Here is a 72,089-nt window from a genome sequence, read left to right as displayed (position 1 = left end):
AATAAATGCTGGCTGAGTCATTGATGCCCATATCCTGGAAATGGTTTCTACCTCTAGTTGCTGAAACCCAGTTGATGTTACTGCAGGATGAAGAGGGAGGTTGAGTGCATCCTCCAGGAAGAGCACCATCACATTACCCCCGCCTAAACCCACACAGTAACACAGCAACGCCACTGAAACAAAAGGTGGTGAAGCCAAAGGATGACTTAGATATAGTTCTTCGAGGTAAAGCCATGAAAGGGGATTGGAACACAGCAGGAACAGGAGACTGAGCTGGATGGTCAGCTGCTTCCCATTGAATGGTGGAGCAGGATCGAAAGGCCTCCTCCTGCTGCTATCTCCCAGGTATGTACATAACCATGGAGCCCGGGTAGGAAGGAGTGGGCAAGGCAGGGATTCTCCAGGCGATTGCACTTCCACATCAGTTTTCAGTGAGGGATGGTTTGATGGATTTTATTTAACATTTAAGTCTTTCACACAAGGTTTGTGACTTTGTTTTGCTTTAAATGTAAACGTTTATTCCACAATAAATAAATCTAAAAGAAAAGACACGGAATATCTAAATATAAAAGTTTTAAAATTTCAAATGCCCTTTAAAACAAAATTGTGTCTACTCCCGTACACCGTCACTACCCAGTTACTCTCACTCCAGAGAAACATTCCCTCCCTGTCTGAACCTTTGGTTTGCTTTAACCGCTTTTCAGTTCGCGTTCTCTGTGCTGTGAAGCGTTCTTTTTTCTCCTACACAGAAGTGTTATCACATACGGCGGAGCAACTTTCCCACCATCAACATCATCATTACACCGTTTTGGTTTTTGTTAATATATAATCACCGGCAGTAAACCATTTGTAAAGCAATTGAATATTTCCAAACAAAGCCCATTATGGGCCAAGCAAACCATTACAAGTGACAGAATGGGAAGGGACTGTATCAAAGTAAAGTTGTGGGGATGGGGCAGCGATGGAGATAAAGCACTATCTAAAGGCATCGAGATCATTGACACACACCACATGCTCCTTCTCCAAGGACACCCTGCCGTGTAGCCTTTATCCTCGATCATAGAATAGAATCCCGACAGTGTGGAAGGAGAGCATTGGTCCGTCAAACCCCACCGATCATCTGAAGAACATCACGCCCAGAGCACTCCATCCCTGTAACACTGAGGTTCCCATGGCTGATTCACCTTGTCTGCACATTCTTGGATCCTGTGGACAATTTAGCACAACCGATCCACCTGAACTTCACATCTTTGGACTGTGGGAGGAAACAAGAGCACCTGGAGGGGACCCACACTGTCATGGGGAGAATGTGGGAACTCCACACAGGCCGTTGGCCAAGTCTGGACTCCAAGCTTGTACCTGATTCTGTGAAGCAGCAGTGCTACAGTCACAATTTAAATCAAAACCGATGATACCTGCTCATTGTCACATTGCTGTTTGTGGAGACTTATGCCCAGAGATATACCCCGAGGTTCCGAAAGTGGCAATATGAATTCAGTCAACTCCAGCCCAGTTAATGTTATTAACAGCCACACATCAATACTCCAACAGTGTCATCATGTACAAGGTCCAGTCCTGACTCTGATGAACAGTAACTGCAGAATCAGAGTCCTGCAGTGATGTGTGAACTCTACCCCACATGGAGAAGGGGGATGACCACTTCCCTGTGTGCACTTACTGGTCTCTCAGTCCTGTTGAAGATGCAGCAAATCCCTTGTCACACAGAGAGGTAAACAGCTTCTACCTAGTGTGGTCTCAGCAGGCCGGATGAATCACTGAATCCCTTCTTGCACATTGAGCTTTTGAATGGCCTCTTCCCTGTGTGGCCTCGCTGGGGTCTCGGGGGGAAGGATAAATCACTGAATCCCTTCTCACACACTGAGCATCTGAATGGCCTCTCCTCTGTGTGGTCTTACTGAGGTCTCAGGAGGCAGGATGCATCACTGAATCCCTCTCACACACTGAGCATCTGAATGGCCTCTCCCCCTGTATGGGCTCACTGGGGTCTCAGCAGCTGCGGCATTTGAGTGTGTCTAATCACACACTGGGAGCAAGAGAATGACCTTTTCCCCAGAGTGAGTTCTCTGGTGTTTCAGCTGGTCAGAGGATTGAGTAAATCCTTTCACACACACTGAACAGGTGAATGGCCTATCCCCAGTGGGAATGCCCTGATGTCTTGGCAGATGAGAGATTTGAATGAATCCTTTATCATACATGGAGCAGGTGAAGGGTCTCAAGCCTCTGTGCCCTCTCTGGTGCCTCAGCAGATTGCAAGACAGAGTAAATTCTTTCCCATACATGAGGCCGGCGAGCGGCCTCTCCGCAGTGTGACTGTGTTGGTGAGTATCCTACTGGGAGGGGGAGGTGAATTCCTTCCCTCCTTCCCCACATTTACACAGCCTCACGCTGGTCCTGTAATCATGGTGTCTTCCCAACCTCAGTTAAATGCTCAACCATGCGCACAACATGGGAATGGTTTCTCTGGGCTGGGAATGCTGCTTTCCCTTCCATATTACCCAAAATGATGAGGACCTGTGGATTTGGGTGGCTCTCATATCGCTTTCAAGTGTGAATTTCCCATCCGTGAATCCTTTGGCTGTAAAACAAGTTTATCTCTGTCCTTATTGCAATAATATTGCAGGAGGAATTGAGAACAGTTCGTAATTTACTCTATTATTCGTTTCTGATCAGGATCTGATTTCTCTGCTCTCAAGGTTGACATCAGTCTGTCTCACACATTGTTTCTATCCCTTTAAATGAGAACAGCAGTGAAGGACAGTGTTCCTTTAAACAGCCAGTCTCTGCACTTGCTCCAATGGCTCAAATGAGCAACTTAAAGCTGTAGCTCTGCTTTCGTGTCTCCAAGGGAATGGGGAGAAGCTGGAAAAGAGGCTGGATAACTGAGAGAAAATGAATTTCCCAGGCTTTGAAGAAGCAAAGACAAAACTGCAGGACAGGGTCTGAGTGGGAGTAAGATTTTTTTTTATCAATCGCAACTTTTGTTTTTTTTTGTCCCTCTGAATTCTAGCTCGTCCCACAACGCCCAGCTCCAGCTTTCCCTTTAGTTACTTGAACGTGGAAAACTTGAACAATGCAATGATCTCAGTTATGTGTCCAACTGTCATCATGATGCTGAAAGTAAGTAAGCAACATTTTAAACAACTTTGTGCACTTAACCAGCAGAACTGACACCTCCTCCATTACAGACACTTCTTGACCCATGATACCAGCTTCTATGACAGTTATAATTCTTGACCACTTGGTTAAAGCCAGGTAAGTCAGTTCCAACAACTATTAATAGATCGTATCGAAAGAGGGTGCCCCTCAACTGACATCCATTTCGCAAATGTGTTTTTTTTTAAACACTTGACATGGCTGGCAACCTGGCAATACAGCATACAGTAAATTGACAGTCTCATTAGCCACTTCCAATCCATGAAGCAGCCAGTAATATACACCAGTGAATTGATTTCTAACAACAGCATTGCCCTCTCAGGAGAGATTGAGGAGAATGAAGCTTTCTTCTTGAGCGTATCGAAACATGAAACACTTGAAATCAATACAATTTTTAAAGAGCTCAATAGGATCAATACAGGAAGGATGTGCTCCCTGGCTGGTGTGTCTGGAATGAAATAAATTCTAACTGTTGCATCTTTAACCAGCGTCCCCTTCAGCTGCATCAGTGCTGTGTATTTCTGAGCTCATCCAGTTTCACTCTCTTGAGCATTCCCATTGTTAACTGCTGTAATGTTGGGGGCCATGCAAATTCATGAGATTTGGAATTCTATTCCCAAACCTCAACCATCTGTCATTCACTTTTACTCACTGAGACACTCCTTCAATTTGCACTCTTTACCAAACTTTCCTTCACCTGCTCTGATTTTCCCTTATTTGGCTCAGAATTAAGTGACCACAGAACTTTTATACTGTAAAAGGAGGCGATTTGGCTCATCAGCTCCCCAAAGAATCCTCTTCCCTCATGCTTTTCTTCTATCTTTTCTCCATTCTTCCTCTTCCGATGTTGAAGAGAGGCAAGGTGGCAGAGTGGTTAGCACTACTACCTCACAGCACCTGCCACCCGGGTTCAATTCCCACCTTGAGCAACTGTCTGTGTGGAGTTTGCACATTCTCCCCATGTCTGCGTAGGTTTCCTCCCACTGTCCAAAAATGTGCAGATTAGGTGAATTGGCCATGCTGAGTTGCCCGTAGTGTTAGGTGTAGGGGAATGGGTCTGGATAGGTTGCTCTTTGGAGGGTCGGTGTGGACTTGTTGGGCCGAAGGGCCTGTTTCCACTCTGTAGGGAATCTAATGTTCACTTCATTGTACCTGGCTCCATTAGCAGTGGATTCCTAATCTCAACCTTTTGCAGAATGAGAATGGTTTGTCTAAATGTCGCATGTGCATCGTTGCCAATTACCTTGCAGCGGTGCCTCACCATTCATGACTCTTTCACAAATGTGAACAGTTGGATTATGATTCCTTTTTAGCAGCTTCCCTTCCATCCGGGCTGCAGGTTATGTTTGCAGTCAGAAGGAGTCCATGGACAGTGTACATATTCACTGTGACAGGTTCTAGCCTCTGTGCAGTTCCCTGAATGGTCAGCTTCCCAACATTTAGTGACGTATCAGTTCCATGTTCTTGATCGTGAGCTGTGCACGGTGGAAGCCACAGGGATGTTGAAGGGTCTTCACTTGGTTCAAACTAAACTGTAGAACCAGAATGCACAGCGTGAGAGAGGCGGGTTACTGTCTGAACAATAGTTAGAGGAGAATATGAGATTCCACTTGGCCCATCAAGTCCACTCTGCCATTCATCAAAGTCATAGCTCACCCAATTGTGGCCTTCCCTTCATTTTCCTGGCAGGATTTGCTTCTTCTCTGTCCAATTGTCTGTGTCTGGTTATCCAGCGAGATGAAGTGTGTAGGGACAAGCAGTGCACTTGATAACTGGTTATCCAGCGAAATGAAGTGTGTGGGGGCAAGCAGTGGACTTGATACCTGGTTATCCAGCGAGATGAAGTGTGCGGGGACAAGCAGTGGACTTGATACCTTCCAGACCTATTGGACCCTTAGGACACAGGGTGTCTAACAGACACGAAGAAACACATTCTGATTAAATTAGACAGCTTCCCATGTCCCATTCCGTTGTTTTGGACGTTGTTGCTGATTTTGGTTTATTTAAAATTTTGGTTTATTTTAAATTGATTGGATTAAAAATTAAGTGTAGAAAACAGCGAAGAAGAAGCCCCTTCAGGTCGCTATACAGAGGCTGTAAGCTCTCCCACTGACTGTATAAAAAGCCAATGGACTGTTCTCAGCCTCTGCCCAGTGCTCTCTCCTTTCACATTGGTGAGGGTGCTGACTGGGTGACAGCTTCCCATCCCTGATGAACATGAGTGAATCCTTTGGTAATTAAACAACAATCTGATAGGTTTTCTGTTCACTATTCCTTACTGACAAACCCACCAATTGCTACATTAATTCCCCCTGATTTCACAAGCTGCCTTTCAGTTTATTCTTTATCTCAAACATTGAAAAAAATTGTCAATTCTAAAGTGTTTTATAAAATTGGGACATGCAGTTAAGAGACAGATCAAACATCACCCCAAGATCAAAGAAAGATACTTTAATTAATATAAAATGAATAGTGCTAGCTTTTAGAACATTTACAGTGAGGAGAAACTGGACTTATTCTGTGTGGTCTGGGCTTCACGTTAACATGTGCCTTCTTGAAACTAAACCAATATCACATGGACAAGAAACTGTGGATATGGCGGGGGGGGGGGGGGGGGGGGGGGGGGCGGGACTGTGGAAAGGCTTTCAATTACCCATCGAATCTGTAAACACGTTCGTACAGTCAGATCAGGGAGAAACGTTCACCTGGTCGAAGTGAGGGAAAGCATTCATAAAGTCCTCTCACCTCCTGGCTCAGCAGTGTCTTCACTCCGTTCTGCTGCTCTGTGTGTGACAAGAAATTCATTCAGACCTCCAACCTGCTGACACACCAGTGAGCCCACACTGGGGAGAGACTGTTCCCCTGCTCTGTGTGTGACAAGGAATTCATTCATACATCCCACCTGCTGACACACCAATGAGAGCACACTGAGGAGAGACTGTTCCCCTGCTCTGAAAGGGACGAGGATTTCATTCCGAAACCCCACCTACTGACACACCAGTGAGTCAACACTGGGGAGAGACTATTCCCTTGCTCTGTGTGTGACAAGGAATTCATTCAGACCTCCCACCTGCTGACACACTAGTAGGTCCACATTGGTGAGAGACTGTTCCCCTGCTCTGAATGTGGGAAGCAATGCACTGTCATTCAGGTGAATTAATTACCAGCGAGTTCCCACGGAATGATAATGATTGGATTTTTGATTTTGTTTCTTCACAGGATCATCGCATCCCTTTCTGGGGCAGCATTTATCAACCATTTAAACTATCCAGAGGATATTTAATAATCAACCACCTTGTCATGTCTCAGTATTCACATGTCGGTCCGACCAGATGAAGATGGCAGCTTCCCTTCATGAAAGGGTATGAATGAACCAAATGAGAATTCAAACCAATTGACAGGATACCATGAGGCGAACCTTTTTTAAACTCCAGAATTATATTACATGCGAATTTCACTATTTGCAAACTACTGCCAGTTAGAGTTCCTTAACCACGCAATTTTACCGGGACAGCAAAGTTTTATTTCAGGCAAAGTTGCATTATGGTTTAAGCAACTTATACTGTTAATAAGGTATAACAGTATACCTGCTTCATTATGTTTAAATATTGTGTGCGTGTTTTTACACTGATTATGGAGCACATGATTACCTGGAGCAGTTGATCAAATGGCACACTCCTGGTCTCGATAGGTGCATGTTAATAAAAGTTTTGTTGCTATGTATGGTGAGCATGCAGTTTTGTTGATCAGCTCTTACACCAGTAGTTAACTATCCAGATTCTATGTCACATAGCCATGAGACAAGAGGGTTCAAATATTTGATTGACAAAGTAACAAACCGGCCTGAGAAGCAGAGTATTTCAGGGTTCAGTCCTGGATATGGTATATATATTTGAATAGCATATAGAAATAGATTGGAGAGCAAGAGGCTGACCCACAACCATAACAAGACTGCCCCTTTATTCGCCAACAGCCAGTTTGTCTTCTGTATCAGTGAACCATTTCCAACTGTCACAATGGGATACTTTCTTCATATATCAATCATTTCTTAATTAGTTAAATGATTCATTCTTAAACTCGATAAATTCTTTGGAAATTGCGATAAATTGCCAACTGCATATCGTCAGTAATTTTAATCACGAACCACTTAAAATCAACAAACTCCATATCCCAAAAAATAGTCTGATGTTGTGGATCAACCACAATTTAGGAAGGATGGCAGGGTCCCTGAGAGGGGCAGATCACCCACACAATGGAAAGGATGGCAGGGTCCATGAGAAGTGGACAGATCACTCACACATTGGGAAGGATGGCAGGGTTGCTGAGAGGGGGCAGATCACCCATACATTGGAAAGGATCGCAGGTCCCTGAGAGGGACAGATCATCCACGCATTTGGAAGTATGCCGTATCCCTGAAGTGAGAACAGATCACCCACACATCGGGAAGGATGGCAGGGTCACTGAGAGGGGGAACAGATCACCCAAACATTGGGAAGGATAGCAGGGTCCCTGAGAGGGGGCAGATCACCCACACAACGGGAAGGATAGCAGGGCCCCTGAGAGGGGAGCAGATCACCCTGACATTGGGAAGGATAACAGGGTCACTGAGAGGGAGACAGATCACCCACACATTGGAAAGGATGGCAGTGCCCCTGAGAGGGGCTGATTACACACACATTGGGAAGGATGGCAGGTTCCCTGAGAGGGGACAGATCACCCATACATTTGGAAGGATGTAAGGGGGGGGCAGATTATCCAGCCATTGGAAAAAATGGCAGGATCCATGAGAGGGGGGCGGATCACCCAAACAATGTGACGGAAGGCAGTGTACCTGAGATGGGGGCCGATCATGCACACATTGGGAAGGATAGCAGTGTCCCTGAGAGGGACAGAACACTCACACATTGGGAAGGATGGCAGGGTGTCTGATAGGGGACAGTTCACCCAAAGATTGGGAAGGATGGCAGGGTCACTGAGAGGGGCAGATGATCCACATAATGGCAAGGATGGCAGTATCCCTGAGAGAGGGCAGATCACCCACACATTGGGAAGCTTGGCAGGTTCCCTGAGAGTATACAGATCACTTATGCATTATGAAGGATGGCAGGGTCACTGAGAGGGGGCAGATCACCCATACATTGGGAAGGATCGCAGTGTGCCTGAGAGGAGGCAGATCCCCCACACATTGGGAAGGATGGCAGAGTCCCTGACAGGGTGGAGATCACCAAACTTTGGGAAAAATGGAAGTGTACCTGAGAGGGGGCAGCTTACCCACATATTGGGAACGATGGCAGGGTCCGTGAGAGGGACAGATCACCCACACATTGGGAAGGCTGGCAGTAACTCTGAGAGGGGCAGATCAGCCACACATTGGGAAGGTTGGCAGGTTCCCTGAGAGTATACAGATCACTTATGCATTATGAAGGATGGCAGGGTCACTGAGAGTGGGCAGATCACCCATACATTGGGAAGGATGGCAGTGTCCCTGAGAGGAGGCAGATCACCCACACATTGGAAAGGATGGCAGAGTCCCTGAGAGAGGGCACAGCAACCACACTTTGGGAAAGATGGCAGTTTACCTGAGATATGGCAGCTTACCCACACATTGGGAACGATGGCAGGGTCCGTGAGAGGGACAGATCACCCACACATTGGGAAGGATGGCGGGTCCATGAAAAGGGGCCAATCACCCACACAATGTGAAGGATGGTAGAGTCACTGAGAGGGGCTGATTAACCCATACATTGCAGAGGATGGCAGGGTCCATGAGAGGGGGCATATCACCCACACATTGGGGAGAAGTGCAGTGTCCATGAGAGGGGGCAGATCACCCACATATTCGAAGCATGGCAGTGCCCCTGAGAGAGGGCAGATCACCCACACATTCGGAAGGTTGGCAGGTTCCCTGAGAGGGTACAGATCACCTATGCATTATGAAGGATGGCAGGGTCACTGAGAGGGGGCAAATCTCCAACACATTGTGAAGGATGGCGGTGAACCTGAGAGGAGAGAGATCACCCACATTGGGACGGATGGCAGGGTCCATGGAAGGGGTCCAATCACCCACACAATGGGAAGGTTGACAGGGTCACTGAGAGGGGGACAGATCACCCACATATTCGGAAGGATGGCAGTATCCTGAGAGAGGGCAGATCACCCACACATTGGGAAGGTTGGCAGGTTCCCTGAGAGGGTACAGATCACCCATGCATTATGAAGGATGGCAGGGTCACTGAGAGGAGGCAGATCCCCCACACATTGGGAAGGATGGCAGAGTCCCTGACAGGGTGGAGATCACCCACACTTTGGGAAAAATGGAAGTGTACCTGAGAGGGGGCAGCTTACCCACATATTGGGAACGATGGCAGGGTCCGTGAGAGGGACAGATCACCCACACATTGGGAAGGCTGGCAGTAACTCTGAGAGGGGCAGGTCAGCCACACATTGGTAAGATTGGCAGGTTCCCTGAGAGGGGGCAGATCACCCACATATTGAGTATGATGGTAGTACGCCTGAGCGGGAGAGACCACTCACACATTGGGAAAGATGGCAGTGTCCCTGAGAGGGGTCAATTCACTAATTCATTGGGAAGGATGGCAGGATCCCTGAGAGAGAGCAGATCACCTACACAATTGGAAGGATGCCTGTGTCCATGAGAGGGGACACGTCACCCAAACATTTGGAAGGATGACAGTTTACCTGAGAAGGGGACAGATCACCCACACATTGGAAAGGATGGCAGGGTCCCTGTGAGGAGGCAGATCATCCAGACTTTGGGAAGGATGGCAGGGTCCCTGTAGGGGGGCAGATATTACACTAAGTGGTATGGGTGGCAGTGTCCCAGAGAGGGACAGATCACCCACACTTTGTGAAGGATGGCAGGGTCCCTGAAAGGGGGAAGATCAACCACACAATGGGAAGAATGGCAGGGTCACTGAGAGGGGGACAGATCACCAATACATTTGGAAGGATGGCAAGTCCCTGAGAGAGGGCAGATCATCCACACAATGGGTAGGATGGCAGGGTCATTGAGGGTGGGCAGATCACCCACACAATGGGCAGGATGGCAGTGTCCCTGAGAGGGGTCAGATCACCCACACATTGGGAAGAATGGCAGGGTCACTGAGATGTGACAGATCACCCACACATTGGGAAGGATTGCAGGGTCACTGAGAAGGGGCAGATCATCCACACATTGGGAAGGATGGCGGAACCTCTGAGAGGGGCAGATCACCCACATATTGGGTAGGATGGCAGGGTCCCTGAGAGAGGGCAGATCACCCAAACAAAGGGAAGGATGGCAGTGTCACTAAGAGGGGGACAGATTACCCATACATTGGAATGGATGACAGGGTCTCTGGGAGGGGGCAGATCACCCACACATTAGGAAGGATGGCAGTGTCTCTGAGAGGGGGCAGATCACCTACATATTGGGAAGGATGGCATGGTCCCCGAGAGAGGGCAGATCACCCAAACAATGGGAAGGATGGCTGTGTCACTAAGAGGGGGACAGATCACCCATACATTGGAATGGATGACAGGGTCTCTGGGAGGGGCAGATCACCCTCACAATGGGAAGGATGGCGGGGTCACTGAGAGAGGGACAGAACACCCACATATTGGGAAGGATGCCAAGGTCACTGCGAGAGGGACAGATCACCCACACATTGAGAAGGATGGCAGGGTCACTGAGAGCGACATATCACCCACACATTGAGAAGGATGGCAGGGTCCCTGAGAGGGGGGCAGATCACCAACATATTGGGAATGCTGGCATGGTCCCTGAGAGAGGGCAGATCACCCACACATTGGGAAGAATGGCAGGGTAACTGAGTGGGGAACAGGTCACCCATACATTGGGAATGATGGCAGGGTCCCTGAGAGAGGGCAGATCACCGAAACAATGGGAAGGATGGCTGTGTCACTAAGAGGGAGCAGATAACAAACATATTGGGAATGCTGGCAGGGTCCCTGAGAGAGGGCAGATCACCCACACATTGGGAAGGATGGCAGGGTCACGGAGAGGGGAACAGGTCACCCATACATCGGGAATGATGGCAGTGTCCCTGAGAGGGGGCAGATCACCCAAACATTGGGAAGGATGGCAGGGTCCTTGAAATGGGGCAAATCAGCTACACCTTGCGAAGAATGGCAGGTTCCCTGACAGGGGGCAGATCTCCTACACTTTGGGAAGGATGGCCCTGTCTCTTAGAGGGGACAGATCACCCACACATTGGGAAGGATGGCAGGGTCCATGAGAGGGGACAGATCACCTACAGATTGGGAAGGATGGCAGGGTCCATGAGAGGGAGCAGATCACCCACATTGGGAAGGTTGTCCGTGTTCCTGAGGGGGACCGATCACCCACACATTGGGAAGAATGGCAGAGCCCCTGAGAGGGACTGATCACCCACACATTGGGAAGAATGGCAGGGCACCTGAGAGGGGGCAGATCCCTCGCAAATTGGGAAGGATGGCAGTGTCCCTGAGAGGAACAGATCAACCACATTGGCGAATTGGAGAGTTGAAGGGAGTTTTGACAGAGCTTATGGGCTTATGATCGGTGTAGATAATGTAGATAAAAACAGATTATTCCTATCAACTGAAGGAAATGGACGATGAGATACAAACGTTAAGATTTTGGACTGATTGAGAGGGTGGATTTGAGAAGTGGTTACCCGGAAGGGATCCTATACCCATTGTGTCTTAATGATAGATAGTTGAGCTGAGCATCGTGAAGCGCTGTATTTAATCTCCAGTTTCCGTCAAACCATCAGTTTGAATTATCCCAGTACCAGAACCACAAGTGACGTACCTCATGTAGTCACATGAATGGGCTTGGGTAATTTACAGTTTGTGATTTTTCCTTTTCCTCTGGGTGTTTGCAGACCCCTCAAACTCTCTGACACTCTCGGTGATGAAAGCAGAAAATTGGTGACAGACTCTGAAGACAGTGAGAGCTCCAGCTGTTCACCACCGTTCCGATCCCCGCTAATCTTCCTGCTTGAGAGAAATCGGCATGCCTGGTTGGTGGCAGGCTGTGTGGCTCAAATAGGCAGCAACACGCTGCAAGATAAAGGTTGGTAGTTTGAGACCATCCAGGTATGGAGCTTTGGTTGTTCCAGATCAGACTATGGCAATACCACCCTACCTCATGTATACCGGAAAATCCATGGCAAGGATGAATTGCAACCCAAACCATTGATGAGTCTGTCTTCCCTGACCCCACACGGAGTAGGATAAGGACAAACACTGCTCTCTCCAGTCCCCCCGCTTTCAACAAAAGGTGGCCACTGCAGCTCCCTGCACAGCCCTGGGACACAGCTTACAGAAACTCCCCCCTCATGAACGACGCTTCCCGTGTGAAAATTTTACATTTAATACGGTTACGGCTGCAATTCAACCCCTGTCCCCAAGACAGCTTCTAAGCTGCAGGATTTTGTGATGAGAACAGTGTTATGACGTTGAAGGTGTGCTCTCCATCTTTAACTGGGAGTGAATGTTGGTCAGAACTGACAGCTGACAAATACCTGTGATGACCAGCTAGCAGTCTCAGCGTGCACTGGAAAATTGGAAAGATGTAACATTTGGCTGTGAAACAAATCTGAGTTGGTTTCTAATTAGGAAACAATTCCTATTTTACCAATCAGTTTAAATTATGTCTCCGAATACTAAAATCCAATCGGGCTTCAATTTAGTGTTTAGCAGCACTGCAGAACCGAGGATTTCCATAATGTTGCCTCCACTGACCATTCTTCATGAAACATGCCCAGGTCCTCAGCTGACGAATTTTGCGGGGAACCTTAGCTCCTTGGCTTTGAACCGGCCGTCGGCCCAAGGAAAGTAAATGTGGTACTGCTTTTAGTGGAAGGATCAGAGCACGGTAAATCAACTCTGAAATAGAATAGTCATCAGTGTTGTACACATCTGTGAATATTCAGAACCAGGTTGAAGAAAACCGTAACAATGTTTCACCTAGTAATGAAACAGGATTGCATTATTTTTCACCACTCGAGCATGTATGAGCGAGGAAATTCAAAGTCACGTTTGCTGATATGAACAGCAAGTTAGAAAGCTTTGCTCATGTCAGTCTGAAAGGCTGCCATCGGGAATAAGGCTATTCGTGCCGGATTTTGACGCGTGGCGTTTATGTGTATGAGGTGACTCCAACACCCACTACACGACAGAATGCATCCCCGCAAGTAGCTGGTCTTCAGAGTCGTCAAGTGCTAAAATTTACAGCAGTTCAACGCTTCATCTTTATGTTTCCAGGAGCTGGTGGTTCTCCAGCGTAACTGGCATCATTGAAAAATTAAGAAAATCATGTGAAATTGCTCACAAAGTATAATTGTCAGGGGCGCACAGTTTGGAATGTAGGGCTCGTCTGAAAATGCTGGGACAACTTTCCTTTCATCGTCAGGCATGACCTTACGGAAGGTTTGTCAACGGAATACTTAAGTTTTTGCTTTCGGCAATGTACGGTGAGTTGAAAACTGGAGAGCATAGGTTTAAGGTGAAATAGGTAAAATATAGAAAGGATTTGAGGCACCTTTCCCACACAGAAGGCTGTGCGTGTATGGAATCAGCTACCAGATGAAGTGGAGGAGGCTAGTACACTCAGAAGATTTCAAAGGCAATTGGGTGAATTTCTGCATAGGAAGGGTTGAGTGGGATAGGGGCTAAATGCTGAGAAATTGTTTAAAATGCACTTTCAGAGATTTCGAAGCATGAATGCTGTTCTGGGGCAGTCCGAGGGCAATCAGCCATAAACGACGCACAGATCCTTCAGCAGAGCAATTCCATATTATGCTCCCAATATATATTGGAATCTTAGTGCACCGTCACCTCCCGAAAAACACCGAAATTAGGGAAAAAAAAGAACCGAATATGAAGGGGCCATGAAAAGTGAATATTCCCAAATACAGTCTCGTTTAGATTAGTTAGCCCATCCGATCAACAATGCGGCAGTGCCTGCTGCAAAAAACTCAAGGAAATGAGAGAAATGTAGGACCATATGACATCACAACTAACCGGAATTATTTTCCCATTCACCAGAACACCAAATAACGAGAAGTAAAGTCACTGCAGGATTTTGTTTCACACCAGCGATGAAATATCAATCTCCGTTCGCTTTCAGCAAAAACAGTGAACAACACAACTTGGCCGGAATATGAAGCAGGAGTGGAACCGTATGAGGCCCGGGCTTTTCGTGTTGGAGGCGAATGTGATCACGACAGCATGGACACTGGCAGGTTGGAGAGGGTGCACTCTCCCACATCAGAGATACATTTCCAATAAGCAAAGTAAGCTAGTCGTGTTGGAATTTAAACACTGAACATCAACACGCTGCAGTAAAACCAGCAAAGCACACAAATGGTGGGATTCAAACATACGCCTCATTAGAGATTCGAGCCACAATGCAGCGCCTTCGACCACTCGGCCACAAGACTCGCCGCCGCAGTCGTATATTTTCTTACACTTACAATGATGCGCCTGCAAAACAACAGAAGCAAAGTCACAGGGAAAGAGGTCCCCCATCACTGTCCTGCTCGCACTGCTGCTGGGACCTGCCCAGCTACAATAACAATTTTGCAGTAGATAATGATAAACCTTCAATCCACACAAAAACCAATGACGAGCTGATCCTACCTTCTGAGGCTCGTTTGAGTCACAAATGTGATGTCTGTATGAGAGAATGAATATTCGATTCTGATTCAACAAAGAAACCATGAGCTGCATGACATTACTGGAATTGCGATTCTTGCCTGGTAAATGATTTCGCCCATTGCTGCAGGATAAAGGTTGGTTAACACGGAACATGAAACATACCGGACAACAGGGAAAATGCACAAAGCTGAGCAGGCCGTGTTCCACACCATACCGTGCAGCATACTTACGGTTACGACATCTGTTTTGCAGTTTTAACGACCCAAAGAATATTCTCGACCTGAAAAGTGGAGGTAACATTACAATACGAGAAGGACAGATAACAGAAATGCAGTTTCTGTTCACCTCAATCTAAAAGCCAGTTTCTGAACATAGTAACAGAAGTCAAAAGGTAATTACCTCACCCCACCCCCACTCCGGAAGAGGCGCTAACTGCCCTTGAGTGCTTTTTCTTCTCGATGTGAAGAGCTCTCACGCCTGAGTCACCTTCACACGTCTCTGGTTGCTGAGTGAATCACAAAGAAGGAATTTCACCAGAGCTGCAACTGCCTCACTTCTCCATTCGCCCTCCAGGTTTATTTTTTCCTGCTCGTCAGTGATTTAAAGAAAACCAAATGGATGCGATGTCATTCTGTAGGCTCTCTGTCGATTCCTCCGTTTCAGTTCCAACGTGGCTTAGATCTCGGGGCGTACCTTAATACTAGCGACGCTATGAAAGCACAGGTCTAGAGGTTCCTCTGAGAGTGTAATTTCTTTCATTGCTGTTGCTAGTTGAATGAGCCACTAACGTGCGAACTGCTCCAAAACATGATTCAGGATATTTGGTGCCAATTCTCGCTCGTTGAATAACGACAGACAGCTTCCAAATGAGGTCTTTCTGAGAAGACCTTGGGGTATGTTTGACAGGCAGACAACTTCAGGAATCCGTGGTGCGCTGTGACACGAGTGCATCAGCTTCTTCCCTGTCTTTGAACTGAGCCACCTACTCAAGAAATGCAAATGCGGTACTGCTATTCGTGGAAGGATCAGAAGGCGGTAACTACACTCTCCAACAGAATGGCATGTGATCAGAACCAGGTTGGAGAAAAACTTAACAACGCTTTGCACTGTAATTAAATGGAATGGCATTACATTTCACGACGAGAACAGATTTGTTGAAGCAAATTCGAAGGCAGGTTTGCAGATGGGAAAGATGCAAGAAAGCTCAGCTCTTGTCCATGTAAAAGGCTCCGACTGACCATACTCTGTGAAATTTTCCCAGATCCTCAGCTGAGGATTTTGGCTGCTGGAAGTTACCTCAGAAACCCTGTTAAATCGAAATGTATTGAGCGAATCGCAAAACAGAAAGCATTTAGCACGGAACACAAACAAAACTGGCATACCTCACGCATTTTCAGACACAGAGATGCATGAATGCTAAATGTGATACAGTTCGAGTGCATGAGTCATAAAGTAATCTCACAACTAACAACGGGGCATTTTCAAACGACTCTTTCATACATGCTGCAGCCTTACTGCACCACCACTTTCCAGACAATGCTGAAAAGAGAGAAAGAAAGAACATAATAAGAATTGGCCGTAAAAAGTGAATTTTACCAATCACAGTCTCGATTAGATTACCTTTCCCTTCTGATGTTTCCAGGACGGAAATGAAGGAAATGTGAGAAATTCAATAAGGTAGGACATCGAAATTCATTGGAACGATTGTCCCATTAGCTAGAAACCCAAATAACAACGAGTAGAGTCACCGTAGGACTTCGTTTCACAACAGCGATGAAATAACAGTCTCCATTCGATTCCAGTAAAGGCTCAACTTGCCTGGGACGGCACAACTGTTTGGGATTTTCCGCGCGGGAGTCGAACACGATCATGACAGTAGAGACATTTTGGAATATTTGGCAGTATCCCACACCACAGTTAATTCCCTGCGAAGCAAACCCATTTTACTTTTGTTTTCAACATCAATATACAGTGGACACCAAAACAGCATTTTAACAAGCTGCAGCATTGGAGTTGATCAGCAGAAATGGCAGTGGGGGGTTTCGAACCCGCGCCCCTTTCGAGACTGGAACCTGGATCCAGCGCCTTAGACCGCTCGGCCACACTACCAGCTGGCGTCGGCGCCCCCTCATTTTCTTATATTTCCAATTGTGCTCCTGCATAACAACAGATGTAAAGTCACATGAAAAGGGTTCCATGATTCCTCTCGGACTCGCACAGCTGCTGGGATGTGCCCGGCAACAATGTCAATTTCGCAGCAGATATTGATAGCCCATCAATCCAGGCAAAAATCAATGGTAAGCTCAGTCTATCTTCTCAGACTCTTTTCAGCTACAAATGTATCTGTGAGTGCGTGAGAATATGGGTTCGCTTATGATTTGGTCAAATAACCATGAGCTGCTTGACATTACTGGAATTTCCATTCTTGCTTTGCTAAATGATTTCACCCATTGCTCGAAACAGGACGACTTTCACGTTTACACGGAACACGAAACACACCGGACTACAGGGAAAATGCACAAACCTGAGCAGGCCGTGTTCCGCATCATACCGTGCAGCATAGTTTCAGTCAATGTGTCTGTGGTTTTTTTTCAGAATAGGAGTCCCAAAGAATGTTCTCCACCCTAAAACCGGAGGTAGCATTACAATCCGAGAACGACAGATCACATTGAGAGAATGCTCTGACCTCGGAGCCAGTTCGAGATGCCACTTTCCTTGCCTTTTACCTTAACCGTGCAATTTGCTACTGAGACGTTCGCTCCTGGACATGAGCCACATGGATACCAACTGAATTGGAAACCTGTGTGGGAATCGAGGAGAAGCGACTCAATAAATTTTGCTAAATTCCGTGGTGCTTTTTAGAAATGCAGTTTCTGTTCACCTCAATCTAAAAGCCAGTTTCTGAACATAGTAACAGAAGTCAAAAGGTAATTACCTCACCCCACCCCCACTCCAGAAGAAGGTGCTAACTGCCCTTGAGTGCTTTTTGTTCTCGATGTGAAGAGCTTTCACGCCTGAGTCACCTTCACGTCTCTGGTTGCTGAGTGAATCATAAAGAAAGAATTTCACCAGAGCTGCAACTGCCTCACTTCCCCACTCGCACTCCCCGTTTACATTTTCCTGCTCGTCAGTGATTTAAAGAAAACCAAATGGATGCGATGTCATTCTGTAGCCTCTCTGTTGATTTCTCCGTTTCAGTTCCAACATGACTTAGATCTCGGGGCGGACCTTCATAATAGCGACGCTCTGAATGCGCAAGTAGAAAGGTTCCTCTGAGAGTGCAATTTCTTTCATTGCTGTTGCTGATTGAATGAGCCACTAACGTGCGAATTGCTCCAAAACATGATTCAGGATATCTGGTGCCAATTCTCGCACGTTGAATAACGATTGATAGCTTCCAAATGAGGTCTTTCTGAGACGACCTTAGGATACATTTGACAGACAGACAAGTTCAGGAATTCGTGGTGCGCTGTGACACCAGAGCATCTGCTTCTTTCCTGTCTTTGAAGCGAGCCGCCTGCGCAAGGAAGGCAAATGCGGTACTGCTTTTCGTGGAAGGATCAGAAGGCGGTAACTACACTCTCCAACAGAATGGCATGTGATCAGAACCAGGTTGGAGAAAAACTTAACAACGCTTTGCACTGTAATTAAATGGAATGGCATTACATTTCACGACGAGAACAGATTTGTTGAAGCAAATTCAAAGGCAGGTTTGCAGATGGGAAAGATGCAAGAAAGCTCAGCTCTTGTCCATGTAAAAGGCTGCAGTTGAAGAACAAAACAGTTTCTGCCCAGTTTCCAACTGGGGACTTTTCGCGTGTTAGGCGAACGTGATGACCACTACACTACAGAAACGAGCCACAGCCGCCTGTTCTGCGGCTCTGTGGCGTCCAGCACTGAAAGTTGAATCCGTTCTCTGTTTCACCTTTCTGTTTCCGATAGCTCGTTATTGTCCAGCGTAATCGACATCTTGAAAACGTAAAAAAGACACTTTAAATTGATGACAAGATATAGACAAAGATGTCGTCGATGTTTGTACCGTGGGGCGAGATGGAATAGGCTGGTGGAATAAACTTTCCCTGCAGCGTAACAGCTGCGACATGACCTTATGGAAGGGTGGTAAACTGAGTATTTACGTGTTTTACCCAAGTTGGTGTGAGTTGAAAACTCGACAGCATAGCTTTAAGGTGAGTGGGTTGAAAGTGACAAAGGACCTGAGGCACATTTCCCACAAAGAAGGTTGTGCGTGTTTGGAATGATCTACCAGAGGATGTGGAGGAGGCTATTACACTCAGAAAATTGCAAAGGTAATCGGGTGAGTTTCTGGATAGGATGCGTTTAGAGGGATTGGAGCCAAATGCTGGGGAACGAGACTTGTTTAATTTTGGCTATGTGGTGAGCATGTATTTTACCGAAGTATTTTTTTCCAGGTGAACCCCAATAACGTCATGTTGCTTCCACCGGCTTTAAAGGATTAATTTTCAGCGGAGTTTGCCATCGCAGTCTGTGGCACAATCATTTAGTCTGTTCGACTGCTCACGGGAAAGGTAGTATTGTGAAACACTGTAGAAACGACCGACTTCCTTACTTTAGCTCCGACTGACCATACTCTGTGAAATTTTCCCAGATCCTCAGCTGAGGATTTTGGCTGCTGGAAGTTACCTCAGAAACACTGTTAAATCGAAATGTATTGAGCGAATCGCAAAACAGAAAGCATTTAACACGGAACACAAACAAAACTGGCATACCTCACGCATTTTCAGACACAGAGATGCATGAATGCTAAATGTGATACAGTCCGAGGGAATGAGTCATAAAGTAATCTCACAACTAACAACGGGACATTTCCAAACGACTCTTTCAAACATGCTGCAGCCTTACTGCACCACCACTTTCCAGACAATGCTGAAAAGAGAGAAAGAAAGAACATAATAAGAATTGGCCGTAAAAAGTGAATTTCACCAATCACAGTCTCGATTAGATTACTTTTCCCTTCTGATGTTTCCAGGACGGAAATGAAGGAAATGTGAGAAATTCAATAAGGTAGGACATCGAAATTCATTGGAACGATTTTCCCATTAGCTTGAAACTCAAATAACAACGAGTAGAGTCACCGTAGGACTTCGTTTCACAACAGCGATGAAATAACAGTCTCCATTCGGTTCCAGTAAAGGCTCAACCTGCCTGGGACGGCACAACTGTTTGCGATTCTCCGCGCGGGAGTCGAACACCATCATGACAGTAGAGACATTTTGGAATATTTGGCAGTATCCCACGCCACAGTTAATTCCCTGCGAAGCAAACCCATTTTACTTTTGTTTTCAACATCAATATACAGTGGACACCAAAACAGCATTTTAACAAGCTGCAGCATTGGAGTTGATCAGCAGAAATGGCAGTGGTGGGTTTCGAACCCGCGCCCCTTTCGAGACTGGAACCTGGATCCAGCGCCTTAGACCGCTCGGCCACACTACCAGCTGGCGTCGCCGCCTCATTTTCTTATATTTCCAATTGTGCTCCTGCATAACAACAGATGTAAAGTCACATGAAAAGGGTTCCATGATTCCTCTCGGACTCGCACAGCTGCTGGGATGTGCCCGGCAACAATGTCAATTTCGCAGCAGATATTGATAGCCCATCAATCCAGGCAAAAATCAATGGTAAGCTCAGTCTATCTTCTCAGACTCTTTTCAGCTACAAATGTATCTGTGAGTGCGTGAGAATATGGGTTCGCTTATGATTTGGTCAAATAACCATGAGCTGCTTGACATTACTGGAATTTCCATTCTTGCTTTGCTAAATGATTTCACCCATTGCTCGAAACAGGACGACTTTCACGTTTACACGGAACACGAAACACACCGGACTACAGGGAAAATGCACAAACCTGAGCAGGCCGTGTTCCGCATCATACCGTGCAGCATAGTTTCAGTCAATGTGTCTGTGGTTTTTTTTCAGAATAGGAGTCCAGAGAATGTTCTCCACCCTAAAACCGGAGGTAGCATTACAATCCGAGAACGACAGATCACATTGAGAGAATGCTCTGACCTCGGAGCCAGTTCGAGATGCCACTTTCCTTGCCTTTTACCTTAACCGTGCAATTTGCTACTGAGACGTTCGCTCCTGGACATGAGCCACATGGATACCAACTGAATTGGAAACCTGTGTGGGAATCGAGGAGAAGCGACTCAATAAATTTTGCTAAATTCCGTGGTGCTTTTTAGAAATGCAGTTTCTGTTCACCTCAATCTAAAAGCCAGTTTCTGAACATAGTAACAGAAGTCAAAAGGTAATTACCTCACCCCACCCCCACTCCAGAAGAAGGTGCTAACTGCCCTTGAGTGCTTTTTGTTCTCGATGTGAAGAGCTTTCACGCCTGAGTCACCTTCACGTCTCTGGTTGCTGAGTGAATCACAAAGAAAGAATTTCACCAGAGCTGCAACTGCCTCACTTCCCCACTCGCACTCCCCGTTTACATTTTCCTGCTCGTCAGTGATTTAAAGAAAACCAAATGGATGCGATGTCATTCTGTAGCCTCTCTGTTGATTTCTCCGTTTCAGTTCCAACATGACTTAGATCTCGGGGCGGACCTTCATAATAGCGACGCTCTGAATGCGCAAGTAGAAAGGTTCCTCTGAGAGTGCAATTTCTTTCATTGCTGTTGCTGATTGAATGAGCCACTAACGTGCGAATTGCTCCAAAACATGATTCAGGATATCTGGTGCCAATTCTCGCACGTTGAATAACGATTGATAGCTTCCAAATGAGGTCTTTCTGAGACGACCTTGGGATACATTTGACAGACAGACAAGTTCAGGAATTCGTGGTGCGCTGTGACACCAGAGCATCTGCTTCTTTCCTGTCTTTGAAGCGAGCCGCCTGCGCAAGGAAGGCAAATGCGGTACTGCTTTTCGTGGAAGGATCAGAAGGCGGTAACTACACTCTCCAACAGAATGGCATGTGATCAGAACCAGGTTGGAGAAAAACTTAACAACGCTTTGCACTGTAATTAAATGGAATGGCATTACATTTCACGACGAGAACAGATTTGTTGAAGCAAATTCGAAGGCAGGTTTGCAGATGGGAAAGATGCAAGAAAGCTCAGCTCTTGTCCATGTAAAAGGCTGCAGTTGAAGAACAAAACAGTTTCTGCCCAGTTTCCAACTGGGGACCTTTCGCATGTTAGGCGAACGTGATGACCACTACACTACAGAAACGAGCCACAGCCGCCTGTTCTGCGGCCCTGTGGCGTCCAGCACTGAAAGTTGAATCCGTTCTCTGTTTCACCTTTCTGTTTCCGATAGCTCGTTATTGTCCAGCGTAATCGACATCTTGAAAACGTAAAAAAGACACTTTAAATTGATGACAAGATATAGACAAAGATGTCGTCGATGTTTGTACCGTGGGGCGAGATGGAATAGGCTGGTGGAATAAACTTTCCCTGCAGCGTAACAGCTGCGACATGACCTTATGGAAGGGTGGTAAACTGAGTATTTACGTGTTTTACCCAAGTTGGTGTGAGTTGAAAACTCGACAGCATAGCTTTAAGGTGAGTGGGTTGAAAGTGACAAAGGACCTGAGGCACATTTCCCACAAAGAAGGTTGTGCGTGTTTGGAATGATCTACCAGAGGATGTGGAGGAGGCTATTACACTCAGAAAATTGCAAAGGTAATCGGGTGAGTTTCTGGATAGGATGCGTTTAGAGGGATTGGAGCCAAATGCTGGGGAACGAGACTTGTTTAATTTTGGCTATGTGGTGAGCATGTATTTTACCGAAGTATTTTTTTCCAGGTGAACCCCAATAACGTCATGTTGCTTCCACCGGCTTTAAAGGATTAATTTTCAGCGGAGTTTGCCATCGCAGTCTGTGGCACAATCATTTAGTCTGTTCGACTGCTCACGGGAAAGGTAGTATTGTGAAACACTGTAGAAACGACCGACTTCCTTACTTTAGCTCCGACTGACCATACTCTGTGAAATTTTCCCAGATCCTCAGCTGAGGATTTTGGCTGCTGGAAGTTACCTCAGAAACACTGTTAAATCGAAATGTATTGAGCGAATCGCAAAACAGAAAGCATTTAACACGGAACACAAACAAAACTGGCATACCTCACGCATTTTCAGACACAGAGATGCATGAATGCTAAATGTGATACAGTCCGAGGGAATGAGTCATAAAGTAATCTCACAACTAACAACGGGACATTTCCAAACGACTCTTTCAAACATGCTGCAGCCTTACTGCACCACCACTTTCCAGACAATGCTGAAAAGAGAGAAAGAAAGAACATAATAAGAATTGGCCGTAAAAAGTGAATTTCACCAATCACAGTCTCGATTAGATTACTTTTCCCTTCTGATGTTTCCAGGACGGAAATGAAGGAAATGTGAGAAATTCAATAAGGTAGGACATCGAAATTCATTGGAACGATTTTCCCATTAGCTTGAAACTCAAATAACAACGAGTAGAGTCACCGTAGGACTTCGTTTCACAACAGCGATGAAATAACAGTCTCCATTCGGTTCCAGTAAAGGCTCAACCTGCCTGGGACGGCACAACTGTTTGCGATTCTCCGCGCGGGAGTCGAACACCATCATGACAGTAGAGACATTTTGGAATATTTGGCAGTATCCCACGCCACAGTTAATTCCCTGCGAAGCAAACCCATTTTACTTTTGTTTTCAACATCAATATACAGTGGACACCAAAACAGCATTTTAACAAGCTGCAGCATTGGAGTTGATCAGCAGAAATGGCAGTGGTGGGTTTCGAACCCGCGCCCCTTTCGAGACTGGAACCTGGATCCAGCGCCTTAGACCGCTCGGCCACACTACCAGCTGGCGTCGCCGCCTCATTTTCTTATATTTCCAATTGTGCTCCTGCATAACAACAGATGTAAAGTCACATGAAAAGGGTTCCATGATTCCTCTCGGACTCGCACAGCTGCTGGGATGTGCCCGGCAACAATGTCAATTTCGCAGCAGATATTGATAGCCCATCAATCCAGGCAAAAATCAATGGTAAGCTCAGTCTATCTTCTCAGACTCTTTTCAGCTACAAATGTATCTGTGAGTGCGTGAGAATATGGGTTCGCTTATGATTTGGTCAAATAACCATGAGCTGCTTGACATTACTGGAATTTCCATTCTTGCTTTGCTAAATGATTTCACCCATTGCTCGAAACAGGACGACTTTCACGTTTACACGGAACACGAAACACACCGGACTACAGGGAAAATGCACAAACCTGAGCAGGCCGTGTTCCGCATCATACCGTGCAGCATAGTTTCAGTCAATGTGTCTGTGGTTTTTTTTCAGAATAGGAGTCCCAAAGAATGTTCTCCACCCTAAAACCGGAGGTAGCATTACAATCCGAGAACGACAGATCACATTGAGAGAATGCTCTGACCTCGGAGCCAGTTCGAGATGCCACTTTCCTTGCCTTTTACCTTAACCGTGCAATTTGCTACTGAGACGTTCGCTCCTGGACATGAGCCACATGGATACCAACTGAATTGGAAACCTGTGTGGGAATCGAGGAGAAGCGACTCAATAAATTTTGCTAAATTCCGTGGTGCTTTTTAGAAATGCAGTTTCTGTTCACCTCAATCTAAAAGCCAGTTTCTGAACATAGTAACAGAAGTCAAAAGGTAATTACCTCACCCCACCCCCACTCCAGAAGAAGGTGCTAACTGCCCTTGAGTGCTTTTTGTTCTCGATGTGAAGAGCTTTCACGCCTGAGTCACCTTCACGTCTCTGGTTGCTGAGTGAATCACAAAGAAAGAATTTCACCAGAGCTGCAACTGCCTCACTTCCCCACTCGCACTCCCCGTTTACATTTTCCTGCTCGTCAGTGATTTAAAGAAAACCAAATGGATGCGATGTCATTCTGTAGCCTCTCTGTTGATTTCTCCGTTTCAGTTCCAACATGACTTAGATCTCGGGGCGGACCTTCATAATAGCGACGCTCTGAATGCGCAAGTAGAAAGGTTCCTCTGAGAGTGCAATTTCTTTCATTGCTGTTGCTGATTGAATGAGCCACTAACGTGCGAATTGCTCCAAAACATGATTCAGGATATCTGGTGCCAATTCTCGCACGTTGAATAACGATTGATAGCTTCCAAATGAGGTCTTTCTGAGACGACCTTGGGATACATTTGACAGACAGACAAGTTCAGGAATTCGTGGTGCGCTGTGACACCAGAGCATCTGCTTCTTTCCTGTCTTTGAAGCGAGCCGCCTGCGCAAGGAAGGCAAATGCGGTACTGCTTTTCGTGGAAGGATCAGAAGGCGGTAACTACACTCTCCAACAGAATGGCATGTGATCAGAACCAGGTTGGAGAAAAACTTAACAACGCTTTGCACTGTAATTAAATGGAATGGCATTACATTTCACGACGAGAACAGATTTGTTGAAGCAAATTCGAAGGCAGGTTTGCAGATGGGAAAGATGCAAGAAAGCTCAGCTCTTGTCCATGTAAAAGGCTGCAGTTGAAGAACAAAACAGTTTCTGCCCAGTTTCCAACTGGGGACCTTTCGCATGTTAGGCGAACGTGATGACCACTACACTACAGAAACGAGCCACAGCCGCCTGTTCTGCGGCCCTGTGGCGTCCAGCACTGAAAGTTGAATCCGTTCTCTGTTTCACCTTTCTGTTTCCGATAGCTCGTTATTGTCCAGCGTAATCGACATCTTGAAAACGTAAAAAAGACACTTTAAATTGATGACAAGATATAGACAAAGATATCGTCGATGTTTGTACCGTGGGGCGAGATGGAATAGGCTGGTGGAATAAACTTTCCCTGCAGCGTAACAGCTGCGACATGACCTTATGGAAGGGTGGTAAACTGAGTATTTACGTGTTTTACCCAAGTTGGTGTGAGTTGAAAACTCGACAGCATAGCTTTAAGGTGAGTGGGTTGAAAGTGACAAAGGACCTGAGGCACATTTCCCACAAAGAAGGTTGTGCGTGTTTGGAATGATCTACCAGAGGATGTGGAGGAGGCTATTACACTCAGAAAATTGCAAAGGTAATCGGGTGAGTTTCTGGATAGGATGCGTTTAGAGGGATTGGAGCCAAATGCTGGGGAACGAGACTTGTTTAATTTTGGCTATGTGGTGAGCATGTATTTTACCGAAGTATTTTTTTCCAGGTGAACCCCAATAACGTCATGTTGCTTCCACCGGCTTTAAAGGATTAATTTTCAGCGGAGTTTGCCATCGCAGTCTGTGGCACAATCATTTAGTCTGTTCGACTGCTCACGGGAAAGGTAGTATTGTGAAACACTGTAGAAACGACCGACTTCCTTACTTTAGCTCCGACTGACCATACTCTGTGAAATTTTCCCAGATCCTCAGCTGAGGATTTTGGCTGCTGGAAGTTACCTCAGAAACACTGTTAAATCGAAATGTATTGAGCGAATCGCAAAACAGAAAGCATTTAACACGGAACACAAACAAAACTGGCATACCTCACGCATTTTCAGACACAGAGATGCATGAATGCTAAATGTGATACAGTCCGAGGGAATGAGTCATAAAGTAATCTCACAACTAACAACGGGACATTTCCAAACGACTCTTTCAAACATGCTGCAGCCTTACTGCACCACCACTTTCCAGACAATGCTGAAAAGAGAGAAAGAAAGAACATAATAAGAATTGGCCGTAAAAAGTGAATTTCACCAATCACAGTCTCGATTAGATTACTTTTCCCTTCTGATGTTTCCAGGACGGAAATGAAGGAAATGTGAGAAATTCAATAAGGTAGGACATCGAAATTCATTGGAACGATTTTCCCATTAGCTTGAAACTCAAATAACAACGAGTAGAGTCACCGTAGGACTTCGTTTCACAACAGCGATGAAATAACAGTCTCCATTCGGTTCCAATAAAGGCTCAACCTGCCTGGGACGGCACAACTGTTTGCGATTCTCCGCGCGGGAGTCGAACACCATCATGACAGTAGAGACATTTTGGAATATTTGGCAGTATCCCACGCCACAGTTAATTCCCTGCGAAGCAAACCCATTTTACTTTTGTTTTCAACATCAATATACAGTGGACACCAAAACAGCATTTTAACAAGCTGCAGCATTGGAGTTGATCAGCAGAAATGGCAGTGGTGGGTTTCGAACCCGCGCCCCTTTCGAGACTGGAACCTGGATCCAGCGCCTTAGACCGCTCGGCCACACTACCAGCTGGCGTCGCCGCCTCATTTTCTTATATTTCCAATTGTGCTCCTGCATAACAACAGATGCAAAGTCACATGAAAACGGTTCCATGATTCCTCTCGGACTCGCACAGCTGCTGGGATGTGCCCGGCAACAATGTCATTTTCGCAGCAGATATTGATAGCCCATCAATCCAGGCAAAAATCAATGGTAAGCTCAGTCTATCTTCTCAGACTCTTTTCAGCTACAAATGTATCTGTGAGTGCGTGAGAATATGGGTTCGCTTATGATTTGGTCAAATAACCATGAGCTGCTTGACATTACTGGAATTTCCATTCTTGCTTTGCTAAATGATTTCACCCATTGCTCGAAACAGGACGACTTTCACGTTTACACGGAACACGAAACACACCGGACTACAGGGAAAATGCACAAACCTGAGCAGGCCGTGTTCCGCATCATACCGTGCAGCATAGTTTCAGTCAATGTGTCTGTGGTTTTTTTTCAGAATAGGAGTCCCAAAGAATGTTCTCCACCCTAAAACCGGAGGTAGCATTACAATCCGAGAACGACAGATCACATTGAGAGAATGCTCTGACCTCGGAGCCAGTTCGAGATGCCACTTTCCTTGCCTTTTACCTGAACCGTGCAATTTGCTACTGAGACGTTCGCTCCTGGACATGAGCCACATGGATACCAACTGAATTGGAAACCTGTGTGGGAATCGAGGAGAAGCGACTCAATAAATTTTGCTAAATTCCGTGGTGCTTTTTAGAAATGCAGTTTCTGTTCACCTCAATCTAAAAGCCAGTTTCTGAACATAGTAACAGAAGTCAAAAGGTAATTACCTCACCCCACCCCCACTCCAGAAGAAGGTGCTAACTGCCCTTGAGTGCTTTTTGTTCTCGATGTGAAGAGCTTTCACGCCTGAGTCACCTTCACGTCTCTGGTTGCTGAGTGAATCACAAAGAAAGAATTTCACCAGAGCTGCAACTGCCTCACTTCCCCACTCGCACTCCCCGTTTACATTTTCCTGCTCGTCAGTGATTTAAAGAAAACCAAATGGATGCGATGTCATTCTGTAGCCTCTCTGTTGATTTCTCCGTTTCAGTTCCAACATGACTTAGATCTCGGGGCGGATCTTCATAATAGCGACGCTCTGAATGCGCAAGTAGAAAGGTTCCTCTGAGAGTGCAATTTCTTTCATTGCTGTTGCTGATTGAATGAGCCACTAACGTGCGAATTGCTCCAAAACATGATTTAGGATATCTGGTGCCAATTCTCGCACGTTGAATAACGATTGATAGCTTCCAAATGAGGTCTTTCTGAGACGACCTTGGGATACATTTGACAGACAGACAAGTTCAGGAATTCGTGGTGCGCTGTGACACCAGAGCATCTGCTTCTTTCCTGTCTTTGAAGCGAGCCGCCTGCGCAAGGAAGGCAAATGCGGTACTGCTTTTCGTGGAAGGATCAGAAGGCGGTAACTACACTCTCCAACAGAATGGCATGTGATCAGAACCAGGTTGGAGAAAAACTTAACAACGCTTTGCACTGTAATTAAATGGAATGGCATTACATTTCACGACGAGAACAGATTTGTTGAAGCAAATTCGAAGGCAGGTTTGCAGATGGGAAAGATGCAAGAAAGCTCAGCTCTTGTCCATGTAAAAGGCTGCAGTTGAAGAACAAAACAGTTTCTGCCCAGTTTCGAACTGGGGACCTTTCGCGTGTTAGGCGAACGTGATGACCACTACACTACAGAAACGAGCCACAGCCGCCTGTTCTGCGGCCCTGTGGCGTCCAGCACTGAAAGTTGAATCCGTTCTCTGTTTCACCTTTCTGTTTCCGATAGCTCGTTATTGTCCAGCGTAATCGACATCTTGAAAACGTAAAAAAGACACTTTAAATTGATGACAAGATATAGACAAAGATGTCGTCGATGTTTGTACCGTGGGGCGAGATGGAATAGGCTGGTGGAATAAACTTTCCCTGCAGCGTAACAGCTGCGACATGACCTTATGGAAGGGTGGTAAACTGAGTATTTACGTGTTTTACCCAAGTTGGTGTGAGTTGAAAACTCGACAGCATAGCTTTAAGGTGAGTGGGTTGAAAGTGACAAAGGACCTGAGGCACATTTCCCACAAAGAAGGTTGTGCGTGTTTGGAATGATCTACCAGAGGATGTGGAGGAGGCTATTACACTCAGAAAATTGCAAAGGTAATCGGGTGAGTTTCTGGATAGGATGCGTTTAGAGGGATTGGAGCCAAATGCTGGGGAACGAGACTTGTTTAATTTTGGCTATGTGGTGAGCATGTATTTTACCGAAGTATTTTTTTCCAGGTGTACCCCAATAACGTCATGTTGCTTCCACCGGCTTTAAAGGATTAATTTTCAGCGGTGTTTGCCATCGCAGTCTGTGGCACAATCATTTAGTCTGTTCGACTGCTCACGGGAAAGGTAGTATTGTGAAACACTGTAGAAACGACCGACTTCCTTACTTTAGCTCCGACTGACCATACTCTGTGAAATTTTCCCAGATCCTCAGCTGAGGATTTTGGCTGCTGGAAGTTACCTCAGAAACACTGTTAAATCGAAATGTATTGAGCGAATCGCAAAACAGAAAGCATTTAACACGGAACACAAACAAAACTGGCATACCTCACGCATTTTCAGACAGAGATGCATGAATGCTAAATGTGATACAGTCCGAGGGAATGAGTCATAAAGTAATCTCACAACTAACAACGGGACATTTCCAAACGACTCTTTCAAACATGCTGCAGCCTTACTGCACCACCACTTTCCAGACAATGCTGAAAAGAGAGAAAGAAAGAACATAATAAGAATTGGCCGTAAAAAGTGAATTTCACCAATCACAGTCTCGATTAGATTACCTTTCCCTTCTGATGTTTCCAGGACGGAAATGAAGGAAATGTGAGAAATTCAATAAGGTAGGACATCGAAATTCATTGGAACGATTTTCCCATTAGCTTGAAACTCAAATAACAACGAGTAGAGTCACCGTAGGACTTCGTTTCACAACAGCGATGAAATAACAGTCTCCATTCGGTTCCAGTAAAGGCTCAACCTGCCTGGGACGGGTTTGCGATTCTCCGCGCGGGAGTCGAACACCATCATGACAGTAGAGACATTTTGGAATATTTGGCAGTATCCCACACCACAGTTAATTCCCTGCGAAGCAAACCCATTTTACTTTTGTTTTCAACATCAATATACAGTGGACACCAAAACAGCATTTTAACAAGCTGCAGCATTGGAGTTGATCAGCAGAAATGGCAGTGGTGGGTTTCGAACCCGCGCCCCTTTCGAGACTGGAACCTGGATCCAGCGCCTTAGACCGCTCGGCCACACTACCAGCCGGCGGCGCCGCCTCATTTTCTTATATTTCCAATTGTGCTCCTGCATAACAACAGATGGAAAGTCACATGAAAACGGTTCCATGATTCCTCTCGGACTCGCACAGCTGCTGGGATGTGCCCGGCAACAATGACATTTTCGCAGCAGATATTGATAGCTCATCAATCCAGGCAAAAATCAATGGTAAGCTCAGTCTATCTTCTCAGACTCTTTTCAGCTACAAATGTATCTGTGAGTGCGTGAGAATATGGGTTCGCTTATGATTTGGTCAAATAACCATGAGCTGCTTGACATTACTGGAATTTCCATTCTTGCTTTGCTAAATGATTTCACCCATTGCTCGAAACAGGACGACTTTCACGTTTACACGGAACACGAAACACACCGGACTACAGGGAAAATGCACAAACCTGAGCAGGCCGTGTTCCGCATCATACCGTGCAGCATAGTTTCAGTCAATGTGTCTGTGGTTTTTTTTCAGAATAGGAGTCCCAAAGAATGTTCTCCACCCTAAAACCGGAGGTAGCATTACAATCCGAGAACGACAGATCACATTGAGAGAATGCTCTGACCTCGGAGCCAGTTCGAGATGCCACTTTCCTTGCCTTTTACCTGAACCGTGCAATTTGCTACTGAGACGTTCGCTCCTGGACATGAGCCACATGGATACCAACTGAATTGGAAACCTGTGTGGGAATCGAGGAGAAGCGACTCAATAAATTTTGCTAAATTCCGTGGTGCTTTTTAGAAATGCAGTTTCTGTTCACCTCAATCTAAAAGCCAGTTTCTGAACATAGTAACAGAAGTCAAAAGGTAATTACCTCACCCCACCCCCACTCCAGAAGAAGGTGCTAACTGCCCTTGAGTGCTTTTTGTTCTCGATGTGAAGAGCTTTCACGCCTGAGTCACCTTCACGTCTCTGGTTGCTGAGTGAATCATAAAGAAAGAATTTCACCAGAGCTGCAACTGCCTCACTTCCCCACTCGCACTCCCCGTTTACATTTTCCTGCTCGTCAGTGATTTAAAGAAAACCAAATGGATGCGATGTCATTCTGTAGCCTCTCTGTTGATTTCTCCGTTTCAGTTCCAACATGACTTAGATCTCGGGGCGGACCTTCATAATAGCGACGCTCTGAATGCGCAAGTAGAAAGGTTCCTCTGAGAGTGCAATTTCTTTCATTGCTGTTGCTGATTGAATGAGCCACTAACGTGCGAATTGCTCCAAAACATGATTCAGGATATCTGGTGCCAATTCTCGCACGTTGAATAACGATTGATAGCTTCCAAATGAGGTCTTTCTGAGACGACCTTAGGATACATTTGACAGACAGACAAGTTCAGGAATTCGTGGTGCGCTGTGACACCAGAGCATCTGCTTCTTTCCTGTCTTTGAAGCGAGCCGCCTGCGCAAGGAAGGCAAATGCGGTACTGCTTTTCGTGGAAGGATCAGAAGGCGGTAACTACACTCTCCAACAGAATGGCATGTGATCAGAACCAGGTTGGAGAAAAACTTAACAACGCTTTGCACTGTAATTAAATGGAATGGCATTACATTTCACGACGAGAACAGATTTGTTGAAGCAAATTCAAAGGCAGGTTTGCAGATGGGAAAGATGCAAGAAAGCTCAGCTCTTGTCCATGTAAAAGGCTGCAGTTGAAGAACAAAACAGTTTCTGCCCAGTTTCCAACTGGGGACTTTTCGCGTGTTAGGCGAACGTGATGACCACTACACTACAGAAACGAGCCACAGCCGCCTGTTCTGCGGCTCTGTGGCGTCCAGCACTGAAAGTTGAATCCGTTCTCTGTTTCACCTTTCTGTTTCCGATAGCTCGTTATTGTCCAGCGTAATCGACATCTTGAAAACGTAAAAAAGACACTTTAAATTGATGACAAGATATAGACAAAGATGTCGTCGATGTTTGTACCGTGGGGCGAGATGGAATAGGCTGGTGGAATAAACTTTCCCTGCAGCGTAACAGCTGCGACATGACCTTATGGAAGGGTGGTAAACTGAGTATTTACGTGTTTTACCCAAGTTGGTGTGAGTTGAAAACTCGACAGCATAGCTTTAAGGTGAGTGGGTTGAAAGTGACAAAGGACCTGAGGCACATTTCCCACAAAGAAGGTTGTGCGTGTTTGGAATGATCTACCAGAGGATGTGGAGGAGGCTATTACACTCAGAAAATTGCAAAGGTAATCGGGTGAGTTTCTGGATAGGATGCGTTTAGAGGGATTGGAGCCAAATGCTGGGGAACGAGACTTGTTTAATTTTGGCTATGTGGTGAGCATGTATTTTACCGAAGTATTTTTTTCCAGGTGAACCCCAATAACGTCATGTTGCTTCCACCGGCTTTAAAGGATTAATTTTCAGCGGAGTTTGCCATCGCAGTCTGTGGCACAATCATTTAGTCTGTTCGACTGCTCACGGGAAAGGTAGTATTGTGAAACACTGTAGAAACGACCGACTTCCTTACTTTAGCTCCGACTGACCATACTCTGTGAAATTTTCCCAGATCCTCAGCTGAGGATTTTGGCTGCTGGAAGTTACCTCAGAAACACTGTTAAATCGAAATGTATTGAGCGAATCGCAAAACAGAAAGCATTTAACACGGAACACAAACAAAACTGGCATACCTCACGCATTTTCAGACACAGAGATGCATGAATGCTAAATGTGATACAGTCCGAGGGAATGAGTCATAAAGTAATCTCACAACTAACAACGGGACATTTCCAAACGACTCTTTCAAACATGCTGCAGCCTTACTGCACCACCACTTTCCAGACAATGCTGAAAAGAGAGAAAGAAAGAACATAATAAGAATTGGCCGTAAAAAGTGAATTTCACCAATCACAGTCTCGATTAGATTACTTTTCCCTTCTGATGTTTCCAGGACGGAAATGAAGGAAATGTGAGAAATTCAATAAGGTAGGACATCGAAATTCATTGGAACGATTTTCCCATTAGCTTGAAACTCAAATAACAACGAGTAGAGTCACCGTAGGACTTCGTTTCACAACAGCGATGAAATAACAGTCTCCATTCGGTTCCAGTAAAGGCTCAACCTGCCTGGGACGGCACAACTGTTTGCGATTCTCCGCGCGGGAGTCGAACACCATCATGACAGTAGAGACATTTTGGAATATTTGGCAGTATCCCACGCCACAGTTAATTCCCTGCGAAGCAAACCCAATTTACTTTTGTTTTCAACATCAATATACAGTGGACACCAAAACAGCATTTTAACAAGCTGCAGCATTGGAGTTGATCAGCAGAAATGGCAGTGGTGGGTTTCGAACCCGCGCCCCTTTCGAGACTGGAACCTGGATCCAGCGCCTTAGACCGCTCGGCCACACTACCAGCTGGCGTCGCCGCCTCATTTTCTTATATTTCCAATTGTGCTCCTGCATAACAACAGATGTAAAGTCACATGAAAAGGGTTCCATGATTCCTCTCGGACTCGCACAGCTGCTGGGATGTGCCCGGCAACAATGTCAATTTCGCAGCAGATATTGATAGCCCATCAATCCAGGCAAAAATCAATGGTAAGCTCAGTCTATCTTCTCAGACTCTTTTCAGCTACAAATGTATCTGTGAGTGCGTGAGAATATGGGTTCGCTTATGATTTGGTCAAATAACCATGAGCTGCTTGACATTACTGGAATTTCCATTCTTGCTTTGCTAAATGATTTCACCCATTGCTCGAAACAGGACGACTTTCACGTTTACACGGAACACGAAACACACCGGACTACAGGGAAAATGCACAAACCTGAGCAGGCCGTGTTCCGCATCATACCGTGCAGCATAGTTTCAGTCAATGTGTCTGTGGTTTTTTTTCAGAATAGGAGTCCCAAAGAATGTTCTCCACCCTAAAACCGGAGGTAGCATTACAATCCGAGAACGACAGATCACATTGAGAGAATGCTCTGACCTCGGAGCCAGTTCGAGATGCCACTTTCCTTGCCTTTTACCTTAACCGTGCAATTTGCTACTGAGACGTTCGCTCCTGGACATGAGCCACATGGATACCAACTGAATTGGAAACCTGTGTGGGAATCGAGGAGAAGCGACTCAATAAATTTTGCTAAATTCCGTGGTGCTTTTTAGAAATGCAGTTTCTGTTCACCTCAATCTAAAAGCCAGTTTCTGAACATAGTAACAGAAGTCAAAAGGTAATTACCTCACCCCACCCCCACTCCAGAAGAAGGTGCTAACTGCCCTTGAGTGCTTTTTGTTCTCGATGTGAAGAGCTTTCACGCCTGAGTCACCTTCACGTCTCTGGTTGCTGAGTGAATCACAAAGAAAGAATTTCACCAGAGCTGCAACTGCCTCACTTCCCCACTCGCACTCCCCGTTTACATTTTCCTGCTCGTCAGTGATTTAAAGAAAACCAAATGGATGCGATGTCATTCTGTAGCCTCTCTGTTGATTTCTCCGTTTCAGTTCCAACATGACTTAGATCTCGGGGCGGACCTTCATAATAGCGACGCTCTGAATGCGCAAGTAGAAAGGTTCCTCTGAGAGTGCAATTTCTTTCATTGCTGTTGCTGATTGAATGAGCCACTAACGTGCGAATTGCTCCAAAACATGATTCAGGATATCTGGTGCCAATTCTCGCACGTTGAATAACGATTGATAGCTTCCAAATGAGGTCTTTCTGAGACGACCTTGGGATACATTTGACAGACAGACAAGTTCAGGAATTCGTGGTGCGCTGTGACACCAGAGCATCTGCTTCTTTCCTGTCTTTGAAGCGAGCCGCCTGCGCAAGGAAGGCAAATGCGGTACTGCTTTTCGTGGAAGGATCAGAAGGCGGTAACTACACTCTCCAACAGAATGGCATGTGATCAGAACCAGGTTGGAGAAAAACTTAACAACGCTTTGCACTGTAATTAAATGGAATGGCATTACATTTCACGACGAGAACAGATTTGTTGAAGCAAATTCGAAGGCAGGTTTGCAGATGGGAAAGATGCAAGAAAGCTCAGCTCTTGTCCATGTAAAAGGCTGCAGTTGAAGAACAAAACAGTTTCTGCCCAGTTTCCAACTGGGGACCTTTCGCATGTTAGGCGAACGTGATGACCACTACACTACAGAAACGAGCCACAGCCGCCTGTTCTGCGGCCCTGTGGCGTCCAGCACTGAAAGTTGAATCCGTTCTCTGTTTCACCTTTCTGTTTCCGATAGCTCGTTATTGTCCAGCGTAATCGACATCTTGAAAACGTAAAAAAGACACTTTAAATTGATGACAAGATATAGACAAAGATGTCGTCGATGTTTGTACCGTGGGGCGAGATGGAATAGGCTGGTGGAATAAACTTTCCCTGCAGCGTAACAGCTGCGACATGACCTTATGGAAGGGTGGTAAACTGAGTATTTACGTGTTTTACCCAAGTTGGTGTGAGTTGAAAACTCGACAGCATAGCTTTAAGGTGAGTGGGTTGAAAGTGACAAAGGACCTGAGGCACATTTCCCACAAAGAAGGTTGTGCGTGTTTGGAATGATCTACCAGAGGATGTGGAGGAGGCTATTACACTCAGAAAATTGCAAAGGTAATCGGGTGAGTTTCTGGATAGGATGCGTTTAGAGGGATTGGAGCCAAATGCTGGGGAACGAGACTTGTTTAATTTTGGCTATGTGGTGAGCATGTATTTTACCGAAGTATTTTTTTCCAGGTGAACCCCAATAACGTCATGTTGCTTCCACCGGCTTTAAAGGATTAATTTTCAGCGGAGTTTGCCATCGCAGTCTGTGGCACAATCATTTAGTCTGTTCGACTGCTCACGGGAAAGGTAGTATTGTGAAACACTGTAGAAACGACCGACTTCCTTACTTTAGCTCCGACTGACCATACTCTGTGAAATTTTCCCAGATCCTCAGCTGAGGATTTTGGCTGCTGGAAGTTACCTCAGAAACACTGTTAAATCGAAATGTATTGAGCGAATCGCAAAACAGAAAGCATTTAACACGGAACACAAACAAAACTGGCATACCTCACGCATTTTCAGACACAGAGATGCATGAATGCTAAATGTGATACAGTCCGAGGGAATGAGTCATAAAGTAATCTCACAACTAACAACGGGACATTTCCAAACGACTCTTTCAAACATGCTGCAGCCTTACTGCACCACCACTTTCCAGACAATGCTGAAAAGAGAGAAAGAAAGAACATAATAAGAATTGGCCGTAAAAAGTGAATTTCACCAATCACAGTCTCGATTAGATTACTTTTCCCTTCTGATGTTTCCAGGACGGAAATGAAGGAAATGTGAGAAATTCAATAAGGTAGGACATCGAAATTCATTGGAACGATTTTCCCATTAGCTTGAAACTCAAATAACAACGAGTAGAGTCACCGTAGGACTTCGTTTCACAACAGCGATGAAATAACAGTCTCCATTCGGTTCCAGTAAAGGCTCAACCTGCCTGGGACGGCACAACTGTTTGCGATTCTCCGCGCGGGAGTCGAACACCATCATGACAGTAGAGACATTTTGGAATATTTGGCAGTATCCCACGCCACAGTTAATTCCCTGCGAAGCAAACCCATTTTACTTTTGTTTTCAACATCAATATACAGTGGACACCAAAACAGCATTTTAACAAGCTGCAGCATTGGAGTTGATCAGCAGAAATGGCAGTGGTGGGTTTCGAACCCGCGCCCCTTTCGAGACTGGAACCTGGATCCAGCGCCTTAGACCGCTCGGCCACACTACCAGCTGGCGTCGCCGCCTCATTTTCTTATATTTCCAATTGTGCTCCTGCATAACAACAGATGTAAAGTCACATGAAAAGGGTTCCATGATTCCTCTCGGACTCGCACAGCTGCTGGGATGTGCCCGGCAACAATGTCAATTTCGCAGCAGATATTGATAGCCCATCAATCCAGGCAAAAATCAATGGTAAGCTCAGTCTATCTTCTCAGACTCTTTTCAGCTACAAATGTATCTGTGAGTGCGTGAGAATATGGGTTCGCTTATGATTTGGTCAAATAACCATGAGCTGCTTGACATTACTGGAATTTCCATTCTTGCTTTGCTAAATGATTTCACCCATTGCTCGAAACAGGACGACTTTCACGTTTACACGGAACACGAAACACACCGGACTACAGGGAAAATGCACAAACCTGAGCAGGCCGTGTTCCGCATCATACCGTGCAGCATAGTTTCAGTCAATGTGTCTGTGGTTTTTTTTCAGAATAGGAGTCCCAAAGAATGTTCTCCACCCTAAAACCGGAGGTAGCATTACAATCCGAGAACGACAGATCACATTGAGAGAATGCTCTGACCTCGGAGCCAGTTCGAGATGCCACTTTCCTTGCCTTTTACCTTAACCGTGCAATTTGCTACTGAGACGTTCGCTCCTGGACATGAGCCACATGGATACCAACTGAATTGGAAACCTGTGTGGGAATCGAGGAGAAGCGACTCAATAAATTTTGCTAAATTCCGTGGTGCTTTTTAGAAATGCAGTTTCTGTTCACCTCAATCTAAAAGCCAGTTTCTGAACATAGTAACAGAAGTCAAAAGGTAATTACCTCACCCCACCCCCACTCCAGAAGAAGGTGCTAACTGCCCTTGAGTGCTTTTTGTTCTCGATGTGAAGAGCTTTCACGCCTGAGTCACCTTCACGTCTCTGGTTGCTGAGTGAATCACAAAGAAAGAATTTCACCAGAGCTGCAACTGCCTCACTTCCCCACTCGCACTCCCCGTTTACATTTTCCTGCTCGTCAGTGATTTAAAGAAAACCAAATGGATGCGATGTCATTCTGTAGCCTCTCTGTTGATTTCTCCGTTTCAGTTCCAACATGACTTAGATCTCGGGGCGGACCTTCATAATAGCGACGCTCTGAATGCGCAAGTAGAAAGGTTCCTCTGAGAGTGCAATTTCTTTCATTGCTGTTGCTGATTGAATGAGCCACTAACGTGCGAATTGCTCCAAAACATGATTCAGGATATCTGGTGCCAATTCTCGCACGTTGAATAACGATTGATAGCTTCCAAATGAGGTCTTTCTGAGACGACCTTGGGATACATTTGACAGACAGACAAGTTCAGGAATTCGTGGTGCGCTGTGACACCAGAGCATCTGCTTCTTTCCTGTCTTTGAAGCGAGCCGCCTGCGCAAGGAAGGCAAATGCGGTACTGCTTTTCGTGGAAGGATCAGAAGGCGGTAACTACACTCTCCAACAGAATGGCATGTGATCAGAACCAGGTTGGAGAAAAACTTAACAACGCTTTGCACTGTAATTAAATGGAATGGCATTACATTTCACGACGAGAACAGATTTGTTGAAGCAAATTCGAAGGCAGGTTTGCAGATGGGAAAGATGCAAGAAAGCTCAGCTCTTGTCCATGTAAAAGGCTGCAGTTGAAGAACAAAACAGTTTCTGCCCAGTTTCCAACTGGGGACCTTTCGCATGTTAGGCGAACGTGATGACCACTACACTACAGAAACGAGCCACAGCCGCCTGTTCTGCGGCCCTGTGGCGTCCAGCACTGAAAGTTGAATCCGTTCTCTGTTTCACCTTTCTGTTTCCGATAGCTCGTTATTGTCCAGCGTAATCGACATCTTGAAAACGTAAAAAAGACACTTTAAATTGATGACAAGATATAGACAAAGATGTCGTCGATGTTTGTACCGTGGGGCGAGATGGAATAGGCTGGTGGAATAAACTTTCCCTGCAGCGTAACAGCTGCGACATGACCTTATGGAAGGGTGGTAAACTGAGTATTTACGTGTTTTACCCAAGTTGGTGTGAGTTGAAAACTCGACAGCATAGCTTTAAGGTGAGTGGGTTGAAAGTGACAAAGGACCTGAGGCACATTTCCCACAAAGAAGGTTGTGCGTGTTTGGAATGATCTACCAGAGGATGTGGAGGAGGCTATTACACTCAGAAAATTGCAAAGGTAATCGGGTGAGTTTCTGGATAGGATGCGTTTAGAGGGATTGGAGCCAAATGCTGGGGAACGAGACTTGTTTAATTTTGGCTATGTGGTGAGCATGTATTTTACCGAAGTATTTTTTTCCAGGTGAACCCCAATAACGTCATGTTGCTTCCACCGGCTTTAAAGGATTAATTTTCAGCGGAGTTTGCCATCGCAGTCTGTGGCACAATCATTTAGTCTGTTCGACTGCTCACGGGAAAGGTAGTATTGTGAAACACTGTAGAAACGACCGACTTCCTTACTTTAGCTCCGACTGACCATACTCTGTGAAATTTTCCCAGATCCTCAGCTGAGGATTTTGGCTGCTGGAAGTTACCTCAGAAACACTGTTAAATCGAAATGTATTGAGCGAATCGCAAAACAGAAAGCATTTAACACGGAACACAAACAAAACTGGCATACCTCACGCATTTTCAGACACAGAGATGCATGAATGCTAAATGTGATACAGTCCGAGGGAATGAGTCATAAAGTAATCTCACAACTAACAACGGGACATTTCCAAACGACTCTTTCAAACATGCTGCAGCCTTACTGCACCACCACTTTCCAGACAATGCTGAAAAGAGAGAAAGAAAGAACATAATAAGAATTGGCCGTAAAAAGTGAATTTCACCAATCACAGTCTCGATTAGATTACTTTTCCCTTCTGATGTTTCCAGGACGGAAATGAAGGAAATGTGAGAAATTCAATAAGGTAGGACATCGAAATTCATTGGAACGATTTTCCCATTAGCTTGAAACTCAAATAACAACGAGTAGAGTCACCGTAGGACTTCGTTTCACAACAGCGATGAAATAACAGTCTCCATTCGGTTCCAATAAAGGCTCAACCTGCCTGGGACGGCACAACTGTTTGCGATTCTCCGCGCGGGAGTCGAACACCATCATGACAGTAGAGACATTTTGGAATATTTGGCAGTATCCCACGCCACAGTTAATTCCCTGCGAAGCAAACCCATTTTACTTTTGTTTTCAACATCAATATACAGTGGACACCAAAACAGCATTTTAACAAGCTGCAGCATTGGAGTTGATCAGCAGAAATGGCAGTGGTGGGTTTCGAACCCGCGCCCCTTTCGAGACTGGAACCTGGATCCAGCGCCTTAGACCGCTCGGCCACACTACCAGCTGGCGTCGCCGCCTCATTTTCTTATATTTCCAATTGTGCTCCTGCATAACAACAGATGCAAAGTCACATGAAAACGGTTCCATGATTCCTCTCGGACTCGCACAGCTGCTGGGATGTGCCCGGCAACAATGTCATTTTCGCAGCAGATATTGATAGCCCATCAATCCAGGCAAAAATCAATGGTAAGCTCAGTCTATCTTCTCAGACTCTTTTCAGCTACAAATGTATCTGTGAGTGCGTGAGAATATGGGTTCGCTTATGATTTGGTCAAATAACCATGAGCTGCTTGACATTACTGGAATTTCCATTCTTGCTTTGCTAAATGATTTCACCCATTGCTCGAAACAGGACGACTTTCACGTTTACACGGAACACGAAACACACCGGACTACAGGGAAAATGCACAAACCTGAGCAGGCCGTGTTCCGCATCATACCGTGCAGCATAGTTTCAGTCAATGTGTCTGTGGTTTTTTTTCAGAATAGGAGTCCCAAAGAATGTTCTCCACCCTAAAACCGGAGGTAGCATTACAATCCGAGAACGACAGATCACATTGAGAGAATGCTCTGACCTCGGAGCCAGTTCGAGATGCCACTTTCCTTGCCTTTTACCTGAACCGTGCAATTTGCTACTGAGACGTTCGCTCCTGGACATGAGCCACATGGATACCAACTGAATTGGAAACCTGTGTGGGAATCTAGGAGAAGCGACTCAATAAATTTTGCTAAATTCCGTGGTGCTTTTTAGAAATGCAGTTTCTGTTCACCTCAATCTAAAAGCCAGTTTCTGAACATAGTAACAGAAGTCAAAAGGTAATTACCTCACCCCACCCCCACTCCAGAAGAAGGTGCTAACTGCCCTTGAGTGCTTTTTGTTCTCGATGTGAAGAGCTTTCACGCCTGAGTCACCTTCACGTCTCTGGTTGCTGAGTGAATCACAAAGAAAGAATTTCACCAGAGCTGCAACTGCCTCACTTCCCCACTCGCACTCCCCGTTTACATTTTCCTGCTCGTCAGTGATTTAAAGAAAACCAAATGGATGCGATGTCATTCTGTAGCCTCTCTGTTGATTTCTCCGTTTCAGTTCCAACATGACTTAGATCTCGGGGCGGATCTTCATAATAGCGACGCTCTGAATGCGCAAGTAGAAAGGTTCCTCTGAGAGTGCAATTTCTTTCATTGCTGTTGCTGATTGAATGAGCCACTAACGTGCGAATTGCTCCAAAACATGATTTAGGATATCTGGTGCCAATTCTCGCACGTTGAATAACGATTGATAGCTTCCAAATGAGGTCTTTCTGAGACGACCTTGGGATACATTTGACAGACAGACAAGTTCAGGAATTCGTGGTGCGCTGTGACACCAGAGCATCTGCTTCTTTCCTGTCTTTGAAGCGAGCCGCCTGCGCAAGGAAGGCAAATGCGGTACTGCTTTTCGTGGAAGGATCAGAAGGCGGTAACTACACTCTCCAACAGAATGGCATGTGATCAGAACCAGGTTGGAGAAAAACTTAACAACGCTTTGCACTGTAATTAAATGGAATGGCATTACATTTCACGACGAGAACAGATTTGTTGAAGCAAATTCGAAGGCAGGTTTGCAGATGGGAAAGATGCAAGAAAGCTCAGCTCTTGTCCATGTAAAAGGCTGCAGTTGAAGAACAAAACAGTTTCTGCCCAGTTTCGAACTGGGGACCTTTCGCGTGTTAGGCGAACGTGATGACCACTACACTACAGAAACGAGCCACAGCCGCCTGTTCTGCGGCCCTGTGGCGTCCAGCACTGAAAGTTGAATCCGTTCTCTGTTTCACCTTTCTGTTTCCGATAGCTCGTTATTGTCCAGCGTAATCGACATCTTGAAAACGTAAAAAAGACACTTTAAATTGATGACAAGATATAGACAAAGATGTCGTCGATGTTTGTACCGTGGGGCGAGATGGAATAGGCTGGTGGAATAAACTTTCCCTGCAGCGTAACAGCTGCGACATGACCTTATGGAAGGGTGGTAAACTGAGTATTTACGTGTTTTACCCAAGTTGGTGTGAGTTGAAAACTCGACAGCATAGCTTTAAGGTGAGTGGGTTGAAAGTGACAAAGGACCTGAGGCACATTTCCCACAAAGAAGGTTGTGCGTGTTTGGAATGATCTACCAGAGGATGTGGAGGAGGCTATTACACTCAGAAAATTGCAAAGGTAATCGGGTGAGTTTCTGGATAGGATGCGTTTAGAGGGATTGGAGCCAAATGCTGGGGAACGAGACTTGTTTAATTTTGGCTATGTGGTGAGCATGTATTTTACCGAAGTATTTTTTTCCAGGTGTACCCCAATAACGTCATGTTGCTTCCACCGGCTTTAAAGGATTAATTTTCAGCGGTGTTTGCCATCGCAGTCTGTGGCACAATCATTTAGTCTGTTCGACTGCTCACGGGAAAGGTAGTATTGTGAAACACTGTAGAAACGACCGACTTCCTTACTTTAGCTCCGACTGACCATACTCTGTGAAATTTTCCCAGATCCTCAGCTGAGGATTTTGGCTGCTGGAAGTTACCTCAGAAACACTGTTAAATCGAAATGTATTGAGCGAATCGCAAAACAGAAAGCATTTAACACGGAACACAAACAAAACTGGCATACCTCACGCATTTTCAGACAGAGATGCATGAATGCTAAATGTGATACAGTCCGAGGGAATGAGTCATAAAGTAATCTCACAACTAACAACGGGACATTTCCAAACGACTCTTTCAAACATGCTGCAGCCTTACTGCACCACCACTTTCCAGACAATGCTGAAAAGAGAGAAAGAAAGAACATAATAAGAATTGGCCGTAAAAAGTGAATTTCACCAATCACAGTCTCGATTAGATTACCTTTCCCTTCTGATGTTTCCAGGACGGAAATGAAGGAAATGTGAGAAATTCAATAAGGTAGGACATCGAAATTCATTGGAACGATTTTCCCATTAGCTTGAAACTCAAATAACAACGAGTAGAGTCACCGTAGGACTTCGTTTCACAACAGCGATGAAATAACAGTCTCCATTCGGTTCCAGTAAAGGCTCAACCTGCCTGGGACGGGTTTGCGATTCTCCGCGCGGGAGTCGAACACCATCATGACAGTAGAGACATTTTGGAATATTTGGCAGTATCCCACACCACAGTTAATTCCCTGCGAAGCAAACCCATTTTACTTTTGTTTTCAACATCAATATACAGTGGACACCAAAACAGCATTTTAACAAGCTGCAGCATTGGAGTTGATCAGCAGAAATGGCAGTGGTGGGTTTCGAACCCGCGCCCCTTTCGAGACTGGAACCTGGATCCAGCGCCTTAGACCGCTCGGCCACACTACCAGCCGGCGGCGCCGCCTCATTTTCTTATATTTCCAATTGTGCTCCTGCATAACAACAGATGGAAAGTCACATGAAAACGGTTCCATGATTCCTCTCGGACTCGCACAGCTGCTGGGATGTGCCCGGCAACAATGTCATTTTCGCAGCAGATATTGATAGCTCATCAATCCAGGCAAAAATCAATGGTAAGCTCAGTCTATCTTCTCAGACTCTTTTCAGCTACAAATGTATCTGTGAGTGCGTGAGAATATGGGTTCGCTTATGATTTGGTCAAATAACCATGAGCTGCTTGACATTACTGGAATTTCCATTCTTGCTTTGCTAAATGATTTCACCCATTGCTCGAAACAGGACGACTTTCACGTTTACACGGAACACGAAACACACCGGACTACAGGGAAAATGCACAAACCTGAGCAGGCCGTGTTCCGCATCATACCGTGCAGCATAGTTTCAGTCAATGTGTCTGTGGTTTTTTTTCAGAATAGGAGTCCCAAAGAATGTTCTCCACCCTAAAACCGGAGGTAGCATTACAATCCGAGAACGACAGATCACATTGAGAGAATGCTCTGACCTCGGAGCCAGTTCGAGATGCCACTTTCCTTGCCTTTTACCTGAACCGTGCAATTTGCTACTGAGACGTTCGCTCCTGGACATGAGCCACATGGATACCAACTGAATTGGAAACCTGTGTGGGAATCGAGGAGAAGCGACTCAATAAATTTTGCTAAATTCCGTGGTGCTTTTTAGAAATGCAGTTTCTGTTCACCTCAATCTAAAAGCCAGTTTCTGAACATAGTAACAGAAGTCAAAAGGTAATTACCTCACCCCACCCCCACTCCAGAAGAAGGTGCTAACTGCCCTTGAGTGCTTTTTGTTCTCGATGTGAAGAGCTTTCACGCCTGAGTCACCTTCACGTCTCTGGTTGCTGAGTGAATCATAAAGAAAGAATTTCACCAGAGCTGCAACTGCCTCACTTCCCCACTCGCACTCCCCGTTTACATTTTCCTGCTCGTCAGTGATTTAAAGAAAACCAAATGGATGCGATGTCATTCTGTAGCCTCTCTGTTGATTTCTCCGTTTCAGTTCCAACATGACTTAGATCTCGGGGCGGACCTTCATAATAGCGACGCTCTGAATGCGCAAGTAGAAAGGTTCCTCTGAGAGTGCAATTTCTTTCATTGCTGTTGCTGATTGAATGAGCCACTAACGTGCGAATTGCTCCAAAACATGATTCAGGATATCTGGTGCCAATTCTCGCACGTTGAATAACGATTGATAGCTTCCAAATGAGGTCTTTCTGAGACGACCTTGGGATACATTTGACAGACAGACACGTTCAGGAATTCGTGGTGCGCTGTGACACCAGAGCATCTGCTTCGTTCCTGTCTTTGAAGCGAGCCGCCTGCGCAAGGAAGGCAAATGCGGTACTGCTTTTCGTGGAAGGATCAGAAGGCGGTAACTACACTCTCCAACAGAATGGCATGTGGTCAGAACCAGGTTGGAGAAAAACTTAACAACGCTTTGCACTGTAATTAAATGGAATGGCATTACATTTCACGACGAGAACAGATTTGTTGAAGCAAATTCGAAGGCAGGTTTGCAGATGGGAAAGATGCAAGAAAGCTCAGCTCTTGTCCATGTAAAAGGCTGCAGTTGAAGAACAAAACAGTTTCTGCCCAGTTTCGAACTGGGGACCTTTCGCGTGTTAGGCGAACGTGATGACCACTACACTACAGAAACGAGCCACAGCCGCCTGTTCTGCGGCCCTGTGGCGTCCAGCACTGAAAGTTGAATCCGTTCTCTGTTTCACCTTTCTGTTTCCGATAGCTCGTTATTGTCCAGCGTAATCGACATCTTGAAAACGTAAAAAAGACACTTTAAATTGATGACAAGATATAGACAAAGATGTCGTCGATGTTTGTACCGTGGGGCGAGATGGAATAGGCTGGTGGAATAAACTTTCCCTGCAGCGTAACAGCTGCGACATGACCTTATGGAAGGGTGGTAAACTGAGTATTTACGTGTTTTACCCAAGTTGGTGTGAGTTGAAAACTCGACAGCATAGCTTTAAGGTGAGTGGGTTGAAAGTGACAAAGGACCTGAGGCACATTTCCCACAAAGAAGGTTGTGCGTGTATGGAATGATCTACCAGAGGATGTGGAGGAGGCTATTACACTCAGAAAATTGCAAAGGTAATCGGGTGAGTTTCTGGATAGGATGCGTTTAGAGGGATTGGAGCCAAATGCTGGGGAACGAGACTTGTTTAATTTTGGCTATGTGGTGAGCATGTATTTTACCGAAGTATTTTTTTCCAGGTGAACCCCAATAACGTCATGTTGCTTCCACCGGCTTTAAAGGATTAATTTTCAGCGGAGTTTGCCATCGCAGTCTGTGGCACAATCATTTAGTCTGTTCGACTGCTCACGGGAAAGGTAGTATTGTGAAACACTGTAGAAACGACCGACTTCCTTACTTTAGCTCCGACTGACCATACTCTGTGAAATTTTCCCAGATCCTCAGCTGAGGATTTTGGCTGCTGGAAGTTACCTCAGAAACACTGTTAAATCGAAATGTATTGAGCGAATCGCAAAACAGAAAGCATTTAACACGGAACACAAACAAAACTGGCATACCTCACGCATTTTCAGACACAGAGATGCATGAATGCTAAATGTGATACAGTCCGAGGGAATGAGTCATAAAGTAATCTCACAACTAACAACGGGACATTTCCAAACGACTCTTTCAAACATGCTGCAGCCTTACTGCACCACCACTTTCCAGACAATGCTGAAAAGAGAGAAAGAAAGAACATAATAAGAATTGGCCGTAAAAAGTGAATTTCACCAATCACAGTCTCGATTAGATTACCTTTCCCTTCTGATGTTTCCAGGACGGAAATGAAGGAAATGTGAGAAATTCAATAAGGTAGGACATCGAAATTCATTGGAACGATTTTCCCATTAGCTTGAAACTCAAATAACAACGAGTAGAGTCACCGTAGGACTTCGTTTCACAACAGCGATGAAATAACAGTCTCCATTCGGTTCCAGTAAAGGCTCAACCTGCCTGGGACGGCACAACTGTTTGCGATTCTCCGCGCGGGAGTCGAACACCATCATGACAGTAGAGACATTTTGGAATATTTGGCAGTATCCCACACCACAGTTAATTCCCTGCGAAGCAAACCCATTTTACTTTTGTTTTCAACATCATTATACAGTGGACACCAAAACAGCATTTTAACAAGCTGCAGCATTGGAGTTGATCAGCAGAAATGGCAGCGGTGGGTTTTGAACCCGCGCCCCTTTCGAGACTGGAACCTGGATCCAGCGCCTTAGACCGCTCGGCCACACTACCAGCCGGCGGCGCCGCCTCATTTTCTTATATTTCCAATTGTGCTCCTGCATAACAACAGATGGAAAGTCACATGAAAACGGTTCCATGATTCCTCTCGGACTCGCACAGCTGCTGGGATGTGCCCGGCAACAATGTCATTTTCGCAGCAGATATTGATAGCCCATCAATCCAGGCAAAAATCAATGGTAAGCTCAGTCTATCTTCTCAGACTCTTTTCAGCTACAAATGTATCTGTGAGTGCGTGAGAATATGGGTTCGCTTATGATTTGGTCAAATAACCATGAGCTGCTTGACATTACTGGAATTTCCATTCTTGCTTTGCTAAATGATTTCACCCATTGCTCGAAACAGGACGACTTTCACGTTTACACGGAACACGAAACACACCGGACTACAGGGAAAATGCACAAACCTGAGCAGGCCGTGTTCCACATCATACCGTGCAGCATAGTTTCAGTCAATGTGTCTGTGTTTTTTTTTCAGAATAGGAGTCCCAAAGAATGTTCTCCACCCTAAAACCGGAGGTAGCATTACAATCCGAGAACGACAGATCACATTGAGAGAATGCTCTGACCTCGGAGCCAGTTCGAGATGCCACTTTCCTTGCCTTTTACCTTAACCGTGCAATTTGCTACTGAGACGTTCGCTCCTGGACATGAGCCACATGGATACCAACTGAATTGGAAACCTGTGTGGGAATCGAGGAGAAGCGACTCAATAAATTTTGCTAAATTCCGTGGTGCTTTTTAGAAATGCAGTTTCTGTTCACCTCAATCTAAAAGCCAGTTTCTGAACATAGTAACAGAAGTCAAAAGGTAATTACCTCACCCCACCCCCACACCAGAAGAAGGTGCTAACTGCCCTTGAGTGCTTTTTGTTCTCGATATGAAGAGCTTTCACGCCTGAGTCACCTTCACGTCTCTGGTTGCTGAGTGAATCACAAAGAAAGAATTTCACCAGAGCTGCAACTGCCTCACTTCCCCACTCGCACTCCCCGTTTACATTTTCCTGCTCGTCAGTGATTTAAAGAAAACCAAATGGATGCGATGTCATTCTGTAGCCTCTCTGTTGATTTCTCCGTTTCAGTTCCAACATGACTTAGATCTCGGGGCGGACCTTCATAATAGCGACGCTCTGAATGCGCAAGTAGAAAGGTTCCTCTGAGAGTGCAATTTCTTTCATTGCTGTTGCTGATTGAATGAGCCACTAACGTGCGAATTGCTCCAAAACATGATTCAGGATATCTGGTGCCAATTCTCGCACGTTGAATAACGATTGATAGCTTCCAAATGAGGTCTTTCTGAGACGACCTTGGGATACATTTGACAGACAGACACGTTCAGGAATTCGTGGTGCGCTGTGACACCAGAGCATCTGCTTCTTTCCTGTCTTTGAAGCGAGCCGCCTGCGCAAGGAAGGCAAATGCGGTACTGCTTTTCGTGGAAGGATCAGAAGGCGGTAACTACACTCTCCAACAGAATGGCATGTGGTCAGAACCAGGTTGGAGAAAAACTTAACAACGCTTTGCACTGTAATTAAATGGAATGGCATTACATTTCACGACGAGAACAGATTTGTTGAAGCAAATTCGAAGGCAGGTTTGCAGATGGGAAAGATGCAAGAAAGCTCAGCTCTTGTCCATGTAAAAGGCTGCAGTTGAAGAACAAAACAGTTTCTGCCCAGTTTCGAACTGGGGACCTTTCGCGTGTTAGGCGAACGTGATGACCACTACACTACAGAAACGAGCCACAGCCGCCTGTTCTGCGGCCCTGTGGCGTCCAGCACTGAAAGTTGAATCCGTTCTCTGTTTCACCTTTCTGTTTCCGATAGCTCGTTATTGTCCAGCGTAATCGACATCTTGAAAACGTAAAAAAGACACTTTAAATTGATGACAAGATATAGACAAAGATGTCGTCGATGTTTGTACCGTGGGGCGAGATGGAATAGGCTGGTGGAATAAACTTTCCCTGCAGCGTAACAGCTGCGACATGACCTTATGGAAGGGTGGTAAACTGAGTATTTACGTGTTTTACCCAAGTTGGTGTGAGTTGAAAACTCGACAGCATAGCTTTAAGGTGAGTGGGTTGAAAGTGACAAAGGACCTGACGCACATTTCCCACAAAGAAGGTTGTGCGTGTTTGGAATGATCTACCAGAGGATGTGGAGGAGGCTATTACACTCAGAAAATTGCAAAGGTAATCGGGTGAGTTTCTGGATAGGATGCGTTTAGAGGGATTGGAGCCAAAAGCTGGGGAACGAGACTTGTTTAATTTTGGCTATGTGGTGAGCATGTATTTTACCGAAGTATTTTTTTCCAGGTGAACCCCAATAACGTCATGTTGCTTCCACCGGCTTTAAAGGATTAATTTTCAGCGGAGTTTGCCATCGCAGTCTGTGGCACGATCATTTAGTCTGTTCGACTGCTCACGGGAAAGGTAGTATTGTGAAACACTGTAGAAACGACCGACTTCCTTACTTTAGCTCCGACTGACCATACTCTGTGAAATTTTCCCAGATCCTCAGCTGAGGATTTTGGCTGCTGGAAGTTACCTCAGAAACACTGTTAAATCGAAATGTATTGAGCGAATCGCAAAACAGAAAGCATTTAACACGGAACACAAACAAAACTGGCATACCTCACGCATTTTCAGACACAGAGATGCATGAATGCTAAATGTGATACAGTCCGAGGGAATGAGTCATAAAGTAATCTCACAACTAACAACGGGACATTTCCAAACGACTCTTTCAAACATGCTGCAGCCTTACTGCACCACCACTTTCCAGACAATGCTGAAAAGAGAGAAAGGAAGAACATAATAAGAATTGGCCGTAAAAAGTGAATTTCACCAATCACAGTCTCGATTAGATTACCTTTCCCTTCTGATGTTTCCAGGACGGAAATGAAGGAAATGTGAGAAATTCAATAAGGTAGGACATCGAAATTCATTGGAACGATTGTCCCATTAGCTAGAAACCCAAATAACAACGAGTAGAGTCACCGTAGGACTTCGTTTCACAACAGCGATGAAATAACAGTCTCCATTCGGTTCCAGTAAAGGCTCAACCTGCCTGGGACGGCACAACTGTTTGCGATTCTCCGCGCGGGAGTCGAACACCATCATGACAGTAGAGACATTTTGGAATATTTGGCAGTATCCCACACCACAGTTAATTCCCTGCGAAGCAAACCCATTTTACTTTTGTTTTCAACATCATTATACAGTGGACACCAAAACAGCATTTTAACAAGCTGCAGCATTGGAGTTGATCAGCAGAAATGGCAGTGGTGGGTTTTGAACCCGCGCCCCTTTCGAGACTGGAACCTGGATCCAGCGCCTTAGACCGCTCGGCCACACTACCAGCCGGCGGCGCCGCCTCATTTTCTTATATTTCCAATTGTGCTCCTGCATAACAACAGATGGAAAGTCACATGAAAACGGTTCCATGATTCCTCTCGGACTCGCACAGCTGCTGGGATGTGCCCGGCAACAATGTCATTTTCGCAGCAGATATTGATAGCCCATCAATCCAGGCAAAAATCAATGGTAAGCTCAGTCTATCTTCTCAGACTCTTTTCAGCTACAAATGTATCTGTGAGTGCGTGAGAATATGGGTTCGCTTATGATTTGGTCAAATAACCATGAGCTGCTTGACATTACTGGAATTTCCATTCTTGCTTTGCTAAATGATTTCACCCATTGCTCGAAACAGGACGACTTTCACGTTTACACGGAACACGAAACACACCGGACTACAGGGAAAATGCACAAACCTGAGCAGGCCGTGTTCCACATCATACCGTGCAGCATAGTTTCAGTCAATGTGTCTGTGTTTTTTTTTCAGAATAGGAGTCCCAAAGAATGTTCTCCACCCTAAAACCGGAGGTAGCATTACAATCCGAGAACGACAGATCACATTGAGAGAATGCTCTGACCTCGGAGCCAGTTCGAGATGCCACTTTCCTTGCCTTTTACCTTAACCGTGCAATTTGCTACTGAGACGTTCGCTCCTGGACATGAGCCACATGGATACCAACTGAATTGGAAACCTGTGTGGGAATCGAGGAGAAGCGACTCAATAAATTTTGCTAAATTCCGTGGTGCTTTTTAGAAATGCAGTTTCTGTTCACCTCAATCTAAAAGCCAGTTTCTGAACATAGTAACAGAAGTCAAAAGGTAATTACCTCACCCCACCCCCACACCAGAAGAAGGTGCTAACTGCCCTTGAGTGCTTTTTGTTCTCGATATGAAGAGCTTTCACGCCTGAGTCACCTTCACGTCTCTGGTTGCTGAGTGAATCACAAAGAAAGAATTTCACCAGAGCTGCAACTGCCTCACTTCCCCACTCGCACTCCCCGTTTACATTTTCCTGCTCGTCAGTGATTTAAAGAAAACCAAATGGATGCGATGTCATTCTGTAGCCTCTCTGTTGATTTCTCCGTTTCAGTTCCAACATGACTTAGATCTCGGGGCGGACCTTCATAATAGCGACGCTCTGAATGCGCAAGTAGAAAGGTTCCTCTGAGAGTGCAATTTCTTTCATTGCTGTTGCTGATTGAATGAGCCACTAACGTGCGAATTGCTCCAAAACATGATTCAGGATATCTGGTGCCAATTCTCGCACGTTGAATAACGATTGATAGCTTCCAAATGAGGTCTTTCTGAGACGACCTTGGGATACATTTGACAGACAGACACGTTCAGGAATTCGTGGTGCGCTGTGACACCAGAGCATCTGCTTCTTTCCTGTCTTTGAAGCGAGCCGCCTGCGCAAGGAAGGCAAATGCGGTACTGCTTTTCGTGGAAGGATCAGAAGGCGGTAACTACACTCTCCAACAGAATGGCATGTGGTCAGAACCAGGTTGGAGAAAAACTTAACAACGCTTTGCACTGTAATTAAATGGAATGGCATTACATTTCACGACGAGAACAGATTTGTTGAAGCAAATTCGAAGGCAGGTTTGCAGATGGGAAAGATGCAAGAAAGCTCAGCTCTTGTCCATGTAAAAGGCTGCAGTTGAAGAACAAAACAGTTTCTGCCCAGTTTCGAACTGGGGACCTTTCGCGTGTTAGGCGAACGTGATGACCACTACACTGCAGAAACGAGCCACAGCCGCCTGTTCTGCGGCCCTGTGGCGTCCAGCACTGAAAGTTGAATCCGTTCTCTGTTTCACCTTTCTGTTTCCGATAGCTCGTTATTGTCCAGCGTAATCGACATCTTGAAAACGTAAAAAAGACACTTTAAATTGATGACAAGATATAGACAAAGATGTCGTCGATGTTTGTACCGTGGGGCGAGATGGAATAGGCTGGTGGAATAAACTTTCCCTGCAGCGTAACAGCTGCGACATGACCTTATGGAAGGGTGGTAAACTGAGTATTTACGTGTTTTACCCAAGTTGGTGTGAGTTGAAAACTCGACAGCATAGCTTTAAGGTGAGTGGGTTGAAAGTGACAAAGGACCTGACGCACATTTCCCACAAAGAAGGTTGTGCGTGTTTGGAATGATCTACCAGAGGATGTGGAGGAGGCTATTACACTCAGAAAATTGCAAAGGTAATCGGGTGAGTTTCTGGATAGGATGCGTTTAGAGGGATTGGAGCCAAAAGCTGGGGAACGAGACTTGTTTAATTTTGGCTATGTGGTGAGCATGTATTTTACCGAAGTATTTTTTTCCAGGTGAACCCCAATAACGTCATGTTGCTTCCACCGGCTTTAAAGGATTAATTTTCAGCGGAGTTTGCCATCGCAGTCTGTGGCACGATCATTTAGTCTGTTCGACTGCTCACGGGAAAGGTAGTATTGTGAAACACTGTAGAAACGACCGACTTCCTTACTTTAGCTCCGACTGACCATACTCTGTGAAATTTTCCCAGATCCTCAGCTGAGGATTTTGGCTGCTGGAAGTTACCTCAGAAACACTGTTAAATCGAAATGTATTGAGCGAATCGCAAAACAGAAAGCATTTAACACGGAACACAAACAAAACTGGCATACCTCACGCATTTTCAGACACAGAGATGCATGAATGCTAAATGTGATACAGTCCGAGGGAATGAGTCATAAAGTAATCTCACAACTAACAACGGGACATTTCCAAACGACTCTTTCAAACATGCTGCAGCCTTACTGCACCACCACTTTCCAGACAATGCTGAAAAGAGAGAAAGGAAGAACATAATAAGAATTGGCCGTAAAAAGTGAATTTCACCAATCACAGTCTCGATTAGATTACCTTTCCCTTCTGATGTTTCCAGGACGGAAATGAAGGAAATGTGAGAAATTCAATAAGGTAGGACATCGAAATTCATTGGAACGATTGTCCCATTAGCTAGAAACCCAAATAACAACGAGTAGAGTCACCGTAGGACTTCGTTTCACAACAGCGATGAAATAACAGTCTCCATTCGATTCCAGTAAAGGCTCAACTTGCCTGGGACGGCACAACTGTTTGGGATTTTCCGCGCGGGAGTCGAACACGATCATGACAGTAGAGACATTTTGGAATATTTGGCAGTATCCCACACCACAGTTAATTCCCTGCGAAGCAAACCCATTTTACTTTTGTTTTCAACATCAATATACAGTGGACACCAAAACAGCATTTTAACAAGCTGCAGCATTGGAGTTGATCAGCAGAAATGGCAGTGGGGGGTTTCGAACCCGCGCCCCTTTCGAGACTGGAACCTGGATCCAGCGCCTTAGACCGCTCGGCCACACTACCAGCTGGCGTCGGCGCCCCCTCATTTTCTTATATTTCCAATTGTGCTCCTGCATAACAACAGATGTAAAGTCACATGAAAAGGGTTCCATGATTCCTCTCGGACTCGCACAGCTGCTGGGATGTGCCCGGCAACAATGTCAATTTCGCAGCAGATATTGATAGCCCATCAATCCAGGCAAAAATCAATGGTAAGCTCAGTCTATCTTCTCAGACTCTTTTCAGCTACAAATGTATCTGTGAGTGCGTGAGAATATGGGTTCGCTTATGATTTGGTCAAATAACCATGAGCTGCTTGACATTACTGGAATTTCCATTCTTGCTTTGCTAAATGATTTCACCCATTGCTCGAAACAGGACGACTTTCACGTTTACACGGAACACGAAACACACCGGACTACAGGGAAAATGCACAAACCTGAGCAGGCCGTGTTCCGCATCATACCGTGCAGCATAGTTTCAGTCAATGTGTCTGTGGTTTTTTTTCAGAATAGGAGTCCCAAAGAATGTTCTCCACCCTAAAACCGGAGGTAGCATTACAATCCGAGAACGACAGATCACATTGAGAGAATGCTCTGACCTCGGAGCCAGTTCGAGATGCCACTTTCCTTGCCTTTTACCTTAACCGTGCAATTTGCTACTGAGACGTTCGCTCCTGGACATGAGCCACATGGATACCAACTGAATTGGAAACCTGTGTGGGAATCGAGGAGAAGCGACTCAATAAATTTTGCTAAATTCCGTGGTGCTTTTTAGAAATGCAGTTTCTGTTCACCTCAATCTAAAAGCCAGTTTCTGAACATAGTAACAGAAGTCAAAAGGTAATTACCTCACCCCACCCCCACTCCAGAAGAAGGTGCTAACTGCCCTTGAGTGCTTTTTGTTCTCGATGTGAAGAGCTTTCACGCCTGAGTCACCTTCACGTCTCTGGTTGCTGAGTGAATCATAAAGAAAGAATTTCACCAGAGCTGCAACTGCCTCACTTCCCCACTCGCACTCCCCGTTTACATTTTCCTGCTCGTCAGTGATTTAAAGAAAACCAAATGGATGCGATGTCATTCTGTAGCCTCTCTGTTGATTTCTCCGTTTCAGTTCCAACATGACTTAGATCTCGGGGCGGACCTTCATAATAGCGACGCTCTGAATGCGCAAGTAGAAAGGTTCCTCTGAGAGTGCAATTTCTTTCATTGCTGTTGCTGATTGAATGAGCCACTAACGTGCGAATTGCTCCAAAACATGATTCAGGATATCTGGTGCCAATTCTCGCACGTTGAATAACGATTGATAGCTTCCAAATGAGGTCTTTCTGAGACGACCTTGGGATACATTTGACAGACAGACAAGTTCAGGAATTCGTGGTGCGCTGTGACACCAGAGCATCTGCTTCTTTCCTGTCTTTGAAGCGAGCCGCCTGCGCAAGGAAGGCAAATGCGGTACTGCTTTTCGTGGAAGGATCAGAAGGCGGTAACTACACTCTCCAACAGAATGGCATGTGATCAGAACCAGGTTGGAGAAAAACTTAACAACGCTTTGCACTGTAATTAAATGGAATGGCATTACATTTCACGACGAGAACAGATTTGTTGAAGCAAATTCAAAGGCAGGTTTGCAGATGGGAAAGATGCAAGAAAGCTCAGCTCTTGTCCATGTAAAAGGCTGCAGTTGAAGAACAAAACAGTTTCTGCCCAGTTTCCAACTGGGGACTTTTCGCGTGTTAGGCGAACGTGATGACCACTACACTACAGAAACGAGCCACAGCCGCCTGTTCTGCGGCTCTGTGGCGTCCAGCACTGAAAGTTGAATCCGTTCTCTGTTTCACCTTTCTGTTTCCGATAGCTCGTTATTGTCCAGCGTAATCGACATCTTGAAAACGTAAAAAAGACACTTTAAATTGATGACAAGATATAGACAAAGATGTCGTCGATGTTTGTACCGTGGGGCGAGATGGAATAGGCTGGTGGAATAAACTTTCCCTGCAGCGTAACAGCTGCGACATGACCTTATGGAAGGGTGGTAAACTGAGTATTTACGTGTTTTACCCAAGTTGGTGTGAGTTGAAAACTCGACAGCATAGCTTTAAGGTGAGTGGGTTGAAAGTGACAAAGGACCTGAGGCACATTTCCCACAAAGAAGGTTGTGCGTGTTTGGAATGATCTACCAGAGGATGTGGAGGAGGCTATTACACTCAGAAAATTGCAAAGGTAATCGGGTGAGTTTCTGGATAGGATGCGTTTAGAGGGATTGGAGCCAAATGCTGGGGAACGAGACTTGTTTAATTTTGGCTATGTGGTGAGCATGTATTTTACCGAAGTATTTTTTTCCAGGTGAACCCCAATAACGTCATGTTGCTTCCACCGGCTTTAAAGGATTAATTTTCAGCGGAGTTTGCCATCGCAGTCTGTGGCACAATCATTTAGTCTGTTCGACTGCTCACGGGAAAGGTAGTATTGTGAAACACTGTAGAAACGACCGACTTCCTTACTTTAGCTCCGACTGACCATACTCTGTGAAATTTTCCCAGATCCTCAGCTGAGGATTTTGGCTGCTGGAAGTTACCTCAGAAACACTGTTAAATCGAAATGTATTGAGCGAATCGCAAAACAGAAAGCATTTAACACGGAACACAAACAAAACTGGCATACCTCACGCATTTTCAGACACAGAGATGCATGAATGCTAAATGTGATACAGTCCGAGGGAATGAGTCATAAAGTAATCTCACAACTAACAACGGGACATTTCCAAACGACTCTTTCAAACATGCTGCAGCCTTACTGCACCACCACTTTCCAGACAATGCTGAAAAGAGAGAAAGAAAGAACATAATAAGAATTGGCCGTAAAAAGTGAATTTCACCAATCACAGTCTCGATTAGATTACTTTTCCCTTCTGATGTTTCCAGGACGGAAATGAAGGAAATGTGAGAAATTCAATAAGGTAGGACATCGAAATTCATTGGAACGATTTTCCCATTAGCTTGAAACTCAAATAACAACGAGTAGAGTCACCGTAGGACTTCGTTTCACAACAGCGATGAAATAACAGTCTCCATTCGGTTCCAGTAAAGGCTCAACCTGCCTGGGACGGCACAACTGTTTGCGATTCTCCGCGCGGGAGTCGAACACCATCATGACAGTAGAGACATTTTGGAATATTTGGCAGTATCCCACGCCACAGTTAATTCCCTGCGAAGCAAACCCATTTTACTTTTGTTTTCAACATCAATATACAGTGGACACCAAAACAGCATTTTAACAAGCTGCAGCATTGGAGTTGATCAGCAGAAATGGCAGTGGTGGGTTTCGAACCCGCGCCCCTTTCGAGACTGGAACCTGGATCCAGCGCCTTAGACCGCTCGGCCACACTACCAGCTGGCGTCGCCGCCTCATTTTCTTATATTTCCAATTGTGCTCCTGCATAACAACAGATGTAAAGTCACATGAAAAGGGTTCCATGATTCCTCTCGGACTCGCACAGCTGCTGGGATGTGCCCGGCAACAATGTCAATTTCGCAGCAGATATTGATAGCCCATCAATCCAGGCAAAAATCAATGGTAAGCTCAGTCTATCTTCTCAGACTCTTTTCAGCTACAAATGTATCTGTGAGTGCGTGAGAATATGGGTTCGCTTATGATTTGGTCAAATAACCATGAGCTGCTTGACATTACTGGAATTTCCATTCTTGCTTTGCTAAATGATTTCACCCATTGCTCGAAACAGGACGACTTTCACGTTTACACGGAACACGAAACACACCGGACTACAGGGAAAATGCACAAACCTGAGCAGGCCGTGTTCCGCATCATACCGTGCAGCATAGTTTCAGTCAATGTGTCTGTGGTTTTTTTTCAGAATAGGAGTCCCAAAGAATGTTCTCCACCCTAAAACCGGAGGTAGCATTACAATCCGAGAACGACAGATCACATTGAGAGAATGCTCTGACCTCGGAGCCAGTTCGAGATGCCACTTTCCTTGCCTTTTACCTTAACCGTGCAATTTGCTACTGAGACGTTCGCTCCTGGACATGAGCCACATGGATACCAACTGAATTGGAAACCTGTGTGGGAATCGAGGAGAAGCGACTCAATAAATTTTGCTAAATTCCGTGGTGCTTTTTAGAAATGCAGTTTCTGTTCACCTCAATCTAAAAGCCAGTTTCTGAACATAGTAACAGAAGTCAAAAGGTAATTACCTCACCCCACCCCCACTCCAGAAGAAGGTGCTAACTGCCCTTGAGTGCTTTTTGTTCTCGATGTGAAGAGCTTTCACGCCTGAGTCACCTTCACGTCTCTGGTTGCTGAGTGAATCACAAAGAAAGAATTTCACCAGAGCTGCAACTGCCTCACTTCCCCACTCGCACTCCCCGTTTACATTTTCCTGCTCGTCAGTGATTTAAAGAAAACCAAATGGATGCGATGTCATTCTGTAGCCTCTCTGTTGATTTCTCCGTTTCAGTTCCAACATGACTTAGATCTCGGGGCGGACCTTCATAATAGCGACGCTCTGAATGCGCAAGTAGAAAGGTTCCTCTGAGAGTGCAATTTCTTTCATTGCTGTTGCTGATTGAATGAGCCACTAACGTGCGAATTGCTCCAAAACATGATTCAGGATATCTGGTGCCAATTCTCGCACGTTGAATAACGATTGATAGCTTCCAAATGAGGTCTTTCTGAGACGACCTTAGGATACATTTGACAGACAGACAAGTTCAGGAATTCGTGGTGCGCTGTGACACCAGAGCATCTGCTTCTTTCCTGTCTTTGAAGCGAGCCGCCTGCACAAGGAAGGCAAATGCGGTACTGCTTTTCGTGGAAGGATCAGAAGGCGGTAACTACACTCTCCAACAGAATGGCATGTGATCAGAACCAGGTTGGAGAAAAACTTAACAACGCTTTGCACTGTAATTAAATGGAATGGCATTACATTTCACGACGAGAACAGATTTGTTGAAGCAAATTCAAAGGCAGGTTTGCAGATGGGAAAGATGCAAGAAAGCTCAGCTCTTGTCCATGTAAAAGGCTGCAGTTGAAGAACAAAACAGTTTCTGCCCAGTTTCCAACTGGGGACCTTTCGCGTGTTAGGCGAACGTGATGACCACTACACTACAGAAACGAGCCACAGCCGCCTGTTCTGCGGCTCTGTGGCGTCCAGCACTGAAAGTTGAATCCGTTCTCTGTTTCACCTTTCTGTTTCCGATAGCTCGTTATTGTCCAGCGTAATCGACATCTTGAAAACGTAAAAAAGACACTTTAAATTGATGACAAGATATAGACAAAGATGTCGTCGATGTTTGTACCGTGGGGCGAGATGGAATAGGCTGGTGGAATAAACTTTCCCTGCAGCGTAACAGCTGCGACATGACCTTATGGAAGGGTGGTAAACTGAGTATTTACGTGTTTTACCCAAGTTGGTGTGAGTTGAAAACTCGACAGCATAGCTTTAAGGTGAGTGGGTTGAAAGTGACAAAGGACCTGAGGCACATTTCCCACAAAGAAGGTTGTGCGTGTTTGGAATGATCTACCAGAGGATGTGGAGGAGGCTATTACACTCAGAAAATTGCAAAGGTAATCGGGTGAGTTTCTGGATAGGATGCGTTTAGAGGGATTGGAGCCAAATGCTGGGGAACGAGACTTGTTTAATTTTGGCTATGTGGTGAGCATGTATTTTACCGAAGTATTTTTTTCCAGGTGAACCCCAATAACGTCATGTTGCTTCCACCGGCTTTAAAGGATTAATTTTCAGCGGAGTTTGCCATCGCAGTCTGTGGCACAATCATTTAGTCTGTTCGACTGCTCACGGGAAAGGTAGTATTGTGAAACACTGTAGAAACGACCGACTTCCTTACTTTAGCTCCGACTGACCATACTCTGTGAAATTTTCCCAGATCCTCAGCTGAGGATTTTGGCTGCTGGAAGTTACCTCAGAAACACTGTTAAATCGAAATGTATTGAGCGAATCGCAAAACAGAAAGCATTTAACACGGAACACAAACAAAACTGGCATACCTCACGCATTTTCAGACACAGAGATGCATGAATGCTAAATGTGATACAGTCCGAGGGAATGAGTCATAAAGTAATCTCACAACTAACAACGGGACATTTCCAAACGACTCTTTCAAACATGCTGCAGCCTTACTGCACCACCACTTTCCAGACAATGCTGAAAAGAGAGAAAGAAAGAACATAATAAGAATTGGCCGTAAAAAGTGAATTTCACCAATCACAGTCTCGATTAGATTACTTTTCCCTTCTGATGTTTCCAGGACGGAAATGAAGGAAATGTGAGAAATTCAATAAGGTAGGACATCGAAATTCATTGGAACGATTTTCCCATTAGCTTGAAACTCAAATAACAACGAGTAGAGTCACCGTAGGACTTCGTTTCACAACAGCGATGAAATAACAGTCTCCATTCGGTTCCAGTAAAGGCTCAACCTGCCTGGGACGGCACAACTGTTTGCGATTCTCCGCGCGGGAGTCGAACACCATCATGACAGTAGAGACATTTTGGAATATTTGGCAGTATCCCACGCCACAGTTAATTCCCTGCGAAGCAAACCCATTTTACTTTTGTTTTCAACATCAATATACAGTGGACACCAAAACAGCATTTTAACAAGCTGCAGCATTGGAGTTGATCAGCAGAAATGGCAGTGGTGGGTTTCGAACCCGCGCCCCTTTCGAGACTGGAACCTGGATCCAGCGCCTTAGACCGCTCGGCCACACTACCAGCTGGCGTCGCCGCCTCATTTTCTTATATTTCCAATTGTGCTCCTGCATAACAACAGATGTAAAGTCACATGAAAAGGGTTCCATGATTCCTCTCGGACTCGCACAGCTGCTGGGATGTGCCCGGCAACAATGTCAATTTCGCAGCAGATATTGATAGCCCATCAATCCAGGCAAAAATCAATGGTAAGCTCAGTCTATCTTCTCAGACTCTTTTCAGCTACAAATGTATCTGTGAGTGCGTGAGAATATGGGTTCGCTTATGATTTGGTCAAATAACCATGAGCTGCTTGACATTACTGGAATTTCCATTCTTGCTTTGCTAAATGATTTCACCCATTGCTCGAAACAGGACGACTTTCACGTTTACACGGAACACGAAACACACCGGACTACAGGGAAAATGCACAAACCTGAGCAGGCCGTGTTCCGCATCATACCGTGCAGCATAGTTTCAGTCAATGTGTCTGTGGTTTTTTTTCAGAATAGGAGTCCCAAAGAATGTTCTCCACCCTAAAACCGGAGGTAGCATTACAATCCGAGAACGACAGATCACATTGAGAGAATGCTCTGACCTCGGAGCCAGTTCGAGATGCCACTTTCCTTGCCTTTTACCTTAACCGTGCAATTTGCTACTGAGACGTTCGCTCCTGGACATGAGCCACATGGATACCAACTGAATTGGAAACCTGTGTGGGAATCGAGGAGAAGCGACTCAATAAATTTTGCTAAATTCCGTGGTGCTTTTTAGAAATGCAGTTTCTGTTCACCTCAATCTAAAAGCCAGTTTCTGAACATAGTAACAGAAGTCAAAAGGTAATTACCTCACCCCACCCCCACTCCAGAAGAAGGTGCTAACTGCCCTTGAGTGCTTTTTGTTCTCGATGTGAAGAGCTTTCACGCCTGAGTCACCTTCACGTCTCTGGTTGCTGAGTGAATCACAAAGAAAGAATTTCACCAGAGCTGCAACTGCCTCACTTCCCCACTCGCACTCCCCGTTTACATTTTCCTGCTCGTCAGTGATTTAAAGAAAACCAAATGGATGCGATGTCATTCTGTAGCCTCTCTGTTGATTTCTCCGTTTCAGTTCCAACATGACTTAGATCTCGGGGCGGACCTTCATAATAGCGACGCTCTGAATGCGCAAGTAGAAAGGTTCCTCTGAGAGTGCAATTTCTTTCATTGCTGTTGCTGATTGAATGAGCCACTAACGTGCGAATTGCTCCAAAACATGATTCAGGATATCTGGTGCCAATTCTCGCACGTTGAATAACGATTGATAGCTTCCAAATGAGGTCTTTCTGAGACGACCTTGGGATACATTTGACAGACAGACAAGTTCAGGAATTCGTGGTGCGCTGTGACACCAGAGCATCTGCTTCTTTCCTGTCTTTGAAGCGAGCCGCCTGCGCAAGGAAGGCAAATGCGGTACTGCTTTTCGTGGAAGGATCAGAAGGCGGTAACTACACTCTCCAACAGAATGGCATGTGATCAGAACCAGGTTGGAGAAAAACTTAACAACGCTTTGCACTGTAATTAAATGGAATGGCATTACATTTCACGACGAGAACAGATTTGTTGAAGCAAATTCGAAGGCAGGTTTGCAGATGGGAAAGATGCAAGAAAGCTCAGCTCTTGTCCATGTAAAAGGCTGCAGTTGAAGAACAAAACAGTTTCTGCCCAGTTTCCAACTGGGGACCTTTCGCATGTTAGGCGAACGTGATGACCACTACACTACAGAAACGAGCCACAGCCGCCTGTTCTGCGGCCCTGTGGCGTCCAGCACTGAAAGTTGAATCCGTTCTCTGTTTCACCTTTCTGTTTCCGATAGCTCGTTATTGTCCAGCGTAATCGACATCTTGAAAACGTAAAAAAGACACTTTAAATTGATGACAAGATATAGACAAAGATGTCGTCGATGTTTGTACCGTGGGGCGAGATGGAATAGGCTGGTGGAATAAACTTTCCCTGCAGCGTAACAGCTGCGACATGACCTTATGGAAGGGTGGTAAACTGAGTATTTACGTGTTTTACCCAAGTTGGTGTGAGTTGAAAACTCGACAGCATAGCTTTAAGGTGAGTGGGTTGAAAGTGACAAAGGACCTGAGGCACATTTCCCACAAAGAAGGTTGTGCGTGTTTGGAATGATCTACCAGAGGATGTGGAGGAGGCTATTACACTCAGAAAATTGCAAAGGTAATCGGGTGAGTTTCTGGATAGGATGCGTTTAGAGAGATTGGAGCCAAATGCTGGGGAACGAGACTTGTTTAATTTTGGCTATGTGGTGAGCATGTATTTTACCGAAGTATTTTTTTCCAGGTGTACCCCAATAACGTCATGTTGCTTCCACCGGCTTTAAAGGATTAATTTTCAGCGGAGTTTGCCATCGCAGTCTGTGGCACAATCATTTAGTCTGTTCGACTGCTCACGGGAAAGGTAGTATTGTGAAACACTGTAGAAACGACCGACTTCCTTACTTTAGCTCCGACTGACCATACTCTGTGAAATTTTCCCAGATCCTCAGCTGAGGATTTTGGCTGCTGGAAGTTACCTCAGAAACACTGTTAAATCGAAATGTATTGAGCGAATCGCAAAACAGAAAGCATTTAACACGGAACACAAACAAAACTGGCATACCTCACGCATTTTCAGACACAGAGATGCATGAATGCTAAATGTGATACAGTCCGAGGGAATGAGTCATAAAGTAATCTCACAACTAACAACGGGACATTTCCAAACGACTCTTTCAAACATGCTGCAGCCTTACTGCACCACCACTTTCCAGACAATGCTGAAAAGAGAGAAAGGAAGAACATAATAAGAATTGGCCGTAAAAAGTGAATTTCACCAATCACAGTCTCGATTAGATTACCTTTCCCTTCTGATGTTTCCAGGACGGAAATGAAGGAAATGTGAGAAATTCAATAAGGTAGGACATCGAAATTCATTGGAACGATTGTCCCATTAGCTAGAAACCCAAATAACAACGAGTAGAGTCACCGTAGGACTTCGTTTCACAACAGCGATGAAATAACAGTCTCCATTCGATTCCAGTAAAGGCTCAACTTGCCTGGGACGGCACAACTGTTTGGGATTTTCCGCGCGGGAGTCGAACACGATCATGACAGTAGAGACATTTTGGAATATTTGGCAGTATCCCACACCACAGTTAATTCCCTGCGAAGCAAACCCATTTTACTTTTGTTTTCAACATCAATATACAGTGGACACCAAAACAGCATTTTAACAAGCTGCAGCATTGGAGTTGATCAGCAGAAATGGCAGTGGGGGGTTTCGAACCCGCGCCCCTTTCGAGACTGGAACCTGGATCCAGCGCCTTAGACCGCTCGGCCACACTACCAGCTGGCGTCGGCGCCCCCTCATTTTCTTATATTTCCAATTGTGCTCCTGCATAACAACAGATGTAAAGTCACATGAAAAGGGTTCCATGATTCCTCTCGGACTCGCACAGCTGCTGGGATGTGCCCGGCAACAATGTCAATTTCGCAGCAGATATTGATAGCCCATCAATCCAGGCAAAAATCAATGGTAAGCTCAGTCTATCTTCTCAGACTCTTTTCAGCTACAAATGTATCTGTGAGTGCGTGAGAATATGGGTTCGCTTATGATTTGGTCAAATAACCATGAGCTGCTTGACATTACTGGAATTTCCATTCTTGCTTTGCTAAATGATTTCACCCATTGCTCGAAACAGGACGACTTTCACGTTTACACGGAACACGAAACACACCGGACTACAGGGAAAATGCACAAACCTGAGCAGGCCGTGTTCCGCATCATACCGTGCAGCATAGTTTCAGTCAATGTGTCTGTGGTTTTTTTTCAGAATAGGAGTCCCAAAGAATGTTCTCCACCCTAAAACCGGAGGTAGCATTACAATCCGAGAACGACAGATCACATTGAGAGAATGCTCTGACCTCGGAGCCAGTTCGAGATGCCACTTTCCTTGCCTTTTACCTTAACCGTGCAATTTGCTACTGAGACGTTCGCTCCTGGACATGAGCCACATGGATACCAACTGAATTGGAAACCTGTGTGGGAATCGAGGAGAAGCGACTCAATAAATTTTGCTAAATTCCGTGGTGCTTTTTAGAAATGCAGTTTCTGTTCACCTCAATCTAAAAGCCAGTTTCTGAACATAGTAACAGAAGTCAAAAGGTAATTACCTCACCCCACCCCCACTCCAGAAGAAGGTGCTAACTGCCCTTGAGTGCTTTTTGTTCTCGATGTGAAGAGCTTTCACGCCTGAGTCACCTTCACGTCTCTGGTTGCTGAGTGAATCATAAAGAAAGAATTTCACCAGAGCTGCAACTGCCTCACTTCCCCACTCGCACTCCCCGTTTACATTTTCCTGCTCGTCAGTGATTTAAAGAAAACCAAATGGATGCGATGTCATTCTGTAGCCTCTCTGTTGATTTCTCCGTTTCAGTTCCAACATGACTTAGATCTCGGGGCGGACCTTCATAATAGCGACGCTCTGAATGCGCAAGTAGAAAGGTTCCTCTGAGAGTGCAATTTCTTTCATTGCTGTTGCTGATTGAATGAGCCACTAACGTGCGAATTGCTCCAAAACATGATTCAGGATATCTGGTGCCAATTCTCGCACGTTGAATAACGATTGATAGCTTCCAAATGAGGTCTTTCTGAGACGACCTTAGGATACATTTGACAGACAGACAAGTTCAGGAATTCGTGGTGCGCTGTGACACCAGAGCATCTGCTTCTTTCCTGTCTTTGAAGCGAGCCGCCTGCACAAGGAAGGCAAATGCGGTACTGCTTTTCGTGGAAGGATCAGAAGGCGGTAACTACACTCTCCAACAGAATGGCATGTGATCAGAACCAGGTTGGAGAAAAACTTAACAACGCTTTGCACTGTAATTAAATGGAATGGCATTACATTTCACGACGAGAACAGATTTGTTGAAGCAAATTCAAAGGCAGGTTTGCAGATGGGAAAGATGCAAGAAAGCTCAGCTCTTGTCCATGTAAAAGGCTGCAGTTGAAGAACAAAACAGTTTCTGCCCAGTTTCCAACTGGGGACCTTTCGCGTGTTAGGCGAACGTGATGACCACTACACTACAGAAACGAGCCACAGCCGCCTGTTCTGCGGCTCTGTGGCGTCCAGCACTGAAAGTTGAATCCGTTCTCTGTTTCACCTTTCTGTTTCCGATAGCTCGTTATTGTCCAGCGTAATCGACATCTTGAAAACGTAAAAAAGACACTTTAAATTGATGACAAGATATAGACAAAGATGTCGTCGATGTTTGTACCGTGGGGCGAGATGGAATAGGCTGGTGGAATAAACTTTCCCTGCAGCGTAACAGCTGCGACATGACCTTATGGAAGGGTGGTAAACTGAGTATTTACGTGTTTTACCCAAGTTGGTGTGAGTTGAAAACTCGACAGCATAGCTTTAAGGTGAGTGGGTTGAAAGTGACAAAGGACCTGAGGCACATTTCCCACAAAGAAGGTTGTGCGTGTTTGGAATGATCTACCAGAGGATGTGGAGGAGGCTATTACACTCAGAAAATTGCAAAGGTAATCGGGTGAGTTTCTGGATAGGATGCGTTTAGAGGGATTGGAGCCAAATGCTGGGGAACGAGACTTGTTTAATTTTGGCTATGTGGTGAGCATGTATTTTACCGAAGTATTTTTTTCCAGGTGAACCCCAATAACGTCATGTTGCTTCCACCGGCTTTAAAGGATTAATTTTCAGCGGAGTTTGCCATCGCAGTCTGTGGCACAATCATTTAGTCTGTTCGACTGCTCACGGGAAAGGTAGTATTGTGAAACACTGTAGAAACGACCGACTTCCTTACTTTAGCTCCGACTGACCATACTCTGTGAAATTTTCCCAGATCCTCAGCTGAGGATTTTGGCTGCTGGAAGTTACCTCAGAAACACTGTTAAATCGAAATGTATTGAGCGAATCGCAAAACAGAAAGCATTTAACACGGAACACAAACAAAACTGGCATACCTCACGCATTTTCAGACACAGAGATGCATGAATGCTAAATGTGATACAGTCCGAGGGAATGAGTCATAAAGTAATCTCACAACTAACAACGGGACATTTCCAAACGACTCTTTCAAACATGCTGCAGCCTTACTGCACCACCACTTTCCAGACAATGCTGAAAAGAGAGAAAGAAAGAACATAATAAGAATTGGCCGTAAAAAGTGAATTTCACCAATCACAGTCTCGATTAGATTACTTTTCCCTTCTGATGTTTCCAGGACGGAAATGAAGGAAATGTGAGAAATTCAATAAGGTAGGACATCGAAATTCATTGGAACGATTTTCCCATTAGCTTGAAACTCAAATAACAACGAGTAGAGTCACCGTAGGACTTCGTTTCACAACAGCGATGAAATAACAGTCTCCATTCGGTTCCAGTAAAGGCTCAACCTGCCTGGGACGGCACAACTGTTTGCGATTCTCCGCGCGGGAGTCGAACACCATCATGACAGTAGAGACATTTTGGAATATTTGGCAGTATCCCACGCCACAGTTAATTCCCTGCGAAGCAAACCCATTTTACTTTTGTTTTCAACATCAATATACAGTGGACACCAAAACAGCATTTTAACAAGCTGCAGCATTGGAGTTGATCAGCAGAAATGGCAGTGGTGGGTTTCGAACCCGCGCCCCTTTCGAGACTGGAACCTGGATCCAGCGCCTTAGACCGCTCGGCCACACTACCAGCTGGCGTCGCCGCCTCATTTTCTTATATTTCCAATTGTGCTCCTGCATAACAACAGATGTAAAGTCACATGAAAAGGGTTCCATGATTCCTCTCGGACTCGCACAGCTGCTGGGATGTGCCCGGCAACAATGTCAATTTCGCAGCAGATATTGATAGCCCATCAATCCAGGCAAAAATCAATGGTAAGCTCAGTCTATCTTCTCAGACTCTTTTCAGCTACAAATGTATCTGTGAGTGCGTGAGAATATGGGTTCGCTTATGATTTGGTCAAATAACCATGAGCTGCTTGACATTACTGGAATTTCCATTCTTGCTTTGCTAAATGATTTCACCCATTGCTCGAAACAGGACGACTTTCACGTTTACACGGAACACGAAACACACCGGACTACAGGGAAAATGCACAAACCTGAGCAGGCCGTGTTCCGCATCATACCGTGCAGCATAGTTTCAGTCAATGTGTCTGTGGTTTTTTTTCAGAATAGGAGTCCCAAAGAATGTTCTCCACCCTAAAACCGGAGGTAGCATTACAATCCGAGAACGACAGATCACATTGAGAGAATGCTCTGACCTCGGAGCCAGTTCGAGATGCCACTTTCCTTGCCTTTTACCTTAACCGTGCAATTTGCTACTGAGACGTTCGCTCCTGGACATGAGCCACATGGATACCAACTGAATTGGAAACCTGTGTGGGAATCGAGGAGAAGCGACTCAATAAATTTTGCTAAATTCCGTGGTGCTTTTTAGAAATGCAGTTTCTGTTCACCTCAATCTAAAAGCCAGTTTCTGAACATAGTAACAGAAGTCAAAAGGTAATTACCTCACCCCACCCCCACTCCAGAAGAAGGTGCTAACTGCCCTTGAGTGCTTTTTGTTCTCGATGTGAAGAGCTTTCACGCCTGAGTCACCTTCACGTCTCTGGTTGCTGAGTGAATCACAAAGAAAGAATTTCACCAGAGCTGCAACTGCCTCACTTCCCCACTCGCACTCCCCGTTTACATTTTCCTGCTCGTCAGTGATTTAAAGAAAACCAAATGGATGCGATGTCATTCTGTAGCCTCTCTGTTGATTTCTCCGTTTCAGTTCCAACATGACTTAGATCTCGGGGCGGACCTTCATAATAGCGACGCTCTGAATGCGCAAGTAGAAAGGTTCCTCTGAGAGTGCAATTTCTTTCATTGCTGTTGCTGATTGAATGAGCCACTAACGTGCGAATTGCTCCAAAACATGATTCAGGATATCTGGTGCCAATTCTCGCACGTTGAATAACGATTGATAGCTTCCAAATGAGGTCTTTCTGAGACGACCTTAGGATACATTTGACAGACAGACAAGTTCAGGAATTCGTGGTGCGCTGTGACACCAGAGCATCTGCTTCTTTCCTGTCTTTGAAGCGAGCCGCCTGCACAAGGAAGGCAAATGCGGTACTGCTTTTCGTGGAAGGATCAGAAGGCGGTAACTACACTCTCCAACAGAATGGCATGTGATCAGAACCAGGTTGGAGAAAAACTTAACAACGCTTTGCACTGTAATTAAATGGAATGGCATTACATTTCACGACGAGAACAGATTTGTTGAAGCAAATTCAAAGGCAGGTTTGCAGATGGGAAAGATGCAAGAAAGCTCAGCTCTTGTCCATGTAAAAGGCTGCAGTTGAAGAACAAAACAGTTTCTGCCCAGTTTCCAACTGGGGACCTTTCGCGTGTTAGGCGAACGTGATGACCACTACACTACAGAAACGAGCCACAGCCGCCTGTTCTGCGGCTCTGTGGCGTCCAGCACTGAAAGTTGAATCCGTTCTCTGTTTCACCTTTCTGTTTCCGATAGCTCGTTATTGTCCAGCGTAATCGACATCTTGAAAACGTAAAAAAGACACTTTAAATTGATGACAAGATATAGACAAAGATGTCGTCGATGTTTGTACCGTGGGGCGAGATGGAATAGGCTGGTGGAATAAACTTTCCCTGCAGCGTAACAGCTGCGACATGACCTTATGGAAGGGTGGTAAACTGAGTATTTACGTGTTTTACCCAAGTTGGTGTGAGTTGAAAACTCGACAGCATAGCTTTAAGGTGAGTGGGTTGAAAGTGACAAAGGACCTGAGGCACATTTCCCACAAAGAAGGTTGTGCGTGTTTGGAATGATCTACCAGAGGATGTGGAGGAGGCTATTACACTCAGAAAATTGCAAAGGTAATCGGGTGAGTTTCTGGATAGGATGCGTTTAGAGGGATTGGAGCCAAATGCTGGGGAACGAGACTTGTTTAATTTTGGCTATGTGGTGAGCATGTATTTTACCGAAGTATTTTTTTCCAGGTGAACCCCAATAACGTCATGTTGCTTCCACCGGCTTTAAAGGATTAATTTTCAGCGGAGTTTGCCATCGCAGTCTGTGGCACAATCATTTAGTCTGTTCGACTGCTCACGGGAAAGGTAGTATTGTGAAACACTGTAGAAACGACCGACTTCCTTACTTTAGCTCCGACTGACCATACTCTGTGAAATTTTCCCAGATCCTCAGCTGAGGATTTTGGCTGCTGGAAGTTACCTCAGAAACACTGTTAAATCGAAATGTATTGAGCGAATCGCAAAACAGAAAGCATTTAACACGGAACACAAACAAAACTGGCATACCTCACGCATTTTCAGACACAGAGATGCATGAATGCTAAATGTGATACAGTCCGAGGGAATGAGTCATAAAGTAATCTCACAACTAACAACGGGACATTTCCAAACGACTCTTTCAAACATGCTGCAGCCTTACTGCACCACCACTTTCCAGACAATGCTGAAAAGAGAGAAAGAAAGAACATAATAAGAATTGGCCGTAAAAAGTGAATTTCACCAATCACAGTCTCGATTAGATTACTTTTCCCTTCTGATGTTTCCAGGACGGAAATGAAGGAAATGTGAGAAATTCAATAAGGTAGGACATCGAAATTCATTGGAACGATTTTCCCATTAGCTTGAAACTCAAATAACAACGAGTAGGGTCACCGTAGGACTTCGTTTCACAACAGCGATGAAATAACAGTCTCCATTCGGTTCCAGTAAAGGCTCAACCTGCCTGGGACGGCACAACTGTTTGCGATTCTCCGCGCGGGAGTCGAACACCATCATGACAGTAGAGACATTTTGGAATATTTGGCAGTATCCCACGCCACAGTTAATTCCCTGCGAAGCAAACCCATTTTACTTTTGTTTTCAACATCAATATACAGTGGACACCAAAACAGCATTTTAACAAGCTGCAGCATTGGAGTTGATCAGCAGAAATGGCAGTGGTGGGTTTCGAACCCGCGCCCCTTTCGAGACTGGAACCTGGATCCAGCGCCTTAGACCGCTCGGCCACACTACCAGCTGGCGTCGCCGCCTCATTTTCTTATATTTCCAATTGTGCTCCTGCATAACAACAGATGGAAAGTCACATGAAAACGGTTCCATGATTCCTCTCGGACTCGCACAGCTGCTGGGATGTGCCCGGCAACAATGTCAATTTCGCAGCAGATATTGATAGCCCATCAATCCAGGCAAAAATCAATGGTAAGCTCAGTCTATCTTCTCAGACTCTTTTCAGCTACAAATGTATCTGTGAGTGCGTGAGAATATGGGTTCGCTTATGATTTGGTCAAATAACCATGAGCTGCTTGACATTACTGGAATTTCCATTCTTGCTTTGCTAAATGATTTCACCCATTGCTCGAAACAGGACGACTTTCACGTTTACACGGAACACGAAACACACCGGACTACAGGGAAAATGCACAAACCTGAGCAGGCCGTGTTCCGCATCATACCGTGCAGCATAGTTTCAGTCAATGTGTCTGTGGTTTTTTTTCAGAATAGGAGTCCCAAAGAATGTTCTCCACCCTAAAACCGGAGGTAGCATTACAATCCGAGAACGACAGATCACATTGAGAGAATGCTCTGACCTCGGAGCCAGTTCGAGATGCCACTTTCCTTGCCTTTTACCTTAACCGTGCAATTTGCTACTGAGACGTTCGCTCCTGGACATGAGCCACATGGATACCAACTGAATTGGAAACCTGTGTGGGAATCGAGGAGAAGCGACTCAATAAATTTTGCTAAATTCCGTGGTGCTTTTTAGAAATGCAGTTTCTGTTCACCTCAATCTAAAAGCCAGTTTCTGAACATAGTAACAGAAGTCAAAAGGTAATTACCTCACCCCACCCCCACTCCAGAAGAAGGTGCTAACTGCCCTTGAGTGCTTTTTGTTCTCGATGTGAAGAGCTTTCACGCCTGAGTCACCTTCACGTCTCTGGTTGCTGAGTGAATCACAAAGAAAGAATTTCACCAGAGCTGCAACTGCCTCACTTCCCCACTCGCACTCCCCGTTTACATTTTCCTGCTCGTCAGTGATTTAAAGAAAACCAAATGGATGCGATGTCATTCTGTAGCCTCTCTGTTGATTTCTCCGTTTCAGTTCCAACATGACTTAGATCTCGGGGCGGACCTTCATAATAGCGACGCTCTGAATGCGCAAGTAGAAAGGTTCCTCTGAGAGTGCAATTTCTTTCATTGCTGTTGCTGATTGAATGAGCCACTAACGTGCGAATTGCTCCAAAACATGATTCAGGATATCTGGTGCCAATTCTCGCACGTTGAATAACGATTGATAGCTTCCAAATGAGGTCTTTCTGAGACGACCTTGGGATACATTTGACAGACAGACAAGTTC

At 45.3% G+C, this 72,089-nt stretch overlaps 4 non-coding genes across 4 annotated transcripts; all 4 read right to left on the bottom strand.

The window, feature by feature from the left end:
- Positions 1 to 28,711: 28,711 nt before the first annotated feature.
- On the bottom strand, positions 28,712 to 28,784 carry trnav-aac (transfer RNA valine (anticodon AAC)). Its single transcript has one exon. It is a non-coding gene; the product is annotated as a tRNA-Val (tRNA).
- A 13,370-nt stretch (positions 28,785 to 42,154) lies between these two features.
- Positions 42,155 to 42,227, bottom strand: trnav-aac (transfer RNA valine (anticodon AAC)). Its single transcript has one exon. It is a non-coding gene; the product is annotated as a tRNA-Val (tRNA).
- A 3,281-nt stretch (positions 42,228 to 45,508) lies between these two features.
- trnav-aac (transfer RNA valine (anticodon AAC)) lies at positions 45,509 to 45,581 on the bottom strand. Its single transcript has one exon. It is a non-coding gene; the product is annotated as a tRNA-Val (tRNA).
- A 3,290-nt stretch (positions 45,582 to 48,871) lies between these two features.
- On the bottom strand, positions 48,872 to 48,944 carry trnav-aac (transfer RNA valine (anticodon AAC)). The gene has a single exon. It is a non-coding gene; the product is annotated as a tRNA-Val (tRNA).
- Between the last annotated feature and the right edge of the window lie 23,145 nt (positions 48,945 to 72,089).

Source organism: Chiloscyllium plagiosum, unplaced genomic scaffold (assembly GCF_037043375.1).
Source record: "Chiloscyllium plagiosum isolate Xiang-an unplaced genomic scaffold, Cpla_swu_hap1 HiC_scaffold_8, whole genome shotgun sequence".
Taxonomy (NCBI): Eukaryota; Metazoa; Chordata; class Chondrichthyes; order Orectolobiformes; family Hemiscylliidae; genus Chiloscyllium; species Chiloscyllium plagiosum.
Note: the sequence above shows the minus strand (reverse complement) of the source record. Positions and strands in the feature narration are given on the sequence as shown.